Below are 72,089 nucleotides of genomic sequence, written 5' to 3' on the forward strand. Positions count from 1 at the left end.
TGTAATCTGACACAATCATTCATAAGGTTAACTAGTAAGGTAATAACTCTTAATTCACTGAAAATATCTTAATGTATTAGAACTTAATAATTAATTCTAAATTTGAGCTATGAATACCCTCTTTGCATTCCACTTTTTTTAAAAATAAAACATCTCATATCCTTATACTGCTCTTCAATCTTGAATACCTGAAAAAGGTCATTAATTTGTGCCTGAAAAGATTTTACACTTTAAAGTATATGAACCCTCAATAAACCAAATTCACAATGAAATAAAATGCCCAACTTGTACCAGAGCACATTGAATTACAATACAATAAATGCTATGACCCAAAGATAACTATACTGCATTTCAGCATTTAAAATATGTCTTATGCTGTCTTGCCTATGTTCAGCAGACTTGGTAAAAAAAAAGATGCCGTTTTTGAAGGCTTTGCCAGAAGCTGCTGCAACTGCAGGAGTTTATTTTGAAGTCAGACACTCTGGCGACTGATGGAGTCCAACTAATACATTTTTTTTCTGACCTTATACTCACTCTGAACTAAATCTATCTGGACTGGCTCTGTAATGAGATGCATTAGAGTTGTGTCGCACTGAAATCCAATATTCCCAGCCATCCTCTCGAGCCCATAAGCTGTGCTAAATTTAGTGGCGTCTTTTGTCTCTAGAAGCTATGAAATCGTATCATTTTTACGTCTGAGACTTGTCAACACGCTGAAAATTGATGTTTCATCAGATGTTTTTTTTTTTTTTTGTCCTGTTTAAACATGATTCCATCGATTCCTCTGTGCCAACTCGTCTGTTATCTGTAGCTCTGTGTGCCCTTCCTGTTGCACTGCTCATCACTTATTTCAATATGGCTGTTTTACGTCGAGAATATAAAGCCATTATCTTGTCCATTCAAGAACTGTCACACGCTGACGCTTAGTGGGTAACGATTAATTTTCTCCAGTGACAATTCCTCGGCCGCTCCCCTGAATTGAGATTAAATTTCTTTTGTCAGTTTTTATTATAAAATGTATACTTCACAAACGGACATGTGCCGCTCAGTTTGGCATACGTCGCTGTGCTCACAATCCATTTGATTCCCCTCAGTGGGGACCCGGAGCTGTCAGCCGGCGAGTCCGTGGGATGCTATCGATTGTGACAAACTGCAGCAGATGACAGCTGAAAGATGATGGGGAGCGATTGTGCTGCACTAACAGAGTGCTGCAAAGTACTGCATCACATTTCATGCACATGTATGTAAGTGTGTGCACTGGCTGCCCTACAAAGCCAAAATGGTTACTGTGTTAATATTTGTAAAAGTATGATAGTGTTAAAGCAACTATGAAGACATTTCAAGTGTTAAATTAATGTGTAGTATTTCTTAGAAACTATGTTCTCCTATGAAGACCTTTGTATATTTGTGCAACAGTGTTTTACTTACTGTCATCGATTATGATTTCATAGCACCTTTCACTCTATAGTTGGTAACATAAATACACTGAACATTGAAACCACTCTGCCCCAAACAGATCTGACCCATTGAGACTCCATGAGACCTCTGCAGGTGTTATCTGGCACCAAGACATCAGTGGCTTCAAGAACTGAATGTTCAATTGCGGCTTAATATATCCCACCTTTTGACAGGTGCTATGCTCTAGCTATGCTAAACATGGCTGGAGAATCCTAGCTGCATTCAGAGGAATGTAACACCAATGTTCAGATCTCTGCATAGGTTTCCAGTAGCTGCCTGCATCAGGATCAAGGCTCTCGCCTACAGAGTGGTGACCTCAACAGCACCTTCCTACCTGAACTCCCTCCACCAGATCTACGATCCATCTTACCCACTGCGCTCTGCCAACAGACAGCATCTCATGGTCCCGTCATCACACAGCAACAGCTCCTAAAGCAAAACTCTGCAGCTCAGTGTCCCCACAATGGTGGAACGAACTGTTAAACTGTGCTCAGCAGCCTCACTCCCAATATTCAAAATCTTCTGCAAAACCTTTTTCGTTATCTGCGCTGGTTTGCATTTTACGTCTCGTAAAACGGAAACCTATTTTTTCATAGCGCCTTGCTTTAATGTCTTCTCTTTGACTTAGATAGTTTGCTTAGTTTGCGCCTCATTTGTTAGCCACGTTTGAGAAAAGCATCCGTCTTAGTCTAAATGATTAAACGTATAAAAAAAGAAACTGTCGAGTCTGCAGCATGGTTTGGTGAGCTACCTGTAAGTCACATATTTACATGAATTAAATCAATGATTTCATTTATTACACTTCATTTGTATTTGTTTTAATATGAATACCGTCATTGTATTTTGTATTTTATTTAATAGACAGACACTTTGCTAAATCAAAACGCATAAGCCAGTTTTTTTTTTTATACACATTGTATATGAGGAATACATTCCTTTAATATTCAAAGGTAATATAGACTATATGTAAACGGTGCGAGACAGCTGAAAGAGCAGTTTTCGTTATTTACTTTCACCGTTTCCTTTGGACTGATTGAAAGGCAGAGTGCACTGTCAGCCTGTTTGGATATTGTGTATATTCTATGGCTGTAATCAGCCTTTAAAGCCATTAAGTAAGGACATTATTGCTTCTGCTGATTAGTTTATGGCAATTCAGATTATACCATTAGTGGTAATGGGATATAGTTTAGATGTGATTTTTCTGTGATTATGATTTACATGCTTTATCTATAAAAGCAATGGTTAACAGAAGGGCCTCACATGAATTCCTCCACTTTCTCACATCTTTGGTGGGGAACAGCACTTGATCCCTCTTGAGTCCATGCACCAACAAAGCTGGTGTGGGGAAAACATTTTTTCGCTATGAAATATGCATGGTGTGTTCAGCTCGAAATATGTCACTGTATCGTTCTCCGAACGGCTTCCGACGAGCCACCTTTTAAAAAATGCATGCGTTGTTGTGCTCGAGAATTTCCGCACAGCCAAACTTCAGTTAGATCGGGGGGAAATCAAAGCACCGAGGAATAATTCATCTTCATGTAGATGCATCTTGGTTTCATATACTTACATGAAATTCAATAAAGTGGAGAGTGGAGGATTCCTCTTGTGCATTACCAGCCTCATGCAAAACACCCTTGGACTCACAGCATGAGGATGCAGAAAAACAAAGCCACAAGCTACAATAAATCTTCCCATGTGTAGACGTCCGTTCATCCTGAAAAGGCACTAATATATCAATAATCATAACAGATTGCTAAGGGATAGAAAGTTTGCAAAGAGTTTCATGCTTTAAAAAAAACAAAACACTTTTTGTTATAATTGATGGAGAGACGTGCAGCTGAATGCTGCGTCCTTCCTTGAAGATTCGGTTTATGCTGTAGCAGTTTGAGGCCAGCTGAAGGCCTTGTCCTTTACCTCTCTGACTATTAATCACTTACACATGGATCGGAGATGCCTGAAATACTGGAATTAATAACATAAACCCCAGGGAATGTAAAGCAGCCAGTCACATTTGTTTCCGTGCAGAATTTTGGACACAGATGGACACAACTACACACTTGGCTGCTCATAATGAGTGACGTGACTGTGGTGCGTTACCTTTTTCTCGCTAGTTTCTTTTGTCACGTGTGATGCGCTTTAGTCCATCTTATTCCAGACACCTTGAAATGGGTTGTAAACTTTTGAGACTACTTGAGCTGATGCACAAAGCCTGCATTTACGTCCTTCAGCCTGTGAGTGGTGCTTTGAGCCGCTCACCATGCATGAACTCGGTGTGTGTGTGTGTTTATGCAGCTTCTGCTTCAGTGTCTGCAAAACCTAATCAGATGACAATTAAGACAATGGCTCAGACAGAATGAGGCCCTCTGTGTATTAATTTAGACTGCCCCCCCCAACTCACACAGCCCTTCCCCCCCAACCCACAATCCCTTTAATTTATGTCATCTGTTTAACTGCTTTATTATTTGTTAAACTTACAGCCATTTTTTAAGGCCCCATCAAAACAAAACATCCAAAATAAATACAATAAAACAGGGCAAACTTGCTCAGTCCTAACTTTGAACTTGTATAGATAAGTGGAAGGATCTATAGTAATTCTAGAAAAAACGTGGCCCGGACTGAGAATAGCTGCAGGATTTTGTGCCTTACATTGATAATGGAGCAGATCAAATAGTTGAAATAAATTTTCAGGCAGCCTGCAGCTGACGCCATGCTTTGAGCTCCTTGAATGTAGATCATTGCCTTCATTAGATTTCATGTTCACACCAACTTAGCACGTTCACTCGAAGTTGCTAAGCTGTGATAGATGTTGACGAACGAGTGATGAGTCAATTTTACAGTAATTAAAAAAAAAAAACATGTTGTTGCAAACCTTAAGAACTAAGCGTTTAGTTGTGTTGTAGCTTTGTGGTGGTCGCTTCTGGCGGCTGAATTTCCATTTGTGTGGTGGCTCCCGTTCTCCTCCATACGTTCATTCATTTTACTGGCAGCTTTGGCAGGAGACACAAGAATGAGCCAACCTAATGTAGCGAGAAGATCTTTGGAACATTATCCTGCACATGGAGGCAGAAAAATCTGCGACAGACTAAACAAAGGCCCAGAGACCTGAGTGTCAAATCTGGATCCGCAGCCCAATGGGCCAATACCTGCAGCTGTCTCTAAATGTCCATTGTTGTCCAGTTGCGTTTTTTTAGTCTTTCTCAACAATGGTATATACAGGGGCCTGTTTGTTCTCTCACCCCTCAGAAGCAGCTTTGATTTGATAGTAGCCGACTGATGCTGTGAAAAGAGCCCGAGGCAGTGTTCTTGTAAGCATTAAAATGTCTGTTTCATCATGACAGCACTCTCCCAGATGAATATTGCAGGCAGAAGGTGGGAAGGCGGTTTGATCTGGTGTTAGATAGAGGGTGAGTTCTCAAGGTGTTTTTTACAGTGGCCCTGAATGCACTGCAAAAACTTAAAAAAAATCAAAAATAAAAATAGCAAATCGATAAATTAAAATTCCTATTTGACAACAGGACGGCACAATGATATGCAGATGTAATTCGATAAGGCTCGGGCTAATGCTAGCTTAGGTCTAGCTTTTAAAATAACCCAAACCAAAGGATTGAGGAGTTAAATTACAATTTAAAAGAATTACAAACTGCAAAGCTTCAATGTAAATTTCACTTGAAACTCCAGCCTCCACAGAATCAGCTTGACCACCTACCAGCCAGAACACACATAAATGGCCAAACTGTTTTCATGCTTCACATTATTTGATAGCATTTCCAATTTAAATGCCTCAGGAAATTATTCAGGTAAGGGCCAAAATAAATGTTGACCTGATGTCAGCTGCCCGTTTTTTGTTTTTTTTCTCCGGTTGCTTCTGCCGGCCAACTATTGGCGTAAAGTTGAATTCAGCGTCAACCGCTTCCTCTCAGCTTAGTGTGTTTCAGCAGGAGCAGCGCTGCCACTCGGACTCTACTCCACCCTGATTCCAGATTTAGTGTTAACACACTTTTAAAATATTTGCAAATACTTTCTTATGATCATGACTGTAAGAGCAGGACGACAGACTGTCCACGAGATGCGTGGACAGTGACTAATAAACAGAAGCGCCACAACTTATAATCGTCAGTGGATGATTGTTAGGCTGTTGCACCTCCTTCCTTCAGCTGTGGCAGTCCTTTAAACTGTCCATTTGACTGGTCAAATGTGCTGAAATGTGGGTTAAAGGGTGATCACAAGTAGCTGGTGTCAGTTTACACAACATGACACAAAACCAGTTTTTGTGCAATCAGGAAGCTGGAAGGAAAAGTAACGGCGAAGACGTGCGTCCTCGCTTCTGAAATGCATAAGGTCAACAGAGAGGCCATCATGCGGTTCAACACCGTGACTAAGGCTGAGTTCAAGGCTTTGGTGACGATACTGAATACGCAATATGGCCCTATTGCACTTGAACCCGAGTGCAATTCTGGGGATGTACAAGAGCAGCAGATGGCAAAATGCTTATACTAATATTATTGCTAAAGATGACAAACTATGCTGCAGTATTGGTCAGCTCTTCTAAACAAGAATAATAATTAAGGCGTTTGAAAAATACAATGACTGTTATATTGTTGTTACCACACAGTGTGACCTTCTGTGGAGCTTTACAATATTGAATTGGGGGATCAGTGTTCTTTGGACAATTCATAACTTTTGACATTTTACGGGCTCACAGGTTGCACATTGTGCCCCTGTTAAGGAAGCAGTCGATGGCCTCTGCATTTCTCTGTGGGCCGACACCGCTCCGCTGAACGCAGTGCGGCTGCCACACGTGGGAGGATTTGGTTCCTGTGCAGCCTGTAGGGGAGCAGCACACACAGCACAGATCCACACGAGGTGAAAAGGTGATCAAGATGCTGTTTACTCATCTATTCTGCTCACGTTCGGGTCAAGAAGGCATCCAAGGAGGGAAGGGGAGGGGGGCCTCCTTCACAGCTGAACCCCTGAATCTCACGGTGGGGGCAGCGTGTTATTGCCATGGAAACCAAGCCAGAGTAATATTTAATTTCGATCCGCACCGAGGATCAGTTCCTCTCGTCTGCTCTCCCAGTGGCTGGTTGTACATAGTTTTTGAAGAAGAAACCTGGAACAGATTGTGATCATCCAGGTCTTGTGGCCACTGGGATCAGCATTCACTTGTGAGAGGACTCCATCTTACTGATTTCTCTTTCCCTCTGCATAAGATGCTCTTTCAGTGTCCAAGCATCCATTTTCTTCTAAAATCTCAAAAATAAGGTAAATTACATAAATCCCAGTAGCTTGGGATACACAACATAACCCACCTGAGGCATAAGCAGCATTAAGATAACTGTTACCCACCTGCCCCTAAAACAGTGGAATCAATACCATCCCATTCAGTCATAATAGCCCAATTACTGGTTGTAGGTTCATCAATGCCACGTCTCTGAGGGCGCCCACAAAAGGGACAGCCGTGATGCCGGACACGTGAAGCAGCTCGAGCATGTGCGCTGGGTTCTGTTTTCCAAACCGCACCGCTGTGACATTGGAGCAGAGAAGGTGGCTGAGCCACAGTGTGTTCGGCCTCGTGTTTATGTTGTGGTGCAGGGCTTGAAGCAACAGCGTTAACTGCCCCTCGTGAGCTTGGGTGTAATTTACAATAAAACAAACAACTGTAGCGTTTGTTGTGTTATTAGTAAAGTGTGTTTATTGGGGAAAGTATTATTGGAAGTTTAGGGAGTTTTCCAATCGGAAGCACTAACGCAGTATTTCGAAAAATACTGTTAAAACCAAAGGTTAAGCTGGGATCTGTCAGGAGAAGGATGCTGTCTCTAGAAGTTCCGGGTTTTCACAGGGACTTGTTTCTTCAGAAGAAGGTAGTTGATGTTGAATTTCCACACGTGTCAATTTTATTTTTACCGCTGTACCAGAAAATTCCATTCAACTCAGATATACGGTTTGTGTGTCTGTGTAGTGCTGTAGTAGAAACATGCTGCTGTGTGATAGACAGTTATTTAATTAAGTAAAGTAGCATTTGTTTGGTCAGAAAATTCTGCTTTGACGATGTTACAAATCAGGAAGGTTTTAAGTATCGAAGGTATTTAGTGCAGGAAAAAGTTACCAAATATATAAATCCTGAATAATATGCCTGATTTGACCCAAGTCAGTGACTCTGACCACGGAATAAAAAGCTCCACGTACATTTGGATACAGATATGCAGCTACAGTCTTCCTACCTTGTTCTAGTTCTGTAACCTAACAGCAACACCTGCCAAGGTCACTTTGAATGTCAGTGTAATAGTCGTTTCATAATGTATAAATGAGCCATTTGATTTTGGTACAGTGTCATTAATTCATGCGCACTTGCTATTTCTTTTTTTTTTGGTGGCATTTTACATTGGCTCCATCTTTCATCAAGGCCTCCACCTCCTCCTTCACCTGCTTGTGAAGAATGGCTTCATGTGAATAGCATAAATCAACAGCCACTGAACAGGTACACGCCTATACACGAGGGTGTTGTTTGGGGGGGGGGGGGACACGATGAGCCACGAGAGGCCGAAAACCTTTTTTAAATACGTCAATTTATTAATCCAATCTAGCAAGTAACATAATAAAATTGACCCAATGTGACCCAAAATGTGTCATGTGGACAATTCAGATGCTGCAGTATCACCGGTCACCACTATGTTAAAACGATTTCACTGCCCGGCGCTGATTCTGGGGCTTAAGCGCTCACCTCTGTGAAGCCTAAGAGGTTAAATCCAGGGTAAAAAGTGTAATTACTGGAAAGCAACCAGATGAACATACATTGAGTAATTGTTTTAAAGATTTTGGTTTCTTCCTTTCTGTACGTTTTAAAGGTGAAATCTCGTGAATTCCCAGCCCTACATGGGGATTATGTGGTCATGGGACTGAGAGTGAAGGTGATGGGACGAGATTTTGATATACTTGAGATGATGGTAAATGGTCCAAAGCTATCAAGAAATAATGCCACTTGCATTGGGGAGGTCGGTGTTACGAGTGCAGGAATTAAAGTTTCAGCAGCAGAAAAGAAGAGAGATTGGCAGAGATGATAAAAACTAGTTCTGAGGATGGAGATTTTCTTGGTGTCGCAATCCAGAGTTATGCCACAGTTCTCAACACATGCAGAGCAAAACTGATGTAAATGGACAAAACATACCTCATTTAAAGATATAATTCATTTAGTTTACACAATCAGGTATGTAACTCATATTGACGTGATAACAAAACTCCCCCTGTGACCATGCTGCTGGACCCTCTCTGGTGGTCTGCACCACATTGAGGATGGGGAACTGTGTATTCAGGCCTTTTAAAACGTTCTTTTTGGTCCCATTAGTCAAAAGTGGGGACGCTATCAAAGCTTTGATTACAGTGGTGTGGAGAATTCCCTCAGGGCCCCTCTTCATTCATATTCTGCTTTATAGACCCCCATTCATCAGTTACCATCAGTGCTGGGTGCACATCCATTATGTGTGGAGTATTCATAAACATGCACGTCCATTATCATATTTACAGGTACAGATGCACACATGCATGTACCTACACGCATGTCTGAACAGTTTTTAGATGCGAGGACATTTTGAAAGGTGCTAATTCCAAGGACCTATGAGGAGAATGGGCCCCTTTCTTTTTGGTTGTTTTAAGTTTGTGGTAAATTTTTAAGTAGTTTTTTTGAATATATTGTCTGTTTTTGGTCCTTTTTGAATCGGTTTTTGCACTTTACCTACTGTGAAATTAACTTATTGTAAAGCGCACGGAATTACAATGAAAATATGTGAAGCCTCATTGCTCAGGATGTGATGAGGATGTGATGTATTTGATAACCATAACGTAGAACTACAATGTCCTGTCCTTTATTGTTATCGAGTAAACCTATGAATATTTTTAGAGGTAGTAGGAGTTATTTCAAAGACCATATGGTAAATTGTGAAACTATTTCACTTTTCATTATTCAAATAGTTTGAGTCCCATATGAAGTATATTGGGATCAAACGCAGCCTTTTTCCTCTTTTCCTTTTCGAAAACTAAAAGTCATACGTTGAAATGCACATCTCAAAACAAAATAAATACACTAAAGAGTGGAGAAAGCAGCAGTGCGGCAATAGATTATATTAAACAACATTATATAAAATCGGTGTGAACATCTAGACGAGTACGAACTGTTGCAGTTATTGTTCTACTTTTCGGTTTTGGTTTGGTTTTTTTTTTGTGGTTCTATTCACTTTCAATTCTGACAGCCGTCATTATCCAGTCAGCTTGGACGGTGCAAATCTCTACACAACGCATCGTTGAGATTTGGGGAGAAACCTCTGACCGAGCCAGGTGTAAAAAAATATAATCAAACTATACCTGAACTCTAGAGGGTTGAAAAGAATTCTATGGCACATCTATGCTCAGATCCTTCACATTTTCCCTTCATGTTCCTCCTGCAGCCAGGATCACTTTGAGTGTCCGAGACTCAGAAGGTGTTTGAATCTCTCATGAGGCGGCAGCATCTCTTCTTTTGTCTTCCTCCTGTTGCCTTGGCGTCTGCCTCAGTCCTCCATGTCTGACAAGCTGACACCAAAGCCTTGTTTCATCCCTGCTTTTCAAGCCATGGATGACACTTCATTCAGACAGTGAAAGATGCAGTGAGTGACACATTACTGCTGACGAAAAGAGGCAGAAGGCGTATGCATGATATCTCATCCTGAGGCAAGTCTGGGTCTCAGTATAGAAAGCTATCAGGATCAGTTATCAGGATTATATTCATAAGAGAGCAAGAAACTGAACTGGCCGTACTGCACTTTAATTTCATTTAATGTAGGGCTGCACTACCGACGTGGCAATAGATGAAGATTATTTCAGTTTGGTCAAGACTGAAATAATTCAGCGTTTGCAAGATGTATTGTTGCAAAACTTTGTCCCCAGAAGTTGAATCATTTTGACTTTTAATATTTATTTCTGAGGTGCTGCCATGGAGTTAGAAATATCTTCTCTCTCTCTCTTTTTTTTTTTTTTAACAAATGATGTCAAAACCTTCGTAACATTCCCATAATTTGGGAAAAAACAAGAGTAAAACGTATTCGTTTCATCAACATAATATTTAATTCACATTTAGTTGGTACTAATGGTACAAATCTAGTGATACTTTATCAATTATTTGCTGTGTTTCTCATCAGACTCTTTACTATTAGAAATGAAGGTGAATTAATCATCTTCAGTTCATTTTTTATAGGCAAGACTACACCAAGACATGACACCCACATAGTTACATGTCAATGTGTGTATTGTCCCAACAAGTTATTTATTTATTGTTTTGTCAATTGTGCCGTCCTCAACCAACATACATGTTTTCTTTCTATTTACAAGAGCTTGTTCAGTCAGAGGTTTTATGTCATTTAACCTTTTTCTGTTAGTTTATACTAAGCTACTGTAAAAGGAAGTAGTTTTTTTCTTAACTATTATCACAAAGTCTCTAACTAGTTGTGAACTTTTTATCTTTCCAACCTAACTGTAGAAAGTTCCTCGAGACGACTTTGGCTGTGATTTCACACTGTAGTGTGCATGAATTGTGAATCGTCTTATATGCTTTCTTGTGCCGTTAACAGTTTCCTGCTGTAATTCGCTCGTGTAAAATGATCTGATGCTCCGTCATGTCAACAGAAGATAATGAACACGTTAAATGCTTCAGCCTACCTGCTCATCATCAGTACGTTAGCAGGCTTCCAGTCAGTGATTTGTTCAGTGCAGAACAGACCGGACGGATCGGTGCAATTGTGCACTGAAAAGGGAAAATCGTGAAAATAAAATTATATGCTCCAGTATTTAACATCCCAGTGACTCTAAGGTGGCCAGAATAGTGGGGTAAAACCCATGAATTACCTGCCCCTTTACACTCTAATTCAATGTAAAGGTAATAGATACCCTCAGGGGAAATTCCTAATTTGTATGCCGAAGGCATAGAAATTAACGAAGGCATATAAATTCACTTTAATGTATTAATTCCCTTTAATACTTAATCGTAAATTTCACACGGGGAACGCATGACACCGTCTCATGGGCTGGTGAGGAATCATTGCAGGGAGGTCAAACATCGAGGGGCAATGTTGATATGTTGATAATTCAGGTGGTAACGACTGAAATGATCATTTAACTTAAGACATTGAAAGCTGTGTGTTTGGATTCTTAATCTTCTGACAGGGTTGATGTATAGTTGTCGATTAGTATTTAATCATAATTCCTGACCATAAATAGCAATAATTGCTTTCACATACTTCAAGGTAACACGGTGCATGATGTATCTGGAAATGTGAAGAAACAAAACTAAAATTGGTGGAAAATGCTCCAACTTGAGCACTTTATCGCCACCAGGTGTTGATTTGTTTTTTTAATCTTAAACGATTTTTTTTTTTCAACACTTATTAAAAGACGCCTTTATTGGTTTTGAACTTGCTTCCTCTGGTTCTAGTTTGAGTAGTACTTGTACATAAACACCACAAACACTTCCCTAAATTACAATATCTCTCTATTTCTAGCTGAAAAATGCCTCCAGATGACATCACTTGGAGGAACCTTCAGTTCAGATGATGTCATCTTGTTGCTCACAATATGGAGGTTGTGACCGTGGTCAACCTGCTTTTCCAAAAGCTCCCCCAGATGACATTATCTGAGCTCCTAACGTTGAAAAACTCCTGAGTGATGTCATCTGGAGGAGTTTTTCAACTAGAGGCAGAGAATCACTTTAATAAAGGGAACTCAAATGTAGGTTTAAAAGCATTAATGTACATTTATACACCCTAAGCCGAAGCCATAGAAAGCAAGTTGGAAATTGGTGAATTCACCCTTTAAATATTTAGTTGGAACAAAGTTTAAAATGGGTTTTCTGTCAACTTTTATTTTGTATTTCTTCCACTTGTGGCTGAAGAAGGTTGATTTTGAATAGGAATTTTCATATCGCAATATATATCACAAACTGAAAAAACATTACATTATTTCGAGAGTTTATATTTGACTGTGGAGATATGTGTTAATTTTAGCTGTTTTGACTGTTTGTTTAACACCCATTTCGTCTTCATCATCCTCATTGCCATCTTCTCCTTCAGTCCTCTTGTTTCATGCTCATCCTCCCACAGTGTTGAGGATACTGTGGCTAATGAGCCTCACTTACAAGCAGCTCTGTTCCTAGTTAAGCTCTAACTGACCAGGTTTGCCTTTAGCACAACCGTTGTTAAATCAAGCAATTTTTAATAATTAATCAAAACTTCGATTGGATCAAACAAATAAATAAAAAGCAATAATATAACAAAAAGATACAAAAAAAACAAAAATGCTCCATCAAACAACTGAGGAACCTGGATCAATTTATAGCTGCACGTCAAGTCAAAGTCACATCAGGAGAAAAGATTTTAACATAATCACACTCCGTCGAGAGGAAAATCATTAAATTAACAGAATTACGTTGCCGTTCCACCAGACTCACCCTCAGAATGATTTTGTGGTGAAGAGGTGGCCTTTCAGGAAACCCCTAATTGCTATTGGCTGTTTCATTGGCAGTGACATTTATGAAAACTTTATGGACAGCAATCTCTCCAGCTTGTGACATTTTGGATTCCCTTTAAAGCTGTGAATATGAAGGTTAGCTGCTTTACGGGCCACGGGACTCAAAATGAAAAAGGCAACAAAAGTCTTGTTGGCACCGCAATGAGAGAAAAGGAACTGATCCTGCAAGAAAAGGTCATGAAGATGATGCATCTTGATAGAGACAAAAGGTCTTGTTTGGTTTGAAACTGAATCTTTTCGCAGGTTGTTGAACTCTGCAGGTAATTGAAATGACGAAATCAGATTACGCCGTTGCGGCTCCAGCAGAGAGGCGCCAGTTTTACGTGGCTCGTGTTTGGTTTTACGATAATGCTTCAGGTTTTTCTCTGGCTACGCATGAATCTGGTCTTCACCATGGTGAGACATTGACACAACTCCTAAACCTAAAGAAAGGGATCCCAATTTAAAAGAACAAGACATTACATTTCATGGGTTTAGTAGGATTATCGATGTGTTTTGAAAGGAAGATTAGTCCGGATGAAATTCACGTGTGAGGCTCTGCTTTACTTAAAGAATAGAAATCTCTCATTACTGTCAAAGTCTAATCTTGACATCACAGATCTGTAGAAGTGTGTCATGGCTCGAACAAAGCCGATTTCTGAAGACGCTGGACAGGTTACACAATAAAAAATGCGAGGCTGCTACACAAAATACAAAGTAAAGTACACAAACGCTGGACAGGTTTACTGAAGAGTTTTGACTCCACCAGTCAACGATCAGGCAGATCTCAACACCACTGTTGCCCTCCCCAGGAGCGGTCGACCAAAAGAAGATCCAGCATGTTCTCTAAGAGTCGGGGGGGGAAAGGCCCCTCTTGACTATAGTGGCGAATATCAGGATGTTGAGTTCACTATCCGGAGAACTTTAAACAACAGTGGCAGTTGCAAAGAAGCCACTTCTCTCCAGAAAGAACTCTGCTGCCTGTCTACAGTTGGATTAGGATCGTGTGAGTAAGATAAGGGGTTATTGGAAGACGAATGAGACCCAAGACCCGTTTAGCTTGAATGAGAAGAACACTGCGTTCCAGCGTAACGACATTAACCCATTATTGAAACCTGGGGGTGCGTTGCTGCCTCTGGACCAGGACACGTTGGCATCATTGCAGTCATGAATTCTAGATTACACAAGCAACTTTTGCAGGGTATCGGCAGGGTATCAGCAGACTGAACTGAAAATGGATCATGCAGCAAGACAACACATTTAACATGGTTAAAGTAAAGTACAGAAATGCTGTAAAAGCGAGGAAGCCAGACCACATCCCCGGCTTACTGACCGAATGGGTTCCAGACCTGCCAATCTGTTTGATAGAAAAAATGCGAGGCTGCTACACAAAATACAAAGTAAAGTACACAAAAACCCAGTGACAACTCGTGAGTAGGATGTAAACGTCAGGGCTGCCCCTGCGTTTGCTGTAGGTTCTGTGAGCTCGTGAAACTCTGAAGCTCTGAACAACATCGGTGCCGTAGAGTTGCTGTCAGTTTAAATGCATAAGGTTTTTGTTTCATTCACGTAGTAACGTAATATTGTGTACTACTGACCCTGGGGGCTCCAACAATAGCTGAGGAGCCGGTTTCCCTTTCCATAATTCATGGCAAACTAAACTACATTTTTACAAACTGCTGATCGTTGTTTGTCTCGGGTTCAGTACGTTTGTGAACTGATTTTAGCTCCCGGTGTCTCAGTTTATTCTAGTATTACACCCGATTGGTCGGGGGAGGGAGGTGTGTTGTATTTAGCTCACTGTATTAGTTGTATGAATTACAAGAATCGCTGTAGAGTGTAGTTGGTGGAGCAATTGCAGCAGTTCAACTCCCGGTCGTCCTGGCAAAACTCCAAATGCTCCAAATCTAACTGAATGTAACAGCTTTGCAAATCTGCACAATTGTTAGAAAAGTACCTCTGGTTTTCTGATTCAAGTCTGATGAAAGACTCATTCGCACTCAAGGTGCATAAACTAACATTTCTGTGACAGGCAGATTTATACCCAGTGTCAACGGGGCAAAGGCGAACGGCACAAAATGGCTTCCGAACGCTGCCCACACGAGCATTTCCCACCACAGCTTCATCTCTGCGTGTGTCTGCTGAGACAGCGCCTCGTCTAATTACCCAAGTTAGCGCGACAGTCACGCTGCATTAGGCTGATGGGATTGTGCCAACAGCGGCTCTGACATGGATTAGGAAGGAAGCTGCTGAAAACGTCGCTCACCGTTCAGTTTCAGTGCAGTCGAACTCTACACTGGTTGAATTGGAGTTAATCTCATGAAGAAGCTAAATCACATTATCTACCTGTAAATAACCCTGTTGCTAAACTAATTTGGCCTCACGAACAAATGCCTTTAAAGCCCAATTGTTCCACTTTGTATTCCTCACGGCTTTCAGGCCACTGCGGGCTGTAATCTGACAGCAGATCTATACTGAGGGGCTACTTGTGTTGCGGGGCAGGTGGGCCGTTCTCCCTGCAGTCGACCCACTATGCCTCCATTTGCATACTGGATCAGATTATCATTGCATTATGTATTCCAAGGACGGGGCCTCGGTGTGATGGATGATTGGCGCAGTCTAGTAATCTTTACCAAGGTGCCTTGTCCAACCTTGCATTTGCGCCTTTAAACCGAGCAGCAGTGATCCACCGTCCTGCCGCAGCTGGGCCAGACTTCCAGCCAGGGAGCCGGACTTCCAGCCAGGGAAGCCTTCATGTGCTCTGCGTGTTTGTAGTTATGCTCATGGTTACGCTTTTATTGACATTTTCAAATCATGCATTAAGCAAGTTTTTGGTTGAAATTTAGTTCAAATGTTATTGGATATTTTGGTGCCTGAGTTTTTGTTCGGAAACATAACTATTTTAATAACCTATAGTGGCTACAAACCCAGTACTTGCTGACAGGATGCATTCATTGCTGCTTTGGGTCTCTTCTAGAAAACCATGCTATAAATATACTGTATGATAATACAGGATTTATTGTTTGCGAACTTTACAGTCCGCAAGACCTGAGGCCGAGGAGCGGAGGTCCATTTATGGACTTCCACAGTGTTCAAACATCTCAGTGTCAGGCACGTGGAAAAAAAAAAAAACCTGAGAACTAAATGTGCAGAGCAGACGGAAACCTGGGCTGTGTGTCCTTACGACAAGCATTTTAACATCCGCTCACATCCATGTTTGGACTTGGACTACTAGCATTGTTTAACACGGACACCGACTCACCACAACAGTGTATGAATGAGACCGAATCATAAAAAGCACAACGTGACCCCTTTTACAGTGTTAGTTGTGTCAGACACCAGATGAGGAAAAAGGAAATCTCCAATATGTCAAATTGATATCATTTTTATGTGCATGTATACAAACCACCTGGTGGTGGTTAATCCAAAGAAGCCAGTAATGGAACCAAAGCAGTTTTAAAAAGTCAACATTGATAAATTGCAGCGCCCCCCCCCCCCTCCCCCTCCCCCCAGGAACTTGGCATTAATTTAGTCAAACTAAACTGTATGTTTGGACCATATTTCCGTCGCTTAATGTCTCAACAAAATATATTTTATTATTTTTTAAGAACCTCCTGTCTGCACAGAGCCCTACGTGCTGCTGACAAGAGACAGGATGTAGGATAAGGGAAGCCTAGAATTCCCAAATTATCTTTGCAGGAAGTAAAATGAGCACTAAGAGAAATTATGACTTCCTCCTTGAGGGTATTAATCTGTAGGTCCTCTGTCCCGGTCCCTTAAAAAAAAAAAAAAAATCCTTATTAAAAGCCTTTGTATCCATGCGAGCTTTTGTCCTTTTGCAGGACAAACATGCATAAATGCTTCTATGTCCCTAACTAGAGTAAGACCTTTTTTTTTTCCAAAAACAAAGGTGTTGGAAATTTGTTGGAAAGACTTAAATGTATTTTTTTTCTTGTTGTTTAGTGCATAAAGTTGCTCATAATCAATAGTACTTTTTATTTTTACTACTATGTGTTAGCTCTGTACAAGTGGTGCTGACACTTTTCCTTCATTTCTTAATGCTTTTGTCATTTGTTAGCTATGTTATTTTGTCAGTTGCTTTTAAAAATTTAGATTATGAAATCTCAGAAACTGGCCATTACAGTGGCAGAGCTGAAGGTGACTACTTTGCATGTTTGTTTGTTTGTTGTACAGCGAAAAAAAAAAGTAAACAAAGACAAAGTAAAACAACTTATCCTCAAAGCTGGAACTAGTTTTCAGTTTTTGCTGAAAAATGATCAAACTAGGTTCAAATTATGTTTGTGTTGATTGACTCATTGTTTCAGCTGCACAAATGAAATAAACATGCAACCAAATAAACCCTTAGACTTGATCCTGTCAAAAACTAATTTAATCCAAACAAAAAGTTGATTCATTAACAAGTTTATAAAACAGTGATTTAGTTACATAAATAAATCGATCAGTGTATCAAATCTTAGTTCAAACTTCATGAGCATGATGACAGTTATACAATCATTTACCTAATAAATAAAAGGGAGCTAAGAAAAGCCCTCTAAGAGATGACACTGGAAACTGGACAAAATGAGCTTTTAAAGCACAAAATACAGTTCAGCTACAAATTAAAATACACTGAAACTCTGGCGCGCGTGTGTGTGTGTGTTTAAAAACGGTTTGGTAGTTAGAACTCTCATTTGGTTATTTTAAAGCATTAAGACAAGGCGAGAAAGAAGGCTGTTCCTGTGAGGAATCCTAACCAGAAAGTAAAACAGCTGAAGAGGAGAAGACGTAAAAAGTTACGACACAAGTTAAAAAAAACAAGCAGAACAGTCAAAACGTACAGAACAGACCTTTGACTTTATGAATCCTGTATTTTCCAGCTACGTTCTTGGAAACAATTAATAAAAAAAAAAAAACAACAACTAAAAAAAAACTAAATAAGACAATTTGGAAATAATTATAATTGAAATATGGATGTGTTGCTACGTTTAATAGTCATCAGATTTAGGACTTAAAGAAAAAAAGGCCCAAACAGGCAAGAAATTGGGCCAATATTCCACGTGTCAGTAATCTCTACATATTTTAACCAAGTGGATCAATAATACACGAAGAAGCTATTTAGTTTGTTACAAGCAAATTTCCATAGTGACTCGTTTTCAGAATAATGTATATTATACTAGTATAATTACTGACTGACTTTTATGTTGCAGCTGGTTATGATGAAGCTTGTTCTAAATACAAATGTTTGTACTTTGAGATTATTTTTAATGTAACTAAGTACAGCTCTCAAATGTAGTCGAGTGAAAAGTGCACTATTTGCCTCTGACGCGTAGTGGAGCAAAATGAAAATACTCTATTACAAGAAAAAAAGTACAATATTTGAGTTAATTTAAATACTTTCCAACAAATGCACATAATTTCCCTGAATCCAATCCAAAACTTAAAGCCACATCAAATAATTGAAACTAGGTTTAGTTTACAGGAAGTGAGCAAGAAAACACAGGACTCTTACAATGAAGCGTCACCAAACCTTTTGTCCTGCACAAAGTCGAGACGTCGGAAGAGGTGTAAACCGGCGTTGTGCTCTGACTGACCCACCGCAGGTGACGCTTCACCACGTCACTGCTTTTCCTCCACAGCCGTCCTTCTCTGACTTCTACGATCCTCCGTACACGTCGGCGTCCAGGAGACGACACACTTTGCACGTCAACATCCCGTCTTCTGCAGTTCATCACATTTCTACAGAGCTAAAACAGTCAGCTTGACCGTCACACTGACCCCTGATGCAATGCAAGGCGAGCGTTTTCCTTCTGATATGTTTTTAATTTTGTTTCGAAAACCAAAAGTACTGCAGATTCAAGTATTGTGCCTTACATAGAATATTCTTTCATAAATTAGTTAACATATACACTTTCTTCAATATTCAGACATATACTTTCATATATACAAGACAATAAAATGCTTTTGTTCACTTTTTTCGTTTGCTTTTTAAAGAGAAATCCCTGAGAATGGATGTTGACAGTTGCCATGTTTCCCCAAGAGCAAGCACTGTGACAGTTGTGTGAAATAAGCAGACTGAACACTTGAGACAACACTGCGAAGCCCAAACAATTCGCCCAAAGACGGCAAAAACAAATCTCGATGCAGTAAATGAATTGTGATTGTGGATCAATGGTTTTTCCTTTCTCTCTCTGCTAAGCAGGTGGGTGAGGACTGGGTGGGGACAGGGGGAGTAAAGCTGGATCCTTTTAAAGAGGTACTTTTGTTACGTCAGATGGAGGTTCTGCATTTGGTTTAAAGCCGTTCGTCTTTTCTTTGAGGCTGTGAACATTTAAGCTGAGTGAAGTAGGAGGAATGCAAGTTGGACATTGTGCCTCTGAATAACACAGTATTTACTCAGTGTACTCTCTCGTTCATCCGTATAAAGGGTCACACACAAACTTCCTCCGATTGACAGTTTTCTCCCTCTGCAAACTTTTTTTTTTTTTCCTTTTAATTTAAATTTCAAACTTGTCATTCTATGGAGAAAATGAACCAAAAATGCAACAAAGGTTCCACGTCTGACTAGAACCATGGGCCTCGCGGTTCCGTAGTACGTACTGTAACTATTCCACTCATCAGTGCACCGCTTCAGTTTAGCTCATTAGACTTGGCCGTCACAGACTGTGGGAGTAAGAGTTGCTTGAATGATGTTTCAGGTTGATTTTCACTACAAGTTAGAAAGGAGAGAAAAAGGAGACTCAAGTAAAATAAAGGGCTTTTTTTTTTTCTCCCCCTCTCTCTCAACCAAATCTCTCTCGAACAAGCATCATGAGTTTCTTCTTGCCCTTGTATATCTGTTTCAGGTTGTCTATAAACTGCGTGAACTGGATGTGTCCGTCGTGCGCCATGAGAAATGTCTCTCTGGCTTTGCTGAGGAACTCTATGAACTCGCTGTAGTGGCGCGGGCTGATGTGAGTCAGTCGAGAGTGTGTCGTGTTGATATAGGCCCCGATTGTGGCGTCCAGTAGCTGCCTGAGCGGAGCCTTGTCCAGAGACATCAGCTTCCCAGAGTTCCTGCGATTGTGCAGTGCCACCATGCCCGGCGTCGTCAGCGTGCATCGCCGTAAAATGTCCGATAAGACCGTGGCACACTTCACGCTCTTCACCACCAGGGGGATGACTGCTGCCAGTTCGTTTTTCCCCAGCGAGTGACTGAGCGCGCACGCCCAAAGCACGTCGTTGATGGCCGGATGAGTATCTTGGTTGTAGCTGAGGTTCAGGTGAGTCATGGCTAACGTTGCTAGCTTGTACGCCCTCATGGGATAACCCCGGTGCTCCATGTAGCGTGCAATTGTAAACAGCTGTGTGTAGTTCATTCCTGTGGCAGCTGCCTCCAGTACAATCTGATAGGCTGTCTCAAAGGCAATGTGGTCCTTCTCGCAGAGCGTCAGAGCAGACAGGGCACAGTTTTGGGGGTCCTTCATAGCGCACTGCAGGGCCAGGGTGCGGGCAGAGTTGGCCAGGTTCTCCTGCTGATGGCAGTCCAAATGCAGACGGACAATGGTGCTGTTGGACATGACCGTGCTCGCTACGACACTGGTGGCTTCGGTGGGGGTGAAGAGGGTGAACCAGCTCTGCATGATGCTGTCCAGTGCAAATACACCTAGACCGAAAGGAAAGAACACGTTAAGTGTTAAGTTCATCGTGGTGTCCCTCAGGGTTCAGTGTTGGTTTTCTTACTTTTTCCAAATGGGTAGAGTTTATTTTCATGGTCAACAAATCACCAAACTGAGGACGCCAAAACCAAAGGCAGGAGAGTCTGTCAGCTTTTTCAATTTTCAATTTGTTGATTAAGAAATTGCCAAAAGTGTAAACCAGAAATTCAGCAAAAAGGTTAATGTATATGATGTACATAAAGCGTTTAAATAAAGGTTTGAACACAAATTTCAGTAGTAATACCAGCCAAACCAAACATTGGGAATATTAAGACATTCAAATGTAGCACATCCTATGGTTTGATCTGCTACCGAAAATAGTCCTTAATAAATGGACGTTGTCCTCCTGACATTTAAGTTTAAAAACTCCTAAGAACCCTTGAATAAATTCAGTCATATTCACAATACGCTTAGATTAGGACCCTACTTTTCACCCCCAAAATAAATCAATAGCTTCAGAACTCCAACAAGGTTTAAAGGAGGCATTTTCGCATCCAATTGGATCTTCAGTTTCTAATTCTCTGACATTATTTGAACTGGCCCCGCTCTACATCACCGACTGGCACCTTCTCAATGCATCCATTCATACCCTGCTCACAGAAACAGGGACTCCTTGTCGCTCCCCTACATTCACAACAAATCATCTTGGAGGGTTTTCCTCTCTGGATCCTGCTTCCTGTCCACTTCAGGGAAATCAGCCACTGGGTTTCGCTAGTGAAGTTCAGACATAAGGTCCACTTAATCAGCCCACAGCCCACAGTCTTCTGTAATTGCTACCCTGCCCCGCATTCCTTCCATCCTGCTGAGAGGCTTTTGAAATCCACGTCTAAGCTCTTGAAAAGTCTGACCTGGTGTTCTCACATCTTGAAGTGTACACGGGCTTGGAAACACATTTCTCAGCTCTTTGTAATTAACTGTTTGCAGAAACGGCTCTCAGCCCCGACGTTTCTATTCTGTTGTTTTAATCATTTTCTGTGTTACTGACAATTCTGACTTTCAAAACCACATGGTATATGATTAACTCTACATATGGCAAAGGTTAGCGTCATGCACTGAGGCTCAGTACTGTAAAGATTTAGGAGCAGAGATGCTACCGTAGGCAGAGGTTTGTCATTAGCTTACTACTAAACCAGCTTATAATGACTTTGACTTCTTAAATGCCTTGGTCATGTAATCTGTCCTATACTGACAATACACATGAAAATAAAGGTTAGAATCTAAAAACTCAAACTTTTAAATTAAGGCAAACTTGTCTTTTCGGCAGTTGGCATCCAAAAAATGGTTATGTTGGATCCAGGTTTACTGTAATTAAACAATGAGATTATTTTCTCGTGTGCACATCACGTGCTGAGAATAGGGACGGTTTTGGAGACTTTGGGGCTCTAGCATCAGTGTTCCAGCAATTAGGTGCATATTTAAAACCCTTTTGCATTGTTGTAGATTGAAACAAGTCGGCTGGAGACGGCTTTAAGGCTACTCATGGAGTTAATGGTAAAGCAGCAGCACCAGCTTTCATGTCAGCCTACAGAAGTGATGACTCTTAGCTGGAGTGTGTGTGAAATCAATTGTTTCAGAAATAGCTTTTTTTAGTTTTAAATCAATCGTTGACCATTTAAAAAATGACTCACCAACTTCTGTCGCACAAGTGACGAGCCATCGCACCATCTCCCTCCTCCGCCAGTTCAAGGTGGACAGAGTCATTCTCATCACCTGTAAGAAACACAAGGATCAGCTCCATGCTAGGACGTGTATTTACTCGTGTCTCTGCGGGTTGTTGTGTCGTGTACCTGAAGGCCCAGCTCCAGGGAGACTTTGAGCAGCGTGATGTCTGGCAGGCTGTCCATGAGAGTGGCGATCTTGAAGGCATCCTGGGCCAGTTTGAAGATGTGGGATGAGGAGTGGATGTTCTTCTGGATGTACTCTAACACTGTTTGGAGCCTGTGTGCGTCACCTGAACAACAAACCAAAACTGAGGTCAGAAGTCATTCCCACCTTTCGCCACAGTCACCGTGACGTTCAAATGTACGGAAAAAGTCAGAACGTATTCAGCTGCTTTTCAGCAGCACTGTTATGATGCATCTCCCTGTTTCTCTTCTAAGATACATTTCATCACAATGATGCTCAGCAAAAACCAAATCCATGAATATTCTGTGGGAGAACATGCCTGCAGGTCCAAACCTATAACAATCTTTCTGTGGAGACACCGCTATGCTGCCCTCAAGTATATGCACTTTATATTTTTGCTTCTCAAATATCATAACGTAGAGGTTTAAAGTTGCATAAAATAGAAATATTGTAAAAATGTACAGTTACTTTCCATCACTAAAATATAGGTCAATATCCAGTTTTAAGAAAAAAAAATCCGAAATGTGCAGTGGTCCAAACTGTTAGTGCAAAACGTTTCTTCGTGGATGTGTCCCCACCTTTAGCAGCAGTGAGCATGGTGGATGCCAGTTCACACTGTTGGGTCTCTATGTGACTGAGCGTGAACCAGCGAGGGTAGCGGTTGGGTACCACTGACACCATATGGTGAGGCCGGGACAGGTGGCCGGAGGCGGACGTGGACTCGAGCACCGGCAACCTGAGCACAGAGAAGAGCTTTATTACAGACAAACGGGAAGACAGGAACTGACCCATCCACCCTCGGAACATTGCATGAAGTTATTAGAGCACAATGTTCCTTTTATAGAGCCAGTCGATACTTTCGCTCCACAGCCAAACTCAGGTGGATCTGTGCCGCAGGCCACGAACACACAGAAACTAAGGATGAGGGTTTATAAATAACACTGCTCCCCCAAACCCCCTCTTAGATCCTGTTATAGCTGCAGTGGTACCATGAGTGTAATATTCCTCCTCAGTAATTCAGAAAGATTCCAAATTTACATATCACATAAATCAAAGAGGTTTAATTTGGGCGAGAGCATATAAAGTTGTGTTACCACCCATGGCGGTCAGGGTGGAAACCAACAGCATGTATTTATTATTCACACATTTTATAAAACGGTTTCAGCCGCGTTGAATTATTCAGTGAATATTCCAGCAAAATAAGCTTTTGTTTTACGCAGTGGCCCAGATAGATCCTAAGTCTGCTTCTCTCTCTCCGTGTTGGTATGAATTGCACACAAAGCAAGTGAGAAAGGTGCCAGGTTTTGTCCCATTACCGATCTCTAGGTAGGTGAACTTTAAAATATCTTTTAATCATCCGTCCCCATCCACAATCACCTTTGCTGTTTTCAGTTACAGTGCTTTTTATTAGATTCGGATTTTTCATCTGCAAAATAATCAGCAGAAATCAGATTTTATTTATTAGGTTTTTCTTAGGGCTCAAACTCTGCATCAGATTAAGTCTTATCACCTACAGTAAGTTAAACAATGTGAGCGTGAAACTCACTTTGCACCTTATTGGTACAGGTGTAAACGCTCACCACCACGCGCTAGTTAAGTTAGCGTAGCATGAGTAACATTAAAAAGAAATCACTACTACTCACCTCATGGCCCTCAGAGCAATTTTGTACGCCAGTTCAGCGTCGTGAGGTAGCAGCGAGGTGAAGAGATACTTGGCAAAAGTGTGCATGGGGACGCTTTCTCTGTACAGCAACTCCCCCAGACCGCTGTAAGGACCAGCTGCAAGAAATGAGACCACACAAATGTCAGCTGTGAATCAGAATGAGGAGCCTTGGATTCGCCATCTACCAAAACTGTGCAGAGACTTCAGACGACGTGTTAGATCACATGTGCTTCCAGGACGTTCTGAGAAGGGAAATTGAACTAGTGACCTTAGTTTTAGGGTTGGCAGCTTCTGAGAAATCACCATTGATCTGCCCTTAATTTCTCTTTTTATAGTTCCAATTTTTAAGCATTTTTCAAACGTGACAACTAAGTTTTTCTTTGCCAAACATGAAATCTACAAATGTTGGTAAGAGAAAAGAAAATGCTTCAATACAAAATTGTGGGCTGTTTATAGAGAAAGCAATTTTCTTAATAATACTAAGGATGATGGAAATAACCGGTAGTTTTAACCCTACATTTCTTGAGATTTGCGCTGTTGGCCGGGAACCAAACTTTATTCCATTTAATATTAGACAAGAAGAAGAAAAGCAGCAAATCCTCAGGTTGGAGAACAATAAATATAAGGATTCTTTACAGATCTTACCCTCTAGCAGGAAAACCGCTTGTTTCTGGAAGATCTTCACCAATGACTGGTCTAAATTGACTTCTAGCAGCTTGGCCAGTAGCTGCTCTTCGTTGCGACACACTTTCTCCTGGGCGTAAAGGCCGTCGGGCATCACCCTCTGCTGCCCCAAACCCATCAGAGCGGTCTCCACAGCCAGCGACACAAACGACTCCCCTTCCTCCAGAAAACGTTGCGCCGGGAAAACGGGATGCTCCATCCTCCTGGACGAACACAGGGAGCCTGGGGGGGTGAAGCAGAGAGGGAAACGGGGTGAGATGATTCAGGACTGGATTCAGATTCAATAAACGGCTCTGGGAGCCCATGCTGAGAGATGACTCGGGAGGAAAATGTTCACTTTAGGCTGCGGATTCAGCAGAGTATTGATAAATCTATTGATCTATTTGTTCAGTCTGTAGTTCCTTTTTCACAGTGTGTATTCTCCTGAGGCTGCTAATTGTGTGTTTTTAATGGCTTAATGATGTCGTGGTGGACCTCACAGTTCATCCCAGGAGTGTTAACGGTCCCTGATGAACACACACACACGCACACACACGCGCGTGCGAGCGACTTAATTGAAAACTTTCTCAACTTTTTCCATCAGTTCACCTGCTTTAACAAACTAACAGAGCGGCAACGACGAGCGTCTGTTCTGGGTGCAGCATGTTGAAATTCGTCTGAGCTGCCTGCATAATTAATGTGTTTTAATTGGAGTGGTTTTCCTGCTGCATTTCTAATTCATGAGCTGTTATTGGAGGATGACTGGAAGCCAATCAGCACGTCTGTCACCACTGCTGATTGCAACCTGATGGCCTGTAGCTCTGACGGGAAGATGCAATCACTGCAGTGTGTGTGTGTGTGTGTGTGTGGCATCTGCAGTGGTGGAAAGTGAAGTACTTCAGTAATTCCATTTTCTGCTGCTTGATACACATTTGTCTGACGTCATAGATGCATGTAAATTAAGATTTCACACAACAGAGCTGCACTGTAATGTTTCAGACAAGTAAAACTAATTTCTCAAGCTACAGCCACAACACGGCTGTATCCATGACACACTTACCCCGGAGAACAGGTCAATTTAAAGATTTTGCTGTGCTGGGTCTATAAAAGCTTTTACTGAGTGAGAGAACTTCATTTTGATGTTTGACAGCTTGAATTCTCTGTGTAAGAAGTGTGCTGTCCCAATAAACCTTGAGTAAGTAAAGGGGGTCTCTAGTGCTTCTTCTACAGTTTGCGTATCCGTGTGTACCTGAAGCTCCGTCCTCGCTGCCCTGTCCCGTCTCCATCAGGGTGCTGAACAGTGTGCCTATGGGGTCCAGAGGGTGTCCCACCCAGCCCTCCAGATTGGTGATAGATGTTACTCCTTTATGGAGCAGCTCTACAGTGAAACACAAAAACTGTTAAAGTGAAACTGAAACACTGAGATTAGATAAAGCATCATTAAAAACTGAAAATTTGTACTTTAATTTCCTGCCCTGTGATGTAGCACAGTATCACAAATATGCATTAAAACAGATGAGATTCAATCCGATGAACCCCAGAAGAGCAGAGCTCACGTTTCTACGCTGAATTAAAGGCCGACCTTTTTTGTGATTGCGGAAGAGCTCCAACTGTTTCTGCTGTTGCCTCCTCAGTGTGTTGACGATGGCGATGGCCAACCTGAGCGCCTCCTTGGGGTAACCATGTGATCGCAGGGCGTCCACTCTGGCACACGCTGTAGGGACGTGCTCTGAAGAGACAAAGGAATAAAAATGAACCCTTCCGTCTCTCTGTGTTGGTGTCATTTGCCTGCCCTCTGAGCGCGCGCATCCCTGCTCTCTTACCGTGCCACAGGGGCCACCCTCGGGCGTCGAAGAGGGAGCTGTCGAGGTTGTCATGGTAACAGTAGTTGGCGTAGTGATCCTCGGTGATTATGTGCTGCAGGTGGGGGTCCTGCCAGTGCAGGTCACAGGCCTCGATCGCTCGCGTGAACACGGTCCGGTAAGTCCGAGCAAGTGAATCTGACAACGAGCAGGGAGGTTTTTCAGACCATGAAAAGGTTGAGACGTGAGAATAATACACACGAACATAACTCAGTCATATCAATACGCTCAGACACGATGGACGTTGTTTTCAGTGGGGCTTACGTTTTGATACGATGCAATTTACTTATTTTATTTACTTGCATCCCCCAAAGCATTATGGGAAATGCAGTTTCTGAATAATAATAATAAAAAAAGACTATATTCAAACTTTTTTATATTAATATTTTTGACCTAGAAGGCTCAGATCCTCATTAAAGTGGACGATATTACGGTCACGCAGCACAGTGAAGACATTTCTAAGGTAACAGAAGCAAAGGCGCAGTGACTAGTAGCCTGAACATAAAGTCATTGAAAATGATCTCGTCTATCAGCACAAGAGTTTGTATCATTACAACAAAACAAATGATGGATTATTATAGACCACAGCAGCAGTATTAACCATCTTCTCATTTGAAACATTTTTATTACTGCCTGATAGAAACATTTGCTTGTCTGTATTTTCCCTGATTTAGTGGAAGCACATGTAGGAATAAAGGACACAGAAAGCTGCAGGATCTCAACTGTGCTATTAGGCTCATTCCATTAACTGCACTAAAAAAGGTAATAAGGCTTGAAGGCACTGAGACTGAAGGAAGCAGACTTGATTAAAAAGGGGGGCTGAAAGAAGACAACCAGCAGCAGACGCAGTAATAAAGATTTGGAGATAAATAAATGAAAGCAGGTGATGTCTGAGCTTCAGCTAGACGCGTCATCTCACCTGGGTTGCCTGGGGGGCCCTGGGGCAGAGCGTTGGTCAAGTTGGTCAGCTCGCTGCCATGGTTACCATCCTCCAAGGGGCAGACGTCCATGCTGCTCCACCTGCGAAGCTGTCGGAGCCAGAAAGCTTTCTGCTCAGGTTTACAGTGGGGGTTCAGAACGATGCACATCCACAGGGCCCCTGCACACGGACAGACATACAGACGTTAAACATTTCAAGATCAAACACACTCTGCGCAGTGATCCCACATCAACAACAACAAAAAAAAAACTCATTTCAAAATATTACTTTAATTTCACAAGCACACGTACAAATCCCAGAACTAATTCTTTCGTCATCTCTCAACTGGCAGACGGTTCAATGACATGAATATAAAAGCTGTGGCCTTAATGTAATGTGGAATTAAAAGACTGTATTAGCCCAAAGTTACTGTAAACATGTACAATCAAAAAATCACACTTTATTTTTTTATTAGATTTTTAATAAACAAATATGTACATTCTAATTACTGATTGATGTTCTAGTTTTTCTACAACATAAAGCTGAGTAATGGTTTAACACAAAAAAACCTATAGTTGACGAGGTTTTGTATGTGGAATAAGTTCACCTTTCTTTTCTTTTCTTGTTTTGGTCCTGGCTGGGAATCGTAGACATTCCCAAAGATGGAAATCTACATAAAAACCTTTTTAACAAGAATTGTTCAGCAATAACTTGTTGCTACAACTAATATTATATAATCATATATAGATTTTTTTCTCAGTGGTTTTACTTTTGCCCATCCAAACCAAGCTGAATTCGGTCTAAAATGTGCCTTTGACTTTAAATAATCAGATAATCTTTTTGTGTAGTCAAAACTGCAACGTGAAGCAAACAAAAAGGAAGCAAATTCCATAAAATGTTTGATTTTTTTTTTTTTTTTTTAAATCTGACGTAAAGTGATTTGACGATTCTTAATTATAAAAAAAAGGAGACAAGTTGCAACCAGGGGACATTTTTACTTTTAAAACATGACTGAAAATGCGGAATAGATTATCATAAATCAATTTTTAATGCTTGACTAATCAGAAACCCACTGATTGTTGCTGGGATTCTCTGTATTGTTTGCTATTAAACATGAATACCAGAGGAACAATGAATATGTTATGGGAGAAATAAACGATGACAGATGACGAAATGAAACTGGAAGGAAAAAAAGGGTATAAAGTGTGTGTGTGTGGGGGGGGGGGGGGGGTTGATGAAAAGCAGCGATAAGGACGAGGAAGTGGATGGGGGAGGGAGAGAAGCTGAGGATTGGGGGATGGGACAGGATGGGTGTCTTTATCCTCCGTCTCTTTGTTAAGGCCACGGCAAGGACGACAACGGGCAGGAGGAGCAGGAGAGAGACGTGAGTGACGAAACACAGAGCAACATTCTGAAGTAAAGCCGACGAAAAAGAACATGGAAAGGATTTGCTTTTTATGTTTGCTGACTAAAGACCTGATTTCTGAATAGACGGAATCAGAGAAATATTCATTTTTCAGAGTAAGAGCTCAGAAATCAGGTTTTTTTTAAAGGGTTTCTTTCATTTCGATTGTGTACATGACTTAAACCTAGTAAGACCTGAAGATTTCAGCAGAAACTTTATTTATGAGGCACCTGTGGAACTAATCTGGACTAGACCTCATTTTAAAACATGTACCTTCAACGCTCAGTAAAGAATCTGAAGTGGAAGCACCACTTCAGATTCTTTACTGAGCGTTGAAGTGGGGAACTTTTTTAGGCAAGTACTTAAACTCTTATTCAAGCCCTGGGTTTTTGTGCCTCTGCCTCCTGTGAGAGTCGGGTTGTGATGGAATGGTTAGGCTAAACCGGTTGAGACTGCACTTAACCGCGTCTCCTCACGACTATAGTAAGAGCGGCGTGTTTGTACCTAGTTCATCCCACAGCTGCCTGTACTTGTCCGTCATGGTGGTTCCCTGTTGCCTCCACAGTGCCAGTCTTGGGTCGCCCATGAACTGTTCTGTGATCAGCGAAAGCATGCGAGCTCCATTGGAGTCCCTCATCTTCAGCATCTCTCTCACCTGCAGAGACAGGTGCATTGTGGGTAAAAGCTTCCACAGTAGAAACAGAAAAGAGATGGTGAAGCAAGTATAAGAAAAGCACACGAGGCAGCAGAGACAATAAATAACTAGATAATGATAAAAGAACAGGGTAAACAGCTCTACTTTTGTCTGGGCAGATGGTTTCAAAGGAGCAATGTGACAAAGAGCTTCCATCCTGACGGAAAGTTCTCTGGTAAAATGAGACAAAAATAAAACAGTTTGGCGTAACGACCAACATTCCGTATGAAGGAAGAACAACATCATATCCTGCAATCAAGCCCGAAGCAGCATGTTGTTTGCTGCAAAAGCAACCGGTGCACTTTAGAAAGTTGAAAAATGGCATCACAAAGAATTAAGTGAATATTGTGAAACCTTGAAGACACAAGCGATCATCATCATCATCGCCACCATAGAAACAACACTCGGAAGTTAAAACCGGTTTCAGTTACTGTTTTATTGTAGCAACCAAACCCATTTGCTAAGCCACAAGGTTGAAGTAGTGGGTTGTTTCTCACCCCACTAATTCCTGAACCTTCAAACAGCAACTACCCCAAGAACAGGACAGTTCTTAAAGGGTGGAACTATGCGCCTGGAAGTCAATTTAGAAGCTGTTTCAGCCACTGGAAATGCAGGTGGAGCAACCACAAAAGGTTCCTGGTCCCAAGAAAACATCCCTTTAACTCTATTAAAGGCAGCTTCTGTAGGTCCAGGATTGATGGACGCACTGAGCATCACTGAGCATCACTGACTGGTCAAATATGTATTTTACAAGACCGGCATTTTAAAAACCAGTGGCACATGTAAAAGCCAACAATCTATCAAACCTTTAAAAAAAAAAAAATCATCAACGTCAGCTAGCTACTCTGTTTTAGCCACATTATGAAAATAATTTCATAATAATAATTCTCTCAAGAACCATTTACTCCACAGACGGTTGCTGGACTTGCAGTAAAACAACCCTTCAGTAGTTCAGTGGCCTAAAGAAGTTCCACAAAAGGCAATGCCACTAATGAACAAACTGGAAAGTTGAGCAAAAATAAATAAAAGCTGAAATAAAAAATTCAAAGTATAGTTGGCTAACTGAACAGACGAAGGGAAAACTGAAATATGTTTGAGTTAAGGAGTTTGAATGCATTTAGCCGACACGGTGTTTAACTTCTCTGGGGGCCGTTACCTTGCTGAACAGTAAGTTGAGCTGCTTTCCCGAGCCGTGGTACCCGCCCTGGGAGAGAAAGAGCTTGACCTGTTCTTGAACTTGTTCCTCGTCGAGATGCCAGCAGTTCTCATCGTCCACGCTGGCCCCCGCCGTCGGATCTGGAGCTCCTGTGGCCGGACAATGGAAAACGGTCATCAGCTTAGTGTATCAAAATGAAATGAAGATTATCATTCATTTTAAAAACTCGGAAGTAGCTGAAAATGGACTTAAATAAAAAAATCTGTGTTGTTTTGGGGAGGAGCAGACAAACGTACCTGCAAAGAATTCACCTTTTGCATTAATGCCACTACTATTAATGCAATGCTGGCTAAGCTTTTAGAAACATGGATCAATATAAAGCCTCCACGAAGTACAATTCACATATTGAACACTGAACACGCATCACTGGTGGAGGATTAAATCCATAATAATAATAATGCTGGTTCAAAATTGTACCGAAATGCAAAGAAACAACCGATTGGCTACAAAGTAAACATCTTTCTTAAATATACATTACATAATATTATGGTCATTAAAATCACTGCAAACAACGGCATCAAAGTCACAGAATTATTTATGTTGTTGCAAGAAAACTGTATTGTAACACAGAGAACACAATAAACAAACAAGGTACTACATATTACCACAAAATGAAAACTCATACATATCCTGAAATAGTTTCATATTTACTATTTTAAGTATCTAATTCTCTCATAAAAACACAATGTTTTGCTCCAATATAAAAACACAGCAAAACCTTCCACAACTTCCACCAAAGGATCCACAGAATGTCCCCCAAGTATTGAAGGTCGCGTCTGTAACCAAACTACCGACATAATAACCAAGTAATGTCAACAATATTCAACAGATATTTCAATAATACGTTAATTGTTTCTGCTGTGTGAAACAAGAGATAAAAAAACAAAAACAAAGCAGGATAATGAGCAGCAGATTAATCCAACTCAGTCCATTCTCCTACTGAACAAAGACCTGCACTCACCATGAACCTGGTTGATCTCGGAGTTCTGTGACAGTATTTCGTCGGCCAGCTTCTGCGCTGTCGGCAGCACCTCGGTGTGATGCACTGTGATCAGGTACTGAACAAACTTCTGCAGCTGATCTCGGTTCATCTGGAAAAGAGTCTCTGAGATGGGCAGGCGCAGCTTCACCTGCTCGGGCTTTCGCACTCGGTACAGAGAGAGCGCCACCACATGGGCACAGTAGAAAATGTCCTTGTTGCCACAGCTGCACGTTACTGCTGTGATTTTGCAGCGGTCGAAGCTGACGCTGACGTTGCAGAGCAGCTCGGGCTCCGAGGACGTGGCAGGTTCTCGTACTGTGCCGCTGAGGTGAAACCCTACACAGAAAAAATTATTTACATTTTACTGTTTGTCATCTGAAGAAAACAGATGTTCGCTTTTGGACACATATGAACATCTTTGTGCAAATACTTCCAACTTTAAACTATACATTTCTCTGCAATGTGGTTCAACTTGTGGGTCATATTTGTTCATGCAAGTGCTGACAGCATGAAAAGAGAAGAGAAGGGGGCACAGAACAGACAAAAAGACAAGTGAAGCTGCAGGAAGCAGCACACAAAGACCTAAATATTCTCATTTCCTTTTCATTTCCCTTCCACAACACCTCCTGTGCTTATGTGACCCTGAAGAACTCACTGTGTCAGAACAGATGGGATCACTTCACCACGGGCAGAGAAACCTGCTACTGTACAATGAACCAAAGAAGCAAAAGCCTGTGTGTGTGTGTGTGTGTGTGTGTGTGTGTGTGTGTGTGTGTGTGTGTGTGTGTGTGTGTGTGTGTGTGTGTGTGTGTGTGTGTGTGTGTGTGTGTGTGTGGAAGCTAAACATACATGGAGAAACAGACTGTAAATGTGTTAATTCCACACTAAAGCTTTACAAATTGTCAGTATTATCAGGGAAACGTAAAAGTACTCAAAGTATTAAAAGATACCTGTAGGTTATTAAATGAATGCTCATGCATTATTCCAGCAGCACTTTACTTGCCGTTATGTTTTATGGTTGTTCACATTAACCTTTTTCAAAGAACAACAATTGTTTTCATTACTGATTTAGCTTCTCGTTGTTCAAACAATTTTCAGAAGTACTGCAAACTCCCTGTGGCCCCTTCACACTGCCGCTCATGTCCAAACCAGAGTCACGATATCAAAATCGGTTAATACTCATGTTTGTGAAGCTAGAATCATGAATTGTTTGACATTTTACATAGAAAGTAGTGGAGTAAAAAGATCAAACATCTGCTTCTAATATGCATTTAAGTAGCAGAAAAAGGCAGCGTGTTCTTTAGAAGAGTCCTTGGGCAAATGTACTTTCCACCCCTAGAAAGTAGCTGCATGAAAGAGAGAGAGGTTTAAATAGTCCATGAGACGTGAGTTGGCAGAAATGACTGTGCAGCTAATCTGTTATGACTAAACGTCTTCTGCAGTTACCAGAAGTGTCTCCGACTGGGTTAGAGTGTTACCAGTGATAACAACAAGCCTGATGAAGACGGTTTAGGGTTTTTCATCTGCCTACACTGGCAGCCGAGATGCTTGGACGGGTTCGGTTCCACTGTAGGCAGTTTGTCTTTACGCGGAAATGAAGCAGCTGCTGCTGCAGTGGTTGCGATTAAAGAGCCCAAATCCACTTGCTGTTCAACAAAGCCTACACACTGATAACAACCGAGTCATCTGCTTCACGGTTCACGCACTCTCTCGTGTGAAGAGTTTGTCTGGAGGATTTAAAAAAGGTTATAGACACAAAGACGCGGACTCAGGTCTAATCATTCACGATCAGCAACGCCATTTCTTCCTCGTGAACTTCTACTTTTTCACATTATAAACAGAAGCCGCGGTGTCGCTTGAAGAGGTCAGTGGCAGAGAAAACGGTTTCCACCACATAAATAGCTGGTAGTTGTGGACAGACAGTGGAACGTTTTGGGGAAAACCTTTTCGCTGGGATTCAAAGCATCTGCTAACAGTGTTTTGATAGTTCTGGCCCAGCGGTGACACCGGGGACTGAATCTCACGCATGCGTATGGTTAGTTTCTGATGCTAATGTCACACACTATTCAGTCATCAATTGATGGAAGTTTGAACCAAAAAGTAAAAAAAAAAAAAAAAAAACAAATAAAATTGTAGCATTTTCAAATTTGTTATATGTCATTTTGGAAGCTAAATGCTGGTGTCAAAGTCGAAATAGGACGAGTTAATGCCAGTTTGGCTGAAAAGAAAGTTAATAAAACACGTTTTATTGGATATCAATACAGAAATGATACCAACCTACCGGCAGTGCGAGTGCAAACAGGGAAAAAAGCTCTTGAAGGTGTGTGGTGGTACTTTCTGAACTATTACGTGACCTTGTGAACTTAAACAAACCAATCGCAGAAATGAAGGAAGATAATATTGTTGAAGGAGAAAACAAGTGCATGCTCCCGGCTGGTTATGTTGTTGTGTATTGGTCACTCTGCACCCCAAGAATCATGTCCCCATGAACACTATCACACTCAGATCAAAATGTTTGAGGGAAAAGAAAATGCTGAAGAACATTTTACTGATAGATTCAGTATCAATATTTGTACAGTTTTCCGTTGACCTAAATTAACAATATATGCTCATTATGTTAACAGGAAACATTTCGTAGTCGCAACTATGTTCCACACACGAAAAAAAAAAAAAGTGTTAATTTCTTTAAACACGCTTTGTCTTTCCAACTGAACTTTCCTGATCACCGTCTTGTTGGTACCTGCATAAGCGCGCGTCCAAATCTGCAAGTAACTTCAGCTTTAGCTGCCAACAAAGAGCTGGGATCTCTGCCACAGTGCTGACTTTTACCAACGCGCATGCAAACACACACCAGCATCGGGACATTAAGTTAAAAGATTGGATTTCCCATTTGCTCAAATTTTCTCACGCATGTGACAGACGCCACACAGTTGCCATGTGTCACCTTTGCTGGGCGGAGGAAGGCTGCAAACAGAGTAGGTGTTTATGTGTGATGGAGCTGTGTAACACCAAACTGAGCAGAAAAAAAAGAGGCGGAAGGAGACAATATATGAGAGTGAAACCTGTCTAGAAATAGCAGAAGCAGCACTTTGGTTCCTACTGCCGTTCTTCCTGTTGAGCAGACCCGGCACACAAACACACACACAGTGTATTGAAGTTCGCACAGCCACAAGTCCACATCCTGCCTTTAAGAATGCTCCGAGAAAAATGCAGGGCGCTCTGCGTAACGCAGCCCTGCCCCAGTCATGCCTGGCCCACAGCTGAACTACTGACGTAACAAAGAGAGAGAGAGAGAGAGAGAGAGAGTAGCTCGACGGGGAGGAGGAGGCTGGAAAAATCGGTATGCCCTCAGCTGAGTGTGAGGAGTGTGTGCTTGGCGGTGAGCCAAAGCCCTGAGCTCAGCACTCTGTAATCCACTTCCTCTGTGTGAGTGTGTGTGTGTGAGTGTGTGTCTGCTTCACAGCTTGCATAATACAGCTCTGTGAACTGCATAGCAACCAAACTTAACTCCTTCACTTCCACCGCAGCAGAAAACCATTTTTTTTTACAATCACAGTAGAATCCTCTGAGCTGCCAATTTATTAGGTACACCAAGCTAAAATGAATGCAGTCTGTCCTGCAAGAAATTCTTCTTCATAATGTTGACTGGTGCAGTGCTGACCCAACAGGTAACTGAGCATGTTACAATAACTTCTAATAATTTAAGTGATTAATTATACACAAAGTTGAATACAGATATATGGGCACAACGGGAAAATTATAATTTTGTTTCTTTTGTTTACTTCTGATTCCAATGTGTTTGTTCTCAACTAAACTCCACACAAAGCAAACTAACAGTCACGACAATCCTACGTTTACTTTACAGGTGTACAATGTCTAAACGGAAACATTTTATGACCGATATACAGGACAATGCAATTTAATACGCGGCACACCCATACAACCCAGCGGAGACAAACAGTGAAGATAATTCATTATTCTGTCACATATTTTACAATATTTCTTCTTAAATAATCTCAATTTGATTTACTGGTAGGAAACCGGGAGATGGACTCACGAGTTGAAAATTGACAGGTCCACTGTGAGGCGATGACTGTAAGCTGCAGACTATGAGCTGAGACATTCTTTATCAAATTCAAGGCAATATGCAACGGGTGCACCACATATTTACTGCTAACACACACATAGAACATGCTAATAAAACATACAAAATTAATGTGAACATCTTAGAACAGACCCAAGACGACAATGTGGCAAAAATAAATAAATAAATAAATAAAAAATCTGCAAATCATTTTCTTGATTGGTCATTTTGGCAAATAAAAAGTCTAAGTAATAAGATGTCTGTTCTAATTCCCCAGATTTACCAAAGTGACATTTTAAAATGATTATTTAAATCCTCAAAGCTATTGCTGAATGGATCAAGAAAATAACTGTAGCTTATCCACATTTATTCTTTTTTTGAGGAAACTACATTCATTTTGTTGTTTTTTTTTGACCTAAAGATATCGTGATAATACTCTTGCCCTGAAACCAAGGTTTAACACTTTACCAAATTAAGCCGACTTAAGCAGTCTCTGTAGGATTCAGTGTGTGCTGGATATCTCAGCTAGTACCCGGGAAGGGGGGGAGGGGGGTGCATGTTAGCCTGTGAAAGAGCAGTAGCTTAGCTCCCTACAGAGTTCAGCCCGAGGAGACCTTCATGCCAGAGGCTGTGTGCAACACTGCCCCACTGAAACGGAGGCTGCAGGGGGGCATTCTCAGCTATGTGACCAAAGCCTTTATTAAACAGCACTCTCAGCACACAAAAGACAGGCAGACCCTCCCCCAACATCACTATTTTATACACAAGCCTGCACACACCAGTCAGCCATTCAGTCTGCTCGGCCTCCAGAGCTGGTGGCCAGTCAGGCATAGTGGGAGCTTCTCAGCCAAGATGTACTTTGTGTTAGTGAGTGTGTGCACTTCTGATGACAATGGGGAAGCTAATCTCTTACCCATGGAGATGCAGGGGCACCTCTGGGGCTATAAGAAGGAGAAGTAAACAACCAGTCAATGGCCACAGACTGCTAATTACAAACTGCCCTTCAGGACTGGTTTCAGATCAGCTCCACATAACACAGATATCAGTGGTGTGGTTACTAATACTAACGGATTACTGTAGATCCAATGAACCCACAGAAAAATAAAACACATTTCTTGCCACTGATTAGATCATCTATTGCCATGGTAACTAATAGCATTTATGTAAAATAGGGTTTCTGCAATGTCCACCTCATTAGATGCAAGACATTTGAATACTATGAGAACCAGTGTGGCAAAAACCAACAAGCAGGGCACAGCCCAGGCCCAAGGGGGCCCCAGGACTTGTGCCTCTGAATAGAGTGACTGATTACATACTTTGTTTTAGGAGCTTAAAGACGGGATTTATAGGACTAGAAAAACGGGTAAAGCTAAACCCAAAGAGACACAAAGTAACTACACAGAAATGCAAAATTACCGGAAAACAACTCAAAATCACAATAAAAGACACAAAAGTGACAGAAAAATTCAAAGCTACAAAAAGGAGACTTAAAATTACCATAAAGAGATTTTAAAAAAGAACCGCAAAGTCACCAAACACAACCACAAATAAACCGAAATTTACCAACAGAACCACGTCAAATGACCATAAAAGAAACTAAAGCAAAAAGCTAAAATGACCACGCAGCACCTGCAGGTAAACCATATGCTAAAATTACCAAATATTAGACAAAACCCTTAATTAAATTTACCACACAGACAGATTTTGACTGCCAGAAAACATATTATAATGAACAAAGGTCACCACAAACATACAGAAATCAAACCCACACAGCACAAACACAATATAGCAACAATGCTGCTTCTTTGTAGTTTTTTCAGTGAACAGTCACATGGGTTCGAGGTAGAACGTTAAGAGGAAGGGTTATTGATGTGTGTGAGCTGGAGGACACACTTCCATGTGAACACAAAAGGAGGTCAATGAGGATTTGCGTTAACTGGGTCAATCTTTGTCCCTCTTAAGAAACCAGCAACAGCTTAGAGTGTAAACATACTAATCATGCTCTGTGTGAACTGTATGTGTAGGCTCAGCTTTAGCTCTACAGTGACTCCAGATGTAGCCAGCTATAATAATTTAGTCAGATAAATGCTTTATCTTTCAGTCCGATCCTCAACAAACTGCACCGAAATACTACAAAGACGAAGGAGTCATCTTTGTCTAAGTGAACAGAAATTCCTCAGCCGTGTCAGAAAATCGAGACGCCGCCTTGAGAAACTGCGAGCGGTCTCCTCACTCAGACAGGAAAATGACTCCTACCGCAGAAGTCACTGCTTTGCGGTGTCCATTACACCACCGTTCGGGGGTGTGACGAGGCCCGTCTGGTCGGTATCGAGCGGCGAGTGGGACGAGCCTTTAAACCGTGGAAGTGCACCAGTCGAAGCCGCACAGCAGCTTGTGTTAGAGCAGATAGCCGCAGCAGCACATTCATTGATTGCTCTCTGAGCAGCTCTCAGAGCACTCAAACATGCTAGATTACTTAAAAACATATTACTACTTGTACATTATGTAATATGAGAATTATTAAGGCGGTTGGCACGAGGCAGTTGCTTTTTACAAAGTGAAGGTAAAACTACACAACATCCATTACTATTATGACCGATGAGCGAAAAGCTAGTTATTCATGACTTTGCTGATTACTATGTTCGTACGTCTGAAAACTGGTTCAAAGTGATTAATATCAATGTTAAAGATTGAGAGAAGTTGTTATCACCAGTGCTTCATTTTTGTTTACGTGCGCCATGTTGTGAGCCAAACAGAACAGAAGGTGTACAGCTAACCCACTGCCCTGTCCTCCCAACATTTAATACAGAGAAAAGATTTCTAGTGACGTAAACAATCCCAGTGGAGACGGTGTGAGAGCTGAAGCTATAATGATAATCTAGGCCTTCAACCAATGAGCATTTTGTTTTGTCTTTTCATAGTTAGTTGACAAATTGTTTGGCTCAAAAGCAGTGAAACTTTTATTATTTTATATTGAAAACGTGTTGTGCTGTTTGACTTAGTCCAGAACCAAAACATATTCCGTTTACTATCGAAAATGATACAGAAATGCACCAACATGTCACATTTGAGAGCCTGACATGTTCACACCGATAACCCGATTTTCAATGAAATATGTAAAAAAAAAAAACTGTAGTGTACATTCTGTATTAAGAGCAGAGACCAAAGCATCAGAACACTTCCTGCTGCTCACGGAGCTGCTCCGGTTACTCTTAGTAGTTCAGCCTTGGCTTTAATGGAGTGAAACAGATACTGAACATACATGTGACAACACTGTGTACACACAATGATTACAGTCACCAGGACAGACAGTACACACACACACACACACACACACACAGGTCCAGCCTCGTTGATCGTTCACATAAAAGTGCAGATCTGTGTCCATCAGAGTGCTGAGCTGGAGCAGGAACATTGCACATAATTCCAAACCATCGTGGAAAACGCTGCTTACAGATTTACTATTATATAGAGTTGCTGATAAATAAAGATCTAGACACCTCTAGCGTATCTTGGCATTTGTATGTATTTATTTTTTAATTTTGGACAATTTTAACTTGTGCCTCGTAGATAAACATTGGTGGATTCAGATGTTATTAGCTTTTCCAACGATACGTTATGTCTTTAAACTACTCTCATCGCTTTATGTAAAGAGATGTTTAAAGCCCAGAATAAGTTAAATTCTTGAAAGTTTCGAAAAAAAATTAATGTATTTTAAATATATCCATAAACACTAGTACAAGAGTATAAGGGAAAAGTACTGCCAAAGAAAAAAAAAGTATAGTTTGGTTTAGTAGAACTCTTCTTGTTTCCTTTCCTGTCAATCGTCTCATGACCCCTCAGATTTATCTTATGACCGTTGGGTCCTGATCCCTAGATTGGGAACAACTATTTTAAACTAACTATATAAAACTTGCTCCAATTTTTATTAGCATTAACAAAGACAGATATGTTGACTTTATCAGTCATAGGGGACATTTTACTGCAGCATGTGTACTCGCTTTGTAATTTCATGCACATTTTGCTGATAAGACATTATTTGAATGAAGAGCTTACTTACTTAATTACATTGTATTTCTGCTCACGCGATGCATTGTCCAATTTGATTTACAATGTTTATGAACGTAACTAGTAAGTCAAAAGAACTACAGTTTACGTGAAACTTCGTGATGAAGCTCGTTCATGGAGGATTATAGACGACGTCTTCACATTTTTACTTCACTGTGTCTTTGCTAAGACGAGCAATGTACATCAGGTTCGACAACAAGCTCCTAAGAGGAGTGAAGATGATTTCCTCCTCCCTGTCTTTTCCTTCTGTTTAAAAGCATTTGTGTGAGTGCTGTGTGTTCCTGATGTGCACAGTGAAAGTCATTTGTTTAGCCTCTGAGGACCATCAGCACAGCAGCCAGTGCCTCTTCTCTCCAAATGCATTTGTTCCCACTCCGGAGATACAGCACACAGAGTCTCCGCAGAGCAGCTGCTGCTGCTAATGAGCTTAGGAATCCCACACAGACAGGAATAAAAATCAAATGAAAGCTTTTAGTCATTGGTTACATGTTGATCTGATTGCAGTATATTAAATTTTGTTTTCTAGGACATGAGTGGTGTTAGCTACTCACTGAATCATGTGCATCAAAGCATTAGGGATGACAGCTTTTGACATTTCTTGCTTAGAATAGGATAAAAATGATCATGTTTTCAGATTAAATACAAAGCTGAAAACAGGGGAAAGTTAGTTTAGTTTAACACGAAGAAGAAAATTATGTAAACAAAAAAAAAAAAATTCAACCTTCTAGCTTAAGTTCACTATTTAAAAATAAAATAATTGGTCTGCACATATATAGTGTTTTTCTACCTATTGGCACTAAAAGTGCTTAATACTGCTTCTTATTCACCCATTCACACTCACAATCACACACATACACACACACACACCCCGATGGGGCCAACGCTCACTGGGAGCAACTAAGTTGGGGTTCGGTGTCTTGCTCAAGGACACTTCGACATGTGACCGGAGGAACCGGGGATCGAACCAACAACTGCAGGATTGGTTGTTGGTAATAATAATCTAGATTTGTATGGATCAAACGGAGTATTTTTTCATTTGGAATTCAAATGGAAAGTGGAAAATAAAATAGGAAAATGGCTTCAGTCATATGAAGGACATCTTAGCTCAGCATAAACAATGACAGTGTGTCCAAACGCAACAAAATCCACCAATGAGTGTCTAAGGTCCCTGTTTAACAATAAAGTGCATAGTCCATATAAAAACTGAAGAATGATAGTTTGGGAGATGAGCAGGACTCTTGTAGTCGTCATGTGATTTTACCAGACAGATCTGAGGGTATAGAGGCCATTTTCACTTTTTAAATCAAAAATGGAAAATAAATTATAATAATCAAGCTACAGCCACCAGAAATACATTATGGTGGAAAGAGCTAGTCTACCTTTGTCTAGTTTGCGCATTGCACTAATTCTCGACTAGCCCGTTCCCCTGTTCCCCAGTTTCATGCTAAGCTGTCCTACTATAAACAGGCATCAGAGGAGGGATATCTCCAGTCTTATCTCACTGAACAAACACAAATGTTTCCCAACATGTTCAACTGGTGCATTCTGAGCCCTCAAAATTATACACACATCACAGCATCGGCTAAAATAGTGACCAAAATAAGCAGAAAGAAGATACGAGCTGAACTGAAGCATCAGCTCCATTTGGGAAAAGGCACCAGTGAAGGAGGCCAAGAGAAGGCCGATGGGAGAAACTCGCTCTGTGGGAACAAATGCGTTGGGGGGGAAAAACGAGTCTGAGTGGATGAAGTCAACTTGGAGTAACCTGAATGTTTCTTCGGCTCCTGTGGGAGTGTGCTGGTGGAACTCCAGCTGTTTTATGCATTTTGTTTTCCCCTTGAACGTCCCCACTTCCCTCCACCGTCTCCACAGATTGCAGTGTGTGCTGTGCCACAGGCTCATCAAAACACTATAATGATACACTAACTACGACTGATGGAGATGCTTCATCCACCACCAATGTTTTACTTTGGTTAAAGTATCAAATACACATTCAAATAAAAGCCCTGCATTCAAGTATTTTGCAGAATGTCTGACTAATATACTGTGTATATTACTGTAATATAATTGTGAAACATTACTTTGATGTTGCACCTGGTATAGGTGAAGCTAATGTAATTTTAAATATGGCTGCATAACAATTCACTTTTTAACACAAGGGGATTCAAAGATACTAACGGCTTTCTGTATATATTACTTACATTATTAAATAACTGGTTAAATATGATCTTATTTTAAAATCATTTTCATTAAAATAAGTTTCAGAAAAAAACAAAAGGAGTTTTCAATTTTCTACAAACGGCATGATACAAGCATGGGGGGAGAAGTTTTGACTGCATTTGATTAGCAGCCCCCATATGTCTCCCCGGGACACTCTGCTACATACTTTAGAGGAGATGAGGCATTTATGACATATTTCAGACTCGGAAAAGGTTTTTGTCACATGCGACATCTTAATGAATACAGTCACAACAATGTTAGAATGAGAAACAGGGAGACCCTCATAGGACCAGTACATAACCAGGCAGCCAAACAAGGTCGTCTACATTTGGTAGCCCAAGCGCTTGTGCCATGATGCTTAACCCAACCCCAATCTTTGAATTTGGTTTTCAAATGCTACACACGTTAGCATACAGCATGTGACTCGTGATGTCAGAGCATCAAGGAGCACACACACAATGAGTCCCTGGTAAATGTCATGACAATGAAGCTCACTCAAAAAATACAAGATGGATTGATTCTCTCTATCAAACTTAAAGTCTCTGCTATGAAACAAATAGTCTGAATGACGCAAGTAAACAATAAAGAGTTGTATTTTGTATGCACTGTCTACAGCTTACTGTACATATACAAGGCTGATGTTAAATATGCACAACACTGCTGTAAGGCTGTAAAACATGTAGGTGGTGTCAAGTTATATACATACGGTGTTGTGACATTTCATGCAAATTAACTGCTGCAGAATAACAGATGGAAAAGCCGGCGGGGTATCTAAAAAGTCCAGCACGCCATTGTGCATCTGTCCAAACAGACAGACACTCACACCTGCTGTAGACCGCTGCAGTTCAAGCCAACCCGAGCTGTTCTTCATGAGCACTTGTGTCACCTTTGACCTCTGAACTACCCGCAGCTTCTTCCTTGAGGTCATAAACAGCCTGACAACACTGAAGTGTGGTGTGTGTGTGTGTGTGTGTGTGTGTGTGTGTGTGTGTGTGTGTGTGTGTGTGTGTGTGTGTGTGTGTTTTATATGGGAGCGTGTGGTGGAACTGGTACAGAAGCAGCCTGTGGAGAAGAAAGTTCTAACCGGAGCCAGAGCACTGTCAAATTTAGTGAATGCACTCTTACATTTACAATGTCTTCATAAGTTGTAGAGACACTTGCAGACTAGTGACTCAAATAAGATCAAGCAAAGCCACATACAGCATCTGCTTGGTAAAACTGACAGCTAGCATTGGGCTAACCCTTTCCTGTAAGTATATTTTCATACCTCACAATTCACACTGTGTTTGCATACATACAGTGAGACTAGAGAAGTCATAAAGTGAGAACCAAATGAGTGTGATGACTCACAGCATGTCACTGAATCATTTAGAGCCAGGTCTTGTTAATGCTCAAACTTATTTATCTCTACTAAGCTACAGCAGCTTCACGTAAGCACTGGTTATTTTCAAAATGATCCTGTATTTGGTAGCAATTTTCATGACTTTATTAGTGTGGTTCCATTTTTGGAGAGGTCTCTGCGTGGGGTTTTAGCATTCCAATTTGCCTGCACAAGCCATTTGCTTCAGAGAAGATGCCCAGCAACTGGTGATGTCTATCAAAACCTGCAAGCAGTCTTTACATGCAGTGCTGTAAATTCCATTAGATAAAATCAAAAGGTTTCCAAATACGCTTTAATACATTCGTTATTTCATTGTAAATATGAAATTGGAAGACAGAATGATTAAATTATGGGTCTGCAAATAGTGTATTTATCTTATCCTTGATCACATTCCCTAAAAACACCATATCAATAAAAAAGAAAAACTTCAAAACATAAAAAGCACATATCCTGAACCGTATGTTAACGTCTTCATAGGTCAAAATCCAGAGAATACCAGTTAAAACAGGAGTCTATCTAAGGAAAACTGCCTAGATGGAATGAAAATGATACAGTGAAATAAAGTAATTCTAAATCAAACCAATATAAAGTCTGAACACAATTATTCCATCATGTTACAGTCAATTGTACATATTATAATCACAATCAATTACAATAACATGTGCGTGTAAATGTGGTTTGTGTGTTTGTGTTGTATGTGTATTTGTTTTGTTAAATCCTCTCTTTTACAATCACAAAAGTATTTTTACTAACCGTGCACATTTAAAAAACACTACGAAACAAAAAGTGTAACATGTTGACTACATTAATTTTCTAAAACCAGCTGCAATGTCTGCGTATGTTTTTTTAAGTTTAGTATCACCTAAAGCAAACAGCAAATCTGCACAAATTCCAAACTAGAACTGCATTTTTGCCTACAGATTATCAGAATGATTGCTATTCTTACAACTAGTTACTGCCAATGTGCACAAATGTAGCCTCTAAATGTAGTGGAGTAAGTAAAGTATATAGGGGTTTGGAAGAAAATTCAACAAATCAGTTTTTAGATAAAGTATATAAATGTACAGCTATTTGTTTTCACCAATGGGGAGATTGCAGCCAGCGAGTATAATCATGATTGTAACTCATTTTGTGTCTATGAAACAGTCACTGGGACGACGCACAGAAACGTCCAGGAGATTTGATGAATCTAATTGCGGCCGAAACAACCAGGCAGCTCCAGCTGGTAAATGAGATGCAGTGAGGAAGGAGCTGGTTTGTTAAGAGAGCGACCACGTGCACATGCACAGAGCAAGCAGCTCGATCGGGAGGATGGAATGAGGATTCAGCATGATTACAGTCTCTGTTATCTTCCAGTCCAGTCACACCTACCGCAGCAGAAATGTTGAGCAAGATGCACTGTCTGTTTGGCCCAAACAGAAAGGAGGCTGGGGGTGTGTAAATTTGGTTTGATGCTTTGCCACGATAAAATGTGACCTGCATCCTGTTTTGACAGTGGCTGGCCCCTCCTCCCATGTGACGCTATAGGAAACTATTCTTTCCTCTTACAGGCATGACGTTATGCCGACAGTTAAACGGCTGTTCTCGGTGAGACCGAGACAAAGATTAGCCTGGAGCATGTTGTTGCTCAAAATATACATACAGAACATGCGTTTCAAATCCTTATTTAATCTGACAAAAGTCTGGACTTCAGTTCTGTACACAAGTATGGTGAGCTGCTCTCGAGCAACGAGTCCTTAAGATCGACCCTGGAGAAGTCCAGATTGTTCACAGTTAGCGGACTAAACCACAACTAGAGCTGCAGCAATCAGCTGGAAAGCTGATTCGTCAAGTGAAAGAAATGCAATCACCAACTATTTTGATCAGGTACATGCAGAGGGGTGGGCTCTGGGGGTTAAAGCTTCTCCCCTTTTCCCCTCTCTCAACATTAATTAATTCTCTCGAGCCATTTTTTGACCTATTACTGATGTGCCTCAACTCTCTCTGTATATAAACGTGTATAAATTCACTCCTGTAAGCCACAAACAAGCAGTGGATATATAAAACTTCAGCCAAATATTGGCTATTTGAATATTTGGTTTGCAGTACTGATGTCACACTACAGTATATAATGTTATATTTATTCTCTTCATTCTTGATGTGACAAAATTTGGAACGTTTCTAGCTTCATCTTGAGGAGCTACACAAAGGAGTTTGAATGCAGAACGTGAAAGTTCTTCCACCCAAAGTGTTTTCTAATGCCCTCATTTTAGCTCATTATGCGGCAGCACTCACACACACACATTCATCTGATCCTCCTGCCTTCTCTCGCTGCCCCTCCCTGCTTTAAAAGCCAAGTTGATACAGTTTTCAGGTGCATTCCGTTTCCATCACTCACATACTGACATTACACATCTTTAAACAGATGAAAACAATCACTCAACGTGTACTCGCATGCCAGACGTGCCCTGTATGTGCAGAAACATACCGGTTATGTTTGCAGGGCTTGTGAAAGCTTGTGTAATCTGAGGTGTGTAATTGAGAGTTAGCTTTGTGGAGCTACTGGTTCTTTCACACAGCCGACTATCAAGCAGAACAAAGCAGGATTTTTATCTCCATTACTGAAGCATCTGCTGATTATATTCCTTCATAATAAGGCACAGTTTTTACACAAAGGCCTGTTTACTCCTCATGGAGAGTTTCACTGCGAAGGTAAATACGTTGGTGTAAAATCAGATTTATAAATAAAAAAACAAACTAAACGGTTCTTCACTACTAAAAAGCCTGTTCGTGGGGTGAACTATATATATATATATATATATATATATATATATATATATATATATATATATATATATATATATATAACTATATATATATATATATATATATATATATATATATATATATATATATATATATATATATATATATATATATATATATATATATATATATATATATATATATATATATATATATATATATATATATATATATATATATATATATATATATATATATATATATATATATATATTGAATGAACTTGGCTACTACTGAGCCATATTTTTTTCGGAACTTTTAACTTTAAGACTTTTAAAGGGATGTAAACATTAATAAGGGATATAGGAAACTGATTACGATTGTTCACGGTTTTCCAGTGCTTACAGTAAAATATGAATGTAGAGTAGTAATTAAGACAACATCCAAATGGAAATAAAGAAATGCAGAGTGATGCCTTTATGATAGTGGACTATTAAATCAATGTAGTGGGGCTTGACACTAAAATCCATCACAATGTCTTATACCTTAACACCTTTAAATGGCTTGTTTCATCCAAACAACAAGTGGAACCTTGTTGACCTACAACTAACAGGTTGGAACATGGTGAGAATTTGTATTTGAAGAGTAATATAAATGGTTAATTTATTACGAAGGCAGTGAGTGATTCATTGTATGCCAATGGAAAAACTGAGTGTTACAGATCTAAAGACTAAATATGTAGAAACAATGAAGCTATGAAGAAACTAAAATTATTTATAGTTTGAAACATGATTGTGCAACAGTTTGCCTGGAAATCATCAGAGCATGGATAGATAATCAAAGAGTTTCAGGATGTGCCCATGAGCTCGGTTCCTGTTGGTCTAAATAACGTGTCGAAGCTTAAGGCGCCGATTCCAAAGCAGGGACATGTCTGTGACTCAGGGAGCTGTGCTGGAGGTCGGGAAAAGGCCTGCAGCTACTGTTGGACCAGGTGAACAAGATCATTTGCTTGTTATTACAGATAAAGGTGAAAAAAGGTGGAGCATGCAAAGAGGTAGAATATTAAACTGAAACCAGACAGGAGATCCCTGAGCAAAGAGCTGAAGGAGGAGGCAGCCAGGAAGTCAATGGTTATGTGTCTCGTGACAACACTGAGTGGGAGTTTCAATGGGCTCACATTATGTGACACAGTCTGGGCACTTTATGAATTTGGCTAAGCAAACACTATGATGATTTAACAAGCTTGAGTGTATAGATACTGAGAACAGATGGTAGAGTGTTATCTGGCAGAGCAGGCTCACTACTATATTTAAAAAGGTCCAATCTACATACATCACCTTCGCCCTCAGAAGTTCGTTTTCAGAAGTAGGCTCCAAATTGAGCCATTTGAAAAATCAGCCCAAAAGCCTAATGTCTTTACCAGACCCCATAACAACAACAAACAAGGCTGAAGATGGCACTGTGAGATTTTCGACAACCGTGATGAGAAATGAAGATATGACTAATGACCAAGACGAGATACAAACCCCCCAAAAAGGGTTTTTTCATACAGTATTGTGGTACTATACTACTGAAGGCCTTTGGCTGGTCAATGCCTGGATGCCCATGTTCCCATAATCCATGGCTTTGAAGGAGCGTGGAATATTTCAGCCTCTACTTCTTGTATTCGTTTTTTTGAGGGGAAATTCAAAGATTTAGAGCCATTCAAAAACAACCGGTTGTGTTAAAAAATAAGAAGTGAGAGAATATGTAAACTAAAATGATACTTAAAAGGATAAAAATAGTGGAAAGAGTTTAAAGGGGCTTTCTCATGGCAACAGCTGAGTTACATTTGCTGTTCTTACGGGGACCCGACACACAACTTCTCTGGTGTCTTACAAACGGTGATACAAGCCATTTCTTCCTTTTCAACAAGCACAAGGTTATGTACTCTTAGCAGTAGAAAGCAAATCTTCCTTTTACATGGAACATGCTTTTAGGTTTACATTTGAATAAACTGGCTTCAGGAAATGAAGGACACTTCAGCACCTGACTTCCTTCTGTTATTGTTTCCCCACGTAAACTGCATTCAATTCAACATTAAAGTCGTAATTATGTCCAGGACCATCCTCTTTGACACGAACCTGGCAGACAGAAGGAGATTTTATTTATTTATTTATTCATTCATTCACTCACTCACACTCATAATAAAATTATTATTTATCACGAGTTCTAAGGTAACAGCCTCGGATTGATGGCACCTTAAGGTTCCCATTAAAAGCTAAGCATTGCTCATAAGCTGCTTTTAAGTAACGCTCATGTTGGGGGAGGTGAGACGCCTGCTCCGTAAAGACAAAAGCTCGGGCATTCTGCACCACTCACCACGGGCCTCTAAGCAAACACTTATTTTGGTTTTCCTCCTCCTTCCTTCCAGTGTCCTTTCCACAGCTTTAGAAAACACAGGACATCCAGAGGTGATCAATATCATTTGGCACTTATGACCTCAGAAAATGCTGAATAGTGCTAATATGCTTAAAATATTCCCAACACGTTGCATGTTATTCACCAAGTGCTCCGTTTGCAGAGTGGAGGTCCGAATGGCACGCCTGTTTGGAGACCACCCCATGAGGGCCAGAGGTCCCATAACGTGATGACGGTGGCAGGTTGAAACAGTGTCGGGTGTAAGAAAACTCCCCAGACTTCCCAATGAAAAGAGACCCCTCCACTTTTTCTTCTACACACTCAGAGCCAAAATAATGCACCTAAAGCTGAAACGTTTAGTCAATTATTTGCCAAGTCAATGAACAGGAAAATGATTTGCATTTTACATGAAAACAGCAAATCATTCCCCAGTTCGAGCTTCTTGACTGCAGTGCTACTTATCTTTGTCTAATGTCATAATCAACCTGAAAGAAGCTGCAACTTTAATCCATTAAAAGTTGTGAAAAACGGTTATTATAAAGACCCTAAACTCAAATAGATGTATTCCATTGGCTTAGAAATGCACTTACATTTGCAATCTTTTATGAATGAACATATTTGGCAAGTAATTGTTGGAGCATGATACGATGACTTTTAGAAAGAAAAAATCTAAAATTTACTTTTGGGAAGATTTTTATTCTAAATAAGCTTTTCTAAACCTCTGTTACTGGTTCGTGTGCAGTGCAAATTTATTGAAGAAACCTTTAAATTCATTAAATGTTTGGCCTATTAATACCATGAAAAAGGGTCACACAAATCACATTTTCCTAATGTCCAAGTAGATGTCCATTTTGTCCTCCAAATGTAGGTTAATGAAGAAGGGATACAGCAGAGGAATACAGATCAGGGAATTGTGGACAGATGTCCACAACAAGACAACATTTATTTAAAAAAAAAAAAAAATTACATTAAGGGTTTGGAAACAGTGGATTTCTGATTAAAAAATGAAGGAAACAATTACTAATCACACAGACGTGAATACAATTGTTGGCAGACAGTGTAGTTAGAAAAGTTCACAAATACCTGGATTATAGTCATATTTCAAACTAAATTTTTCCAGTAATCAACAACATAAACACATCTTCAATTTTCTAATTAGTCATATTTAAATTGGAGAAAATGTTGATGTTTGGTTCGGCCTTTGTTGTATTATTTAGAAATATTATGTTGAATCAAGAATTAAAAGCAAAGTTAAAGAATTTTCCCCTTTTACCACTGTTGTCAGTTTCATGCACTTCTTTTTTGTGGGAGGGTCCCAACATTCGCATCCATATCTTCTTAAGAACCACTGTTGATTAATCGTCTGTCAATCTATTCATGGGTTTGGTTGTCATTTACCTGAATAATTACCATATAATGCCACTTACTTTGAGTCATTCACTGTCCTGTGTCAAAAAGGGCACCGTTTCCTCCTGAGTAAAAATTTCTGAGCCTTTTCTGAGAATTAAACTAGATATTTGTGGTCCACTTCTAAAGTTTCAAACCTTCACAGAACTCGGTGGAGCCAAGTATTTCTGATTTTAGTCTATTCATGAGTTTTGCAGATATAAAAGGAAAAACAAATCTGATGGCAGCCTTATTCTTTAAAGGTCTCACTCTGACAACTTAAATGTTACATAAGCCGGCTAAAATTATGTACTTTCAGTTCATGTGTAAGCAGAAATTACAGTTTAGTTACAAATGTAAAAATATCTGATAGGGTTTCTAGAACTTGAAGCAGCAACGGGAAAACTGACTCTTTTCTAAATTTCATACCAGTCTAGTCACTGTAGTGTATTTTTATTTTTTTTGCAGATACTTATTCTTTATAAAATCCAGCCAGTGGGTCAGTGTATACAAATCAGTAAATGCAAGGGGAGGTTTCTCGAAATTATCAAGTGAATGTGTGTTAAATAACAAGTTAGTCCCTCTATGTGCTGCACTCAGGTTAAATTTTCTAGCCTTTATTTATTCCAGGTGGTCCCTCTAAGGTTAGGAAACTGTTTTTCCAGATGTGACCTGGATGAGACAGTGACATTATTTTAATGCAGTGCGCTGAATTTAGCCATAAAGACTATAAATATGTACTAGACCACAATATCAGTGATTTAAGTACAGACTGCACCATTCAATGTGAAATGAACAAAGTAAGTTAACGTTTGTTTCTCAAAACTTCAATCACTTAGTTTCACCAGTTTACCAGCTGATTACAGTATATACACACTTGAATATTCATTTGTCATTTGAGATAGTAAAAAATGCCAAAGGTGGGGTTTTTGCATTTCTTGTTTTGTCTGGTAGATATCCACAAAGCATGAGATATTCAATTTACAATTACCAACCAGGGAAAACTAGCAAATTCTGAAATTCAAAGCTATGTCAATGTTCACAAAAGACTTACATTACACACATTCTACTGAAACGCACAATACTCTGATACAAGTAAAAGTCCTGCATTCAAAATGCAATTTTAAAAAAAAAATAAAAGGTGTCATCTCTTCATGTAGACTGACTCATGTAACATCAATGGATTATAATTGTTGAAGCATTATGTGCCTCAGTAATGTGCATATTCATGTGTTTGTCACTTTATTGGAGCAGCTGGTAATGATGAAGCAGATTTCCACAACCTTATCCACAGTTTGCATAATTATATGTTTTAAATCTAATACTTTGAATTTGAATAACTTTACATACTGCTAGGTGTCTGGTGAATTTCACATTCATCTGATTTTAATAGGAAACCAATTGCTAGTTATAAATGATTTGGACAAAAATATTTGTCTCTAAAATGCAGTGAATGCAGAGTCAATACATCAAAACTGTAGTTAGTAAAGTATTTTAGTAAATGTATTTGTTTTTTTCCAGCACAGCTTACAAGTGTAAAAGAGGCAGTAATTAAAAATGAAGCAATGGTTTCTTCCATAGCTGCAAATGGGTATATGATAACAACTGCAAAGGAAGTAAATACTCTGAGAAGACTGAAGCTCTTCAGATGGTCAGAACATCCTTTTCAGGATGGGAAAGGGCAATGTTTTGGCTGGACTCTGGTTGGTGTCATCCCAGTGATTACAGTGCACCACAGAGACCCAGTGAGATTTCACTGTGTGGTGACACTATGTCGGGCTCCCAGCAGAACCAAACCCAACCTAACATGTGTCCACAGAAACAGACTTCTCAAATATCACATGATGAAATGTGAGGAAATCTACAGATACACAAGACCCAGGAGGACGTGCCGCTGCACTCCACAGTCTGCAGTGACAGCAGACTACCACTCCCTATCAACTCTCTGAGTATGAAGCAACAGGCCTCTGACAGACTTTAAGACTCGGCCTCAAATTCTGCACTTCAGTGTACAAAATAACAGTAATGTTGCTGTAAACTCAGTTATTTCTGGGGCAGCAGAGCACACACAAACCCACAACTAGCTCTCAGACAGAAAAGATCAATTTCCCTAGACAAAACATTTTGGTTTTACATCTGAGACTGTGACCCTCACCTCAGACCAAATGTGGACAGACTGCACCACTCTAACAACCCCCGTCAATAAAATAATAATGAAAGGAATATATATATCATATTATACATGATGGACATTGAAAATAATAATGTGCTTAGCAAATGTGAGTCCCATTGAAGCTAACATATGTGTTTTGACGGTGTGTTCATATCTGCATGAGTTAAAGCACATCAGAGAAACTGAAAGCCACGTAGTTGAATGCTGCTCTAATAGCCTCTATAAGCTGTGCAGCGTGGGCTAACATGCTCTGATGCATAGACGTTACTAGCAAATCTAAAGATGAAACTCCTCACTGGCTTTCGCCACCATTCTGCTTTTGACCACGCAAGACATTTGAAACGCTTTAAGTCTTGGATCTCTGGCAAGCTGTGATAATAATCTGCAGAATAATCAGCGAATTATCAACAAACATATTCTTTCATTACACGAGTTAATTTAATTCCTGGCTAATTTAGCAGGTAAAGAGAACAAGGACTGACACGTTGATGTTTCCGTGACATTTGGTCCAATGCAGCAGACGAAGGGGGTCCGACGAAGAGAGACAGTTTAAACTTGACCTCATGTGAAATGCAAACATCCTAAATGTGACTTAATAACTGGGTCACAAGCAATGAACACGTTACAACATGTTTTCCCACCATATATAAATATAGAAGCTATGTTTTGCTTATTTGTAAGCAAAATATAATGATGTGCATTTGTTTACATCTTGGGTTTTTCTCCTTCTGAACATTTTGATGATATTTTGACAAAGAGCAGAAATTACCACGCCCGGTGAACACGTAAACACCACAGCCTATACTTCCACATGCAACTGAAGCCTACACTTCAGCTCAAACCTATACTTCAAACATCCCCACACACCAATGTGTACGAACTGCTCTACGTCATCTTTAAGGTGAAACGCGCACGCCGACGAGGCAGCGGTCATTAAGACGTCAGTGTCTGCAAAACTGTTTAAAGCCACTAAGTCAAGTAAACCTTTCCATAAATATGGTATCAGGGGAATATTTACAAAACCTTATTAAATGCCGTTTGTAGCCGGGCCATCACCTTGGAAAGACAAAAATATCCCAGCCACCACCTCAAGTATTAAAAGCCATACGTTTTTATTCACACATGCAGGCTCAAAAGTGCCTTTAATTATTTACAGCGCCACGATGGGGCTCACAGTTGTGGTTCCGGGTGGAATGTCTCAACTACTACTACTACTAGATGGATTGCGTTTAAAGTTTGTACAAACACTGCTCCAGGGAAAAAAACTGAACTTCATCTAGAAATGTCTTAACACGTACAATGTCCATCACTTAAAATGTAGTTGGAGCATCGGGATGGGATACGGAAGGCCACGGGATCGAATCCACCCCACTGGTCGGGACCTCGCCCGGCCACCAAGGGCCACCTTGGTGCCAGTCCCGAACCCAGATAAAAATAGGAGGGTTGCAGCAGGAAGAGCATCCTGCCATAAAAACTCGTGGCAAATCAACTTGCGGAACACGTTCCGCTGTGGTGACCCCTGAAGGGACAAGCTGAACGGCGTTCACCTGGGCATGTTAGCATGCACAGCATCATTGGGTCTAAGGGCGGGGTTATATTGAACCACGATGGAAAGAAGAAGAAGAGCTGTGGAGGTGGAGTCTCACCTATGGGCAGGATTTGTGGAGTTTGTGGAGACCAAAAAAACACTTTTGTTCGGACACTTCCTTCCACTTCAGACAGATGTTTATCTTGACATTATGCTGCTGTAATTGTTTAATGCCAATTATAAAACAGAGGGTGGGTATTTTCCTCTTTGCTGCCTTGCTTTTTTCAAGCAACACAACAAATCTTAAACGCTAGTCACTCTTGCCACACACAGGATGTGTCTCTGCTTTTTCGACCCTAGAGTGCAAACGGAGTCAGGCAAAAGGCTTTTCTTGTTCTCAGCTGCTTCTCGGCATGAAGCTCACAGCAAAGACATTTCACACCAGAGGACGTGGTCTGTGAGTTTGAAGGGAAAAAAAAAAAGAAAATCAGGGGGTGGAGGATGTTGAATTGGTCTCAATAACAGACTGACTCGGCTTTGTTCGGTGAAGATCTGGTGAAAGTTTTGCACTTTGAAATTGCACTGAATGCACATATTTACATAGATTTTATTTTTACAATATTCTTTACCAGACCGTGTGTGCTTTTAAAATTAAGTGTGCGTATCAGTGGTCACTTTGACATTCTTGCTTTCAATTAGAAGCTCAATAATAGGCTTAAGGTACTTTGAATCGCTCGATGACGCAACAATCTAATCTAATAAAAAATAAAATAAACAATAAAGTGTCTAAGAATTTCCTAAAGTGCAACATGAAGTTTTCAAATTGCATATTTATTGTCAAACTACAAGACCAATGTCTAAAAAAGCTACACATTCTCACATTGGAGAAAACGGAAGCATTAACTAATTGACAATTTTACATCAAATTATTTGGGTGGGGGGGAAAAGCTACATCCAACCTGTATCTTAACATCACACAAACTAATAATGCAGCCGTCTAATCTAAGCTCTAAGAAGCTGTAGTGTTTTCTTTTGTAAGAAAAAAAAAAAATGGCTTCCCGTTATCTTTGCCATGATTACCAGTGAGGGTTTTTGAGGAGTAAAACTAACAGGGGGTCCAGAGCAAATGTGTGCCATTTCATTTCCTCAAGGTCTGCTGTGAGAAAACCTCCCTGTTCTGGTACAGCCCACACGTGGGGAGATTACATCTTTTATTTATCACTTCATGGCTCTATTTTTCCAGCAAATTCCAGACTGGGATGCAATCAGCCAAGAAACCCTCCCTGTGTGTGTGTGTGTGTGTGTGTGTGTGTGTGTGTGTGTGTGTGTGTGTGTGTGTACACTGCTGTTATTGCTCTTTGTAAGCATGCAGATCAAGCACCCTCCCCTTCCCCTGTGGAACCCAGATCTAGTTTCTTCCCAACAGAAACATTCCCTGAATATGTGGGAATATATAGGCCTCTCATTTTGGCAGGACAGGGGTTGGAGTGTGTTGTGAGTGTGAGTCTCTGTTTGTGGGTGTGTGTGTGTGCGCGTTCCCTGTGGCCCTTCAGAGAGGACACAAAGCCCAAATGAATCTCTTGCATTTAAAAGTGTGTGTGTGGGAGGGGGGGGAGCCATGCAGCAACTCAAGTGTTCAGACTGCATTACAATTCAAATTGACCATGCAGAGTAATGGGATTACAGTCCTCAGTCCTCTCTGAGAAGGTGTCCCAACTCACAGGTGACACACACACCCTCATCAACTGACCACGCAACGGTAAATCCTGAGAACTATCGCGCTCTTCAATTCAACACCGCCACGTCTGCGTCCCTCATAGCAAAGACCTTTCTGTCTGCCTTTTTTTTCTCCCCCCCCAATGACAGATAACCACAAAAACCCAAACAATTGGCTGTAGAGTGGTGTGAATCGTGGCCCCATTTAAAAGAATCGTTGTTCTCAATACGCTTCCTCCTTCCAAATCTGTCCAACTTAACAAGGGAGTGAAAAGATGCTTTTGTTTGCCGTCCCTTTTTAGAGGCGACAGGAAGCTTGAGAGACACAAATGAACATGAAAATGGGAACAAAGTGCCAAACTCACAATAGCAATGCTGGGTTTTTTGATATGTGTGCAGGGCAATTAAAAATCCCAAAGAGGGCCATGCTCTTTTAAGCACTTTTTAAAAAAAATGCAACTAAATGGCATAAAACCATATGTACCAGAGACATCATCACGCACCTGCCTCACTTGCAGTAACTTCATTGGTCTACTCTCATTTATACCATTAGGAAAAGTGAGCACGTGAAGCCAACAACACACACACACACACACACACACACACACACACACACACCAGTCATTCTGCACCACAACATGGCTACTAGCGTTCCTTCACACCAAGAAATGCTCCATATCAACGCACATTTTGGGCACTTTTGGGATCAGTATTATTGGCATTTCTCGCGTAATGTGTCTGCTGATCAAACTCTGGAGCCGGCTGGAGGAAGCCGCAACGTGCCTGTGCAGTATAATGATTCAGCAGCCGTTCCACTCATTCAAATGCAATTTGTGTCAGTTGAGACCCAACCCAGGGCTTAGCACTTCCCTATTACTCAATAGTTTTTATGTAATCATTTAAAACAGATTTTTCTTTTTTTCTTTTTTAATGACAGTGTTTCAGTGGCATCTGAACAGCACCAGTCATGTCTAATAAAGACAGACAGGCGTTGTGGAAACTAAGCTTTGATGCCACCAAATGCCGACTTTAGAAAGTTCAACCATTTGATGAGATATGGGTATTTTATTAATACAAAACAGACAAAAAACTCATGATGCTCCCTGATGGTAGAATAGCGTGATCTGATCCTAAACATCACCATTGCCTCCAAACTAGCAGCAGACAGTAGACATGTGTATTTCTTCAAAGTTTCTCAATGAACTCCAGTGAAGTTAACATGTGGTAATGTGGGGGATTCCTCTTATGTGAAAGCCACATCTTCACTGGCTTTATTTGCGAATAAAGAAAAGGAAGGAACGTGCTTAGCTAGATTTAAGCTTTACAGTCGCCCTACATTTCGCATTTAAACTGCCCCCGAGCAAAACAGATTTAAATGCCCCAGTCGCACATTCCCATCAATGCGCCCCGCAGATTTAAAGCCCCACTGTGGCTTCTGTCTGTCGCCTGAACGCTTCGGTCTTTGTTGCCAAAGCCTTGTCACTTTATCCGCTTACTGCTCCACTTTTATGGCATTTAATTTGCTCCGCGGTAGGTTTCTGGCTGATTAAATGGCAGAGAAGGCGGAATGCGTGCTCGCTATGCCCGCTTCCTTCACATCACTCACCGACTTGCAGCACGTTGTCCACGCAGTTACTCTCCAGCAGACCGATGCCCCGTCGGAAAGGCAGCCGCGTCTCGTCGCCGCACTCCCCGCTACTCCCCATCTCGTCCCCGCCGGTGTTGAACGACGAGTACATACAGATCTCCCGCTCGCTCCTCGGGAAAGACCAGTACACGATCCGCCTCTGGACGGGCTCCGGGATCCGCTCAAAACGCTCCTCCACGCGTTGAAATGGCCACTTCTCCGCGACCTTCCTCGCCGCGATGTCCAGGAGAGACTCCGGGCTGTGGGCTCTGCTCGACTCGCCCTGGCCGGTAGCCGAACCACCGCACGGAGCCCCCGCGGCCCGCTGGCCCTGTCTACATGTTGCATTGTATCCCGGTCTACAGCAGAGCCGCTTGGCTGGGGGCTGCTGTACGGGCTCCGCCATGATAGCTCCGCTTTAACGGCGACGGAGGAAGTCAACGCACCATATGAACTGGATAGGGAAGGGAAAAAGGTTACCCACGGTTTGGTGGCTGGCCGTGTATGGCCAGATCACCCTTTTATGGGAACATGGAGGCAGGGCTTCTCCGAGCGTGTCAAACCCCTTTGTTGACAAATTACGAGAAGGCGGGGTCTGTCCGGTTAGCTAGCTCCGCGAGGGCGGAATTCCCGCACGGCCGTTAATCCTTTGTGAGCCACAGCTGAGACGCGACTGAAAAGCCTCAGAAATGGGCTCGTTGTAGTCACGACTGCCGCTGCTTCCTGGTGCTCTTTTTTTTTTTTTTTTTGGGTGGTGTTGTTTTTACCAGTGGGCGCCTACCGACAGTACCGCCGGAGAGACGGCGCTTTGTCTGGTGGAAGACTTGTGAAGCCTGGGCGCCTCTGGGCGGTGATTGGCCTGTCAACAACCGGGGCCTCGTGGTTTTTTTGAGGGGGAGGGGGCAGCGAACGCAGCACCGCCCCGTGTGACGTTTAAAGGTCCGCTGGAATGTGGGACCGTTTAAAGAAAACAAGGCAAAGAATAGAAACAGAATTACTATTTCTGTGTGTGTGTTTGTGTGTGTACGATTTACGGGACAGACACAGTGGAAAAGCTGAAAATGTAGCCCACGCCTCAGTCTCATGTACTTGCACAGTAACTATTATGTAAGGTTACTTTTATTTTCTGCTACTTAGTACTTTTACTCTGCCACTCTCCATTCATGTGACATGCATCTGTTTCACAATCACAAATAAATCACTGCAGGTGCACTATTATAAAATTCTACATATAACAGCCCCACCCAGTGAAGTACAAATGAATACGTCAAATTAATAATAATGTGTCATTCGGATTATGGACTACTTCATTTATGACATTCTGTATGCAGGATCTCTACATGTTCAACAAGATCTTTCTTCTTTAAGCTTCCATGATGGAGCCATTTGAATGTCAGTTTAGGGACGTTTACTTCAAATCATCAAGTAGTGAAGACAGTATTAATAAAAGTAACCGTCATATCATCTGTTACTTGATGAGCTTGCTATTAAGCATCAGTTTTGCCATTTCCAGCATTTGTGCTAAGCTCTGCTAAGCTGAGCTGGCGGCTGTAGCTTCACATGTAAGAAACAAATTGAGAAGTGGTATTGATATTGATACACCACGTCCTGTAGGGGCTTTTAATTGTTTATTTGTCCCTGACTTCATTCCCACTCCGGGCCAAATGGACATAATTCAATATGGATAATGGCCACATGGTTTTTGCACCGTTGCCCTTGGGGGGGGGGGGGGGGCTCAACGGCTGGGTTTCTGTTTTATCAGCTGGTTAATTGCCTTCACCTAAAGCTGCAGGTCTAGAGTAATCCCTGAATAGATGGACCTGCAACTGAGACAATAGTTGTTATTTTTAATGAAAACATTGTTCAGTTATTCTTGGTTAACTGGTCATTACTTTCTCCTAATAATCTCCTCCTTTCAACTGCATTCACTTCTACTGTCATTTATTGTTATTTTATGACAATTATGGATAGATTCAGTCTGTGATGTCTGTTTCTTTGTGTTGTGTATTACGATGAGTAGTGTGAATGTGAATTTTTAATAGTTTAACCAGGAAGAACAGCTTGAATCTGCCTAACGGCGCTTTAAGAAAAGAAGAGTTAATCTGGTCCCACTGCTGTTTCATCACCTGAGGGGGAACTAAATTGAAAAAATGTCACCTAAACAGTTAAAACTGAAACACACAATGAACAGCAAATGCTGTGTACTTTGGTTCAGAACCAGAATCCCTTTGTTTGCTGAATGTATAGAAGCTGGATGGGACGGGATGGGTTGCTCAGAGAAGTAGTGTTGGAGGAAAAGCTCTTCAGGTGTCTGGTGGATCTCAAATGGGAGTTTCCAGCAGTCGTCTTCTCATTAACATTGAACATTTATTGTTTTTGCTTCTCAACTTAGCCGATGACGCACCAATTGTACATACAGGTTTAAGAACAGTGATCTCACAAACAGTTTCATCAACATGCTTCTCAAAGTAAGGCTAAACTCGCAGGAATCATTTCTGAAAGTATAGCTAAACCCGTTTCCCAAAGTATAACTGAACCCACAGAACTCGATATGAACCCGTGTGCCGTGAACCTTTCGCTTCTACCTTGTTGCGAGTCCACACTACCTTCTAAGTCGGACCTGTGTTCCAGTTACCGCGTAACGTTTACTCGCCCTTTTGCTCCCTTCAAGTACCCTTGACCACTGGACACCTAACTTAAAAGTTAAACTACAAAGGCAACCATCAAGGGCAACTATCAAAGCCACATGACGTCACTAATGACATCATCAGCACACATTAACGTAACACAACACAGACAAGTTAATGGTAGATCCCCAACTCAAGACCTCTCGTTGCCCATGTGACAGGCACCTGATAGTTGTTTTAAGACAGAATAGATCAAAGGTCATTTCACTTTAATATTGCATTAAGGCCTATGATGCAAATTAAGTGGTGTTTTTCAGGCCGGAGCTTGGAATGGCGTCACGTCCAAGTTGTCCGTGTTCCAGTTGACCAGCTAGGTTTTACCATGACTATACCACTTCTAGCCAAGTTAGCCATGTTTAGCAATAGCTGTTCATAACAATGCATTACACGGTATAATACATGAAGAAACACTGTACAAATGCATGTGCACGGACAGAAGTTGGATGGAACTGTGTGTGGGACTGTTTAAACGAGACAAATAAGACAAATAAGAACATCTGCCTGAGGATCCGAGAGCAACTATTCTAACTGTTTTCGGTTTTATCTAGTTTGTCCGCTGTTTTCTTTTAACTTGATCATGTGCAATAGTTTCTCAGTATTTCAATTATTTTAAATTCACTTGTTCTTTTAGTCATCAACTTTTCTATCACTTGTAAAGCACTTTATTCGTACCGCTTAAAGCAAACATTTGTACAGTTTAATTATCCCCTCCGATGTCATATAAGGCCTTTTATGGCTGTAAAACTGTAACAGTAACGCTTAAAATATTGTGTCAACTCGCAACAAAAACATCCACCATCTCGTCTTTTGATCAGCACCAGGGGAACATTTCAGACCTGATCTTAAACAGCTTTATTGGTGCATAACCACATACTTTTTCAACGTAATGACTTTATCTGTCTTTTTTTCATTCCCGTTTCCTTTCCAGAGACAGCACCACCTGCTGCTCCTGCAGGACAGAGCTATCAGCAGTCTCATTTCAGCACACCCGCTCCATGCTGGGTAAATGATTCAGGCCCCCTGGTTGAAAATCTTTACTATTGTCTCATTTTACCCTGCAGACAGCGCGGTAGAAGCGCAGTAATGACTGAGCCTATTCACTCAGCATGGTGGTAACAGTAGGTGGGCTGAAAGGAGACAGCAGCGCGCGCACACACACACACACACACGCACACACACTGTCTTGAATATGATGAGGCCGACTTCTAACAACTTAGCTCCTATTCATTTCTTAGGCATTAACTGTCAATGTATTAAATTTACATTTTAACACCTCATTATGTTCACATGTTTCTTGTCTTTGCGTACATAAGTCATCTTTATGTCTTCATATAACATGCTGCCGTAGCAATGTTTCCCCCCACATTAAAATGCCAAACTGCGTAATTCACAGAAGTTCTTACTGAGCATGTGCAGAGGAAAGATGAACAAGTCTGCCACATAAAACAAGTTCGCTCTACGTAGATTTTTCAGTAAGCAGAGGTTTCAGGGGACGTTTAGAGCCACTTTAAGGACTTTAGCTGTTTTGTCTGGACAAACTGTGAAGTCAAACTACTTTTATCAATGAAATGCATGACACTGCTCCCGTCTGGTCACTAGTATAACAGGGTTTCTACAAAGCCTGTTTAAACCCTGTGCACACACTAGACATCTAAGTTTTAATTTAAGTTCGCGCCAGCATGTTAGCACTGTCACACTGATGTTAGCATTTATGAAAAGCCAGGCTGCTTTATCAACTGGGCAAAATAGGGCAACACATCTAGGGCTGCAGACCTCCAGGGACCAGCAAAGTCCAGAGTTCGCTTTAGGTGCATTTCAACTGAAGAGTTCCAGGTTTTTTTTTCTTTTTCAGGAACTAAAGCCCAGGAACCTTCACTGAGGTAAAAGTCCCTTTGAGAGAAGTATGATTTCCATTTCCACATCGGGGCCAAAGCTGGGAAGATTAAACCAATTGGTTGTGATTTTAACCTTATACAGTACACTTCATTGTCAGGCAACCGCTCCGGAAATCTCTTGGGCTGCTCCATCCTGTAGTGGAAATCGGCCTTTTGTGTCTTATCATCGGGTGTAATTATTTAACTTGTTTGCGAAGCAATTGCTGCAAAACTGAAAACATCCTCATCCACCTCAGCTGTACTTTGTGCTCAGTCTTATTTGAAAACCTCAGAAAGCTAACAAGCTAAACGTACCTGGTTAACGCGGCAACCATTCTACCCGCAAACACACCAGCTTGCTGCCATGCTGCAGTACTTTTTTTAAATTTTATTGTCCTATTAGGTTTGTTTGTGTTGGCCAAACCTTAATGCACACACTCGACTCAAACGGAATTAAATATGTTCTAATTACATCTTCAAGCTTTTGCTGCTCAGGGTGTCTTTCCACAGCAGTGTTACGTGCATAAAAAAAACACATTCTCACACACTAAACCTTCAGTTAGAACTTTGTCTACCTGAATTTGGTGAATAAATAAAGTCCATGCAGCATTTCCTGCAACACAGAACACCACATGTTATATACTATTCAGGTATTCATGCATAAAGAACACTTTGAGACTCCCATTAACATGAATGTTAATGGATGCTATATCGGCTCTGCTAAGATGGCTAGCACGGGTGATAATGACACTCCGCCTCACTCCTGGGGATAATCAGACACACACATGCACAATGCAAACCTCAGTATCCTTTCACGCTGGGGCTCATTTGCATCCTCATCAGTATGCATGAAATTTTGCGCTGAACTTTAATACCCTAACTGCTGCATAATACACTTTAATGAGCATAAAAGTGAGCATGACAATTAAAACTCGCATTAATCACTAAACGCTGAGGGGTGGGGATGTGGGGACAAGATGAGAGAGAGAGGGGAGGGGAATTTGTGGGAGGCGACTGGGGGAAAGAAAAAGAGTTCTCAAGAGAGGAATGGGGGGAGAGACAAAGTAAGGATGGTGCCAATAGATGGTACATTAAGAAGCAGGAAGTGAGACAGGAAAATAAGAGCAGCTTCTGCACCTTCACCTTCCCACACTGTGCTCCTTCCCTACTCTGACATGTGATGAAGTTTATGAATATTCAGCTTGTGTGATCTAATATGGCTCTTTTTTTTATCCCCAGGGATAAAATGACAGGCTCAGTTGTAAAGGTTACTCTCCTTTTCGATGGTGTTGCATGGAATTACAGACTTTTGCTGCGAACATAAAGCAGCACCACAGGGCACGGGAGGAGTCGCACTGTTGCAGAAAGTCAGGCAGACGTCTCGTTGTGCAAACGCAACCAGAAAAAGTGAACAAATGCCCGTAAAGATGTGTGCACACAGAAAACCGGTGGTGCAAAGTGTCTTACTCAAGTACTGTACGTAAATAGAAGCTCTAGATTATGCATTTTACACCAACTTGCGAACTGGCCAATATATTAGGTACAGGTGTACAATTTAGTGCAATTCAATACAGGAGCTCTGCTGTAATAAATTCTACTTTTACACTGACAAATTATAACATTGTAAAAGTAGAATTTGTGGCAGAGCTGCTGTATTGGATTGTATTAGATTATACAGGTGTACCCAATAAAGTGGCCAGTGAGTGTGTGTGTGTGTGTGTGTGTGTGTGTGTGTGTGTGTGTGTGTGTATATGTATACACACACACACACTTCTTCTTTTTCCAGCTTGATATATGTATATATATATATCAAGCAGGAAAAAGAAGAAACTTTTATTTTCTAACCTTAATCTTGCAAGTAATAACCTTAATCCATGGACGGATCATGAAAAACCTCTCTTACTGTTTCAGGTCTGTCTGTGGTGATATTACAAATGCTGTTAGTCTGTTTTTGTTCATTTTGTGTCTCTATTTTTCGGGACGTTTTTCCCTCCTTAGGATTGTTTATGGTTGTTGTCCAGTTTGGACTTGTTTGGCTTCTTTTTGTTGCATCTCTGTGCCATTTTTTGTGTCTTTTGACTGAGCACTTTCGACCAAGAAGCATGAACAGGAACATGCAAGCGGCCCCCATCCTTCACAAGGCTGCTTACTACTGGACCAACGTACCAACCGTACAATTAATATCAGGATGATACAATTGCAGATTTAGGATTTTAGCCATATTGTTTTCACACCACAACATCTCAGTTTTTTCTGTCTGCTTAACAACTAGTCTGTCTTTGTCTTTGCTTTACACCCAATGTGTAACACACTTTTTGCCAAACAGGAAACACAAGTCACTGCTTGACACACTGGTTTTTGCATTTCTAAACTGTTCCACCACAGATACATGCTGTTTTATTAAGTGAAGATGAGAAAGATGGAGACGACAGGGAAGACGGGGAGTTTGAGGAGTTTCATTTGGTTCCTTCTGTGTGTGCATTTTCCAGTTACCCATCACAGTTTGACCTTTGTCAAACGTCACAGCTTTACACTTTTCCTGCTTCCCACACATCAACTTAAAGAACTCAGGTGCCAGTGAAACAACGCAATCAATGTTATTCCCTTCACCTGTCAGTGGTAGTATAATTTATTTCTCCTTCATGTTGTTGTCGCAGTCATTCAACATAATTACAATGTAAACAACAATGAAGTGATGCGGTGTATTATAAACCTGGATGGAGCTTTAAAGAGAAACATCTATTGGTGCGGCGAATTATAATTTTTAGATCGACAACATGACATTTTGGTGTGCAGACATTTGTTTACGAGCTTCATGCAATAAATTATTCATCTGGACAGCTAATTTAAAAAAAATTGTGTCTGGTACATAGCTTATTATATTAATATTATATTAGCATTAGCCTATAGCATGAATAATTAACCGTTATGGTTGATGGTTAAACCCACTGGATATGACTCTTTCTCTCTGCAAAACATTTACATTGTGGTCTGGTAATGTTGTTCTTGTGGCTTCTTTCTGCAGCCTTTGTTGCTTGAAGTAAGTTTTTGTGTAGGTTTAGCCTAAATTTCTGACTCATTGGGGTAATTTTGCAAACTTTTCTAAAGTCTTTATAACGTATTTGTTGTTCTTTGTGGTTGTTTTGTAGACGTCTTGCATCTTCGTCACTTTATGTGTCTCTTTATGTGTCTTTGAAGGTTTTTTTGTGTCTTTGCAGTTATGTTTGCATCTGAAATGTTTTGCATTTGTGTTCACTTGTGGTTATTACGTGTGACATTGTGGACATATTGTTTGCGGGTTTTTGCAGCCATTTCGCATCTTTTTGCAGTTGTTTTTTCGCTCTCTTTTGCCTCCTGAGACACAGAAAAAAAGTGTTGCAATTTCTGCACTTTTTTCTGCATTAAATACTTATGTTCTCTTGTTAAATTTTCATCAATCATCTTTTCTACCAAGGAGTTTGTTTTTTGTAATAAAACAAAACATAAATCATTTACAAAAACATTACAAACTTAACACTAAACTTGGACTGAGCTTTTCATGGTTTTGTCGTTTTGCAATTCTCATGCCGTACTTTTCCACTCATGTCAGGTCATGACATGACATGAATGATTCTCTGAGAATCAATTTGTCTTCTTTGACACACAGATACATGTGACGTTTGACACATTTCACAAAGGTTTTGCCTCTGCAGCCTGTATTTCTGCATCTCGATGCGTTTGTTGCATCAACCATCTTTGGAAAATGGACCGAGCCATACTTTTGTTACACTGCTGTCAGGGTGTGGCTTCACAAATCTTCCATGCAGAAGCTCTCTCTTCTTCATCAGTGCTCTTTGCATCCCCTTTTTGGTTTGCACCAGATTGAGCCTTGGCATCAGTTTCTCATCCAACAGCTGCTTAAATTCAAAGTACTGGAGGATGTCCTTCTTCTGTCTCCCAGATACCTGGCTGGTCATCCAAACCACTGCATTTCCTCCGACCCCTAGTTTATCATCATTGTGTTTTTTCCTGCATAGATCTCTTGCCAAGACTCGCAAGGACAAAGACATTCAGTCTTTTTGTGTTTGGTTTTCCACAGTGGCCAGTAGAAGGGATCATTTGTTCATCTACAGACACATTTCTTGGCCTTGGCAAATTAAGACACCCTGTTTTTATCCTCCTCAGGCACATGAAGATCATTTGTGATGTTGAGAAAGCTTCTGAGCTTGAAGAAGCGATTTCTCGTCATAGACGACAATGGTGGGGACATTGGTCTTTGCAGCCCCGAACATTCTCAGTCTTGGATATTCAAGGCAAACCATGCACATGGAAACTCCAAAGAATGTCTTTATTTCTTCAGGAGCGGTACTGGGACTGGCACCAGTGACAAGCACCTCTCGCTGGTTTGTTAGTTCAGAGATTTCTTCAAAAACCTTGTTATCAATGCACTGCTCTAGAAAATCCAGCCTTTGCAGGTTTGGGCATTGTCTTCTTAGTCTTCTCGCATAAGTCTCTGCTCCACAGTAGAAATGAATCCTACATACAACGAAAAAAAGAATGTTGTTAGCTTAAAGCCCAGAAGAACTTTTTTTTGTTTAGGGCAATGGCAGTTGAATGAAATTCAAAGCCATAGCATAGATGTCTGTATGCAGAATTCCTCTTATGGGGCCAGTGGTCAGAATACCTACACACACACTACTATAGACCCAAAAGTAGCTGAAGATAAAGAGAAAATCTCCCACCGAATTGCACGACTATACTTGGTGCTTAATTGCTAAGCCTTACATGTTACTCCTAACCCAAAATGGACTACGTCCTTTCTCATCCTCATCCTCTCTTCATCATCTTCTAAGACCTCTGGATCTGACCCTTCATTCACAATCCTGAACAGGATTCTCTGTGCTTCTGTCACCTAAGGTACCTTGCATTTCATATGAAAACAAAAGTTTAGTAAGTCCCCACGTTTACCACAGAGGACACTGCAACAAAAGTGTTGAAGTGTTCAGTAGGTTGAAAAAACCCACCAAAACCACTCGAAATGGAGCTCGAACAATTATGTTTTAAAAAAACATTCAAAAGCTAAATCTGATAACTTACTTTTCTTGTGTCCATAAAACGCACTGGTCGATATGGCAGCCAAGTTGGAAAGATACATCTTCTGTTTCATTGGATAATGAAAGAGAACGAAATCTTCTACATCTTCTACAGAGAACGAAAGTTAATTGCTGGGTCTCAAGAAGCTGGGACCTCATCTTTGTGTGTTCTTGTGGCTGTTATCTTATTTCTGTTTTCTGTGTTAGTCTTGCTTGGCAGACCGAGCTAAACTCATCCATTAGTACTTTTACTCAAGTAGAAAAATCTGAGTACGTCTTCCGCCTCTGGGTAAAACCAGGACAGAAGGGAGGAGGAAGTGCATAGATGAAGGGAGGAGGAGAAAAAAAAACACTGACCCAGAACCTCTGGGCATGTCACACAGCAATTTAAATTAATTTGAGACTCAAATACGTCTCTGAGCCCATCATTTAACTCTCATCATCTATTCTGTTCTTTTCAATTACACAAAGAACTTTGTAAAACTGTTATTAACCGCATCCCCGTCTCCAAAAAGTTCCCCAGAAAGTTTGCAGAAGAGTTTTCTTGTGAAGTTTTACAAAAATGATTCCAGCTCAGTGTCAAACAAGCCCCCTGAAGATTTCACCCTGCTCCTCAGAGCCCCTCTCTGCAACACTGCCGAACACATCGTGGGCGTTTAAATGTCCCATCTGATCTGATCCAGTGGGTTTGCAGCGGTGAAACTGATCCCTGTGGTAGATACACTGACAGGCCTGAGGATCCTCTGTTCAAATGAATTAAGGAGAAGGAGGCAAGCGAGAGCTTTCTGTTTGTTCTGCCTCTAAATAATACAGCACAATGACAGCCAGCAAACAAAAGCATTGCGGCAGTGACGAGCAATATACCGAGCGTTGGATATAACTCAGAGGAATCCTTAAATTACAGGCAAGAATGGAAACATGTTTTTTTTTTTTTCCACTTTTTAATGTTTTGTTGTCTTTTAAACATTGATGGGAGCTGATGAAGTCAGCGAGGAGTGTTGAACCATCCACAAAGCCAGTTAAAGGGACTGGAAGCCTGAGCGCAGCAGACTGCAGCACTGGGCTCTGCTCCCAAATGGACACCGCTCACTTTAATATTTGCCTGCATAAAATCTTAAAATCTATCTTCTTTTGCACTTAATTGCATTGCTTCGGGGCGAGAGGAAAAAAAAAACTAAACAAATGACAACCAAGTGATTGTATCCAAATTCCCTGAGTCGGTGGGGAGACCTAACCCTAAATAATTGACAATGCTGTATTATATTGCTGCAAGAGTTATTCCGCCTTAAAATTGGACTGTGCATGTGTTTTTTAACATTCATGCATGTGAAAAATAATTGAAGGGCCTGCACACTGCTGAATATTTCATCTCCCCTGCCTCTTTTCCCAAATTTTCGCAGGCTGAACGATGGCTTTTGCACCCCCCAAAAAAAAAAAAAAAAAGTATATGAATTTTTCAGGCATTTTAAATAATTAAGTTCAAAGTGTTTGGGGCGGCAAAGCCCTGATAAACTAATCTGCAATGGAGGAGAGAGAGAAAAAGGTCTGAGAGGAACATTAGAAATTTATTATTTTATCAGCAGCTATTTATTATTAACACAGAGAAATCCCATTAGCATGCATAGACAAAGGGACTCCTGGGAGGATGCCCTGTGGATTTCAAGGTGATACATTAAAATGGAGAAGTTAAAGGAGAGGAAGGTATCCGCTCCAGCCCCCTGATCTGCATATTAGCCAACATCTTTCAGTCAGTGAAGTCAGGGGGATTTCTCAAGGTGGATTGTGTGAGCGGGTGGCAGATTTGGGACATGAAAATGAATCGTTCCGACTCCACAAAGCCATGTGCTGGATACTTTGTGTGGGAAATCAGAGACGCGGGTCACTGAGGACAGTGGGGTTCGGGAAGATTTTCAGTTTTGCCACAAAAACTACAAATTCATCAATGCATATAAAAGAATTGTTTTTTTACACTGGTTTTTATGTTTTGTGCTGTTAGCTCTTAATTTATGCAACATTGGATATATTAAAGTAAATGTACCCCTCAAGTCCAGACTACACTATATTTGTGTCCCATTATGTATTGATAAAGTCTAGGTGGTACTTAGCAGAAGGATGCTATGGGCCAACTTGATCTTTGCCTATGTTTTTCTATTGTGTTCTGACTGATTCCACTACAGACTGACATGATTTACATCTTTACATGTATTAATTGTGTCTTTGAAATAGTTTATAGTTTGTTCATTTGGACATGAAAGCAGCATAAAAGCGGGAGAAAAGAAAAAAAAAACCTACGAACGAAACAAACTCAAGAATCCCTCAACTCCAGGATGAAAAGAATAGAAAAAAAAAAAAAAAAACTCAATGGATCACAAACTGATCAAAAGTCTGATTCATCGGTGGTAGCGGTGGTTGGGGGATTGGACTCCTGCTTCTGCCCCGTACACTATAAATCAAGTCGATTCACACCTGTGGAGAAAACTGGCATCTGCCAAGATGTACAAAGACTGAGACGATAGAAAGAAAAGAAAAATCCAATGACTGACTGTCTGCCTGATGTGAGGGGGCACCTCCACTGATGGGTGGAGGAGTCTGCCTCCTCCTTTGTCATAAGGAGGAGGAGGAACAGGAGAGGGAGACAGGACAGAAGAGGAGAACAGCTGAGAAAGTCATCCAAGCCCACCCCCACCTCAGCCAGCACACAGCCGATGGCCTTTATGAAAATATGCTAAATTCCATCAGGATCTGCATATTTCATGAGCAAGCCGTCCTCCTCCTGAATTTCTTAACGATATGTCAAAACACTCTGGGCAGTGACATCTGACACTCGGAATCATATAAGCAGCTCTGTCATACTGTTCTTAATCTGTTCTTATCTCACACCTTCACAGCCTCTGTCCTCAGACTCTTCCCCCTTTCTCCTGAGTCCAGCTCCCAAATCTCATTATAAATAAAATTTGAGGGGAAGATGTAACACCACAGAATTGCCTATTATCAGCTGCAGTCCACAGCCACGCGAGGACCTCGGCCTGGACCAATTCCTGTGCAGAGAACGAGATTAAACGAGGACACTGGATTTCATAAAAACCACAATTTGCGATTAGAATAACGACAGGCGCTTCGACCCACGCATTTAGCTTAAGCTCGTGTCCGCGTCTTCAAACCATCATTTCGGGCCATTTTCTGCGTAATTTCTCGCAGAAAGGCAATCTGTCGTTTCCCCCTCTTGGACTCTTGTGATATGCCTGGAGTGCTGCAGTTCCTCTGTGACCAAATACTCATCTCCTCCGTCACCCAAAAGAACCCATTAATATTTCAAATTAATGCAAATAACCTTAAATGATGAATAATTGCCTCGTATCAAAATTCAATTACTGTTAAACACTGATGAATTGCTGCTGGAAAATTAGGAATAATTTCTTTGACAGAATAAAGCAAAAAAAAAAAAAATAAAATAAAATAAATGTGTCCGTCTTAATAAGAAGCAATGAATGGTTAAAATGTGGGAATAAAAGTAATAAAAGTACAGTTTCCGTGTAGATATTTCACTCCAGACCTGTACATTTGCATCATATGGAGTATTATTTCAGCAGTGGTATTTGCAAATGCGTGTGGAAGTTGTGGAATTGTATTTCGGTGTGTGTGTCTGTGTGTGTGTGTGTATATGTATGAAGGGGGAAATGCCTTTGTGTTCAAATAAGCAGATGTACTGAGGTTTGTGCAAAAGAAAAAGTGTAGAGCTGAGTCACAATTTGGAGGACGCATTCTTCAAAGACTGCATTTGAAGACCAGGATCACCATGTTGTGACAGGGCTGTTCCATTTTGAAGCCATCTTCAAATGTGGCCTTCTCTGCCTGGCAACAATTACAGCTGCAATTACACAAAGCCATTTCGCAGATGTTTTCATCTAAAGGGGCTTATGGGTAAGCAATACACAGGGGGCAGCTGGAGGGTCACTGTTTGGAGGCCGGGAGGAAGCTTCACTCGAACCACTGACCCCCGGGGTTCATGGATGACTACTGCTACCAAATTAACTAGGGCAGCTCAACAAAGACTCCGGTGGGCGAATCCAGTCCAACTTATCCCAAGATTCTTTGTGCGTCTCTGATGAAAAGAGGATATGGCAGATTCAGACCCGAGAACTTTAACAGTACCGATGTTAGAAAAGACAGAGGCGTTATAACCTCATGTTATCCAGTTATGTGACATTAGTGATGTGAGCTAACTGTTAGCTTAGCTGTCTGCATCCAACCAGGAATGGCCGGTGACATAAACGGGCAATCCACTGTGGACCAGGCCATCTCATTTTGGTTCAGCCTTTGTAGGGTGTGGCCCCTGAACTGGGAAAAGAGTTGATGGGGAAATGTATACTTTGTTTCGTGTCTAATGAGATTTGGCAAAGGTTCTGCAAATGCAAGATTTGCTGAGATTTGTCTCCACATTTATCTGCATGTGTAATGAAACTGTAATTGTGGGTTAGGGGTAGATTTAAGGGGCCTTATTGTCAGGTGGTCAAGACCCTTAGAACGTAACCACGGTGTCCACAGTAAGAATTCCAGCTGGTGGGATCTTTGTTGCTCGTCACAGCTCTCTCCCAAACATCCACGTGTTGTTAGCAAAAGCCAGCAGAGGATGTTCCAAGAGCAGAAAAAGGTCAATGATCAACTGCACATTGCCTCAGTCTGTGCTTCGATGTTTCTAAGTTGACGTCACTTAAGAACAGTACGGAAATGAGTTTGAAGACTGGTAAAAAAGTGCATCGTGTTGACAATGAACATTAATAATGTCAGTTATTACAGCTAATAGCACGAAACCTTAAGTGCGTCGATAATGTTTTGATGACCTTTTTTATTCATGAATTCATTCGTTTTACTTCTGATTAAGTAAGTGAGTGTGAGTAACAGTGTGGTGACTGTTTTTCCATCCACATGTCATACGCATGGCATAAACATTGCTGTTCAGTGGACTACAGTGTCCTGCATGTGCTGAAGCTTCACAGTTCAAACCCAGCTCACCTCCACACCTCCGAACACCTGGCCAGGGGCTACATCACATCTTTGCAAAGTTTTCCACTGGCCTGTGGACCCAACACAAATGCAACTGAAATGATGCTGAATTAGACGCACACGTAACAATTCTTAAATTCCAATTTCTGCTACTAAATGTCAACTTTTTTTGTGCATTAAACTTCAAGAAAACTGGT

The 72,089-nt window shown here is 40.9% G+C and overlaps 1 protein-coding gene across 3 annotated transcripts; it reads right to left on the reverse strand.

The window, feature by feature from the left end:
• Positions 1-17,886: 17,886 nt before the first annotated feature.
• zswim6 (zinc finger, SWIM-type containing 6) lies at positions 17,887-58,093 on the reverse strand. Of its 3 annotated transcripts, none has more exons than XM_067484195.1 (14): positions 57,235-58,093; positions 31,907-32,263; positions 30,886-31,034; positions 29,540-29,690; positions 27,631-27,810; positions 26,673-26,849; positions 26,432-26,578; positions 26,099-26,227; positions 24,832-25,092; positions 24,167-24,302; positions 23,102-23,259; positions 22,466-22,629; positions 22,307-22,388; positions 17,887-20,626 (listed from the first exon to the last, which is right to left on the reverse strand). In XM_067484195.1, the coding sequence occupies exons 1-14, from the start codon at positions 57,659-57,661 to the stop codon at positions 19,764-19,766; spliced, it is 3,381 nt and encodes a 1,126-aa protein (XP_067340296.1). In that variant the 5' UTR covers positions 57,662-58,093; the 3' UTR covers positions 17,887-19,763. The 3 variants fall into 3 exon arrangements, with proteins under 3 accessions (XP_067340296.1, XP_067340298.1, XP_067340297.1); XM_067484197.1 differs by lacking the exon at positions 57,235-58,093 and adding an exon at positions 34,990-35,141; XM_067484196.1 differs by lacking the exon at positions 31,907-32,263.
• Between the last annotated feature and the right edge of the window lie 13,996 nt (positions 58,094-72,089).

The sequence above is a fragment of the Channa argus genome, chromosome 18, assembly GCF_033026475.1.
Source record: "Channa argus isolate prfri chromosome 18, Channa argus male v1.0, whole genome shotgun sequence".
Classification (NCBI taxonomy): Eukaryota; Metazoa; Chordata; class Actinopteri; order Anabantiformes; family Channidae; genus Channa; species Channa argus.

Coding starts and splice junctions, on each gene's coding strand:
- zswim6 (XM_067484195.1), bottom strand. CDS start 57,661: ATGGCGGAGCCCGTACAGCAGCCCCCAGCCAAGCGGCTCTGCTGTAGA. Junction 31,035..31,906: donor CGAGATCAACCAGGTTCATG/GTGAGTGCAGGT, acceptor GTCCGGCCACAG/GAGCTCCAGATCCGACGGCG. Junction 25,093..26,098: donor CAGCGAGGACGGAGCTTCAG/GTACACACGGAT, acceptor TCACCCCCCCAG/GCTCCCTGTGTTCGTCCAGG.